The 72,089-nt window shown below is 34.1% G+C and overlaps 2 pseudogenes across 2 annotated transcripts; one reads left to right on the top strand and one right to left on the bottom strand.

Annotated features, from left to right (window-relative positions):
- Window positions 1–20,515: 20,515 nt before the first annotated feature.
- On the bottom strand, window positions 20,516–25,602 carry LOC149548331 (pentatricopeptide repeat-containing protein At4g01030, mitochondrial pseudogene; annotated as a pseudogene). Of its 2 annotated transcripts, XR_016354013.1 has the most exons (4): window positions 22,227–25,602; window positions 21,940–22,095; window positions 20,953–21,713; window positions 20,516–20,842 (listed from the first exon to the last, which is right to left on the bottom strand). The product of XR_016354013.1 is annotated as a pentatricopeptide repeat-containing protein At4g01030, mitochondrial pseudogene, transcript variant X2 (transcript). The 2 variants fall into 2 exon arrangements; XR_016354012.1 differs by having other exon boundaries at window positions 20,953–22,095.
- A 918-nt stretch (window positions 25,603–26,520) lies between these two features.
- On the top strand, window positions 26,521–57,100 carry LOC149548330 (large ribosomal subunit protein uL30y-like; annotated as a pseudogene).
- Window positions 57,101–72,089: the final 14,989 nt, after the last annotated feature.

Raw genomic sequence — 72,089 nt, 5'->3', positions numbered from 1 at the left:
CCCCTAAAGAATGTGATGGAGCTAGCATCTTGTATTGGTTTATCAATATTTTCCTCATATTTGAACTTTCTTGTGATATCTTGTAATTCCTTGTTCGACTCACCCACCTGATTATCTTCCTCTTTAAGGATATTTGAAACTTCTTGCAATCCATCCTCAAGAGTCACCCCTTGAATTATGCATGAAGGCTCACCAAAGATTTCCTTTCCATCCACCTTTTGATGTTCCATTTGTAGTTCTTCATGTGTCTTTACCTGTTGATTTTTTGCTTTATCAACTTGTTGAATCTCAACCTTCTATCTACCATGTTGATCTTCTCATTTTAGAGCCCCTGGGATTCTCTTTTCTACTTGTTCCAAGGCCACTGTACACAAGGAGCAAGATAACTCTGAGTGGAATGCATTGTGAATTTTGCACCAATTGGGTAATAATAAGTTCTCTACTGATTTTTGGTTACTCAATTCCATTCCTTGCTGTACAGTTCTAGTCACAAAGTTCTTGAAGCTCTCAAACATGCCTTCACCCTTGTCGGATGAAGCATCTTGATCTAACTCAATTACGATCTCAGTGGAATCTTTTCCTTTTCTTATCATCTCTTCTCTCTCTTGGATAAATTCAACTGTTCCCTCGATTTTCTTGTTAATCTCTCCACCTTGTGATATAATGTGTGAAGGTTCATCCACTTGGTTATCTTGAACATCAGAATCAACCACATCATTTTGATATATCTCACCCTCTTCATTCTTTGGTGTCCAACTTCAAAGCTGAAAGAAATGTTTACCACCGCTTACTGATATTTCCTCATACCAACCCAATTGAAACTTGACCAAGTCAATGGTGTCTTGGCAAGATGGGCAAGTAGACTCTGAATATATGAGACTATGTGTGAGGCACCAATAAAGTTTTCCACATATGTTCCTTGGTTCCCTAATGATATCTTCTTTGAAAAAAATAAAATCTTCCTCTGAATGGACAAAGACCGCAGGCTCATGTATTTGTGAAAAAGAAAATTTTCCTCTTAACACCATGTCCACTCTTAAGAGAAACACCAAACAATCCATCTCCCCATGATCCATAGTACCATGTATCCTATATTTCCTTGATGCTGCAACTTGAGATGAATTCAATGGATGTAACCTTTTATTCAAAGCAAACCAAATGGGATGAACGTCCACTCACCTATCCATTGAGAAACCTTTGTTCTTTTTTTATTTTTTTGATTTTTTTTTTTGAATTTTTGAATTTTTGAATTTTTTTTTTTCCTAATTTTTAAAAGAGATCTCTTATCTAAAATCCAATTTTGAAAGCTCATTCCTCGTCAATCTCTGCTTCAAATCAAACTTCCAATGAACCTTGATTAGGCCCTCCTTCTAGCGCTAGATAATGTTGATGCGAGTTTTGTATCACTTACATAACATATTAGGATTTGAATATTCAATATGGGATATCAAACATGCAACTCCTCTCTTGAAAATTTATTACTCATGAAGACATAAGCAATAGCTCCAATGTTCCTTACACCATTGGATACTCGCTTAGTTTTATCGATGTAATTTGTTGGTAATCACGTAGGTGGCCTTACGCTATTCATTCGAGGATGACTTGGACTTTGGTGGAATGATGGGGATGACGACTCATTTTGTGAAATGTGTGGAGGAAGATAATGTTGATGGTAGTGATGGTGGTGGAAGTATCTGCCAATGGTGATGTTGATAGTAAAGTGATGGTGGTAGAAGGTGAGTGGATGTGTTCTAATACTCGACCTACTCTAACTTCCTTCTCTCTAAATTTCAACTACTCAGTTACTCACTATTCTACTCCTACTCCTATGAATGAAAGGTTAGCAAATGGACTAGGATCAAACCTAATGAGAGCTGACTAGTGGCCTCACTTCCACAGGTGTAATAATTCAAAGGAATAATAAACAAGTTTACCACACAAAGCTTCCCAACCAGCAGCTAGGATGCTAGTGGTCTAGTATTGATCCTTATCAAAAATTAACCAATGCTACCATACAACTATTCATCCACTTTAACCTCACTTAAACAACTTGAAATGAAACCAACTTTAACAACTTGAAAAGAAATCTAACTAAGTGGGAGTAGAAAACATGCAATAATACCCAATGTTCTTAATCAACATCCAAATCGTAACAATGAAAAAAGAGAGCAATTTTGGTATTATCTTCGCAACAATTTCTCCAACCCCCTTACAAATGAGAGCAAATGGCCTTCTATAGGGGCTAGAAATACAACGGACGGTGGAGATCAAAACAAGATCAACGATTCCGATTGGATCCTCAAAACCCTAATTAGAGGTGCCATCCCTTCGGCCAATGAGAAGACACCACCTCATCAATGGACCAATGAAAAAAGTGCAAAAAGTGGCAACCAATGAGAAGGCACCAAAATGGTGGCCAATAAAAAATAGACACTTATCCTATTCTAGAAGAAAGGGAAACTGCCACTTGGGCTTACATCAAATGATCTTCTAATATAAATCTTCCCTTTTCTTTCATCTTCTTAGCTAAGGCAATGAACTTAGCTAGCCTTTCATTAACTTCTTCCATAGGAGGACAAGGTGTGTGCTTCCCCTTAAGTTCCGCTGACTTTGCCATGCAACTTGCTGTTTATAGTATCCTTTCGTGATCCTTCTCATTTTCTTTCTCAAATCCAATAAAAGCATTGAGAGAGAAAAGGGTGCCCAAATGCTTCTTCTTGATAGCAACCTTCCCCAACTCATTCAACCTCGATCCAAAATCTATTTCATTGACATCCTCTTCTCTGATATCCTCAAAATCAAGTGTCACCTCAATGTTGCTCATCATGGTTGAAATTGAAGTGTCGACGCTTGGGTTGTGATGTGCAATTGCCTTTTGTATATCTTTTTATGGTACTGCCATTGGTATCAGTTATTCGCCTCATTTTCAAGAAGAAGGGTGTTTTGGGCATCATATCCTCTTTGTCTTTCTCAGTGTTTTCCCACTTAGGATTCCTACTTGCACTACCATCCTCCATGCTCGTCGCCCTATTACGGGATGGTAGAGTGGTGGACCAAAAGGCAAGAAGAACCAAGAGGAGCAATCCTTAGACTAGAGCGAAAGATGGATGTCAGCTTAAGGACCCCTTGCAACTCTAAATGATTTGAAATTACCTCTACCTATAGCCAAGGGGATTGTCCTTCCTTTAGTATGTCCTTCATTCATATCATGTCCACTGTAGCGATATTGGTGTTGATTATTCTCTTCATTTTCGAGAAGAAGGAAGTTTATGGCATCATATCCTTTTTGTCTTTCTTAGTGTTTGCCTGTTTGGGATTCTTACTTGCACTACCATCCTCCATGCTCGTTGACCTATTATAGGATGGTAGAGTGGTGGACCAGAAGGCAAGAAGAACCAAGCGGAGCAATCCTTAGACTAGAATGAAAGATGGATGTCGGCTTAACCACCCCTTGCAACTCTAGATGATGAAAAAATTCACCTTGACCAATAATCTTACAGCAACTTTTTGAAACTTAAGATATGACTTTCAAGAATTTCAAATCCCTTTGCAAATCAAAAATTTATCATGCAATTCACCTCCAAATAAAATTACCCAACCTAAGGAAAAAATCGTAGCCTCTTGAAAAAATCAAAATTTTATCTTCCACAAATTTTAGCTCCCACAAATTTCACCAAGCAAGAAGAGTGCAGATCTGCTCTTGCAAAATCACCAACACCTTGAGAAGGAGAAGTGAGAAGTGAGGAAGAAATGGGAGAGAGGCCTCCTCTTATACCCAACTTTCTTCTTGGACCCTGGGAGAAAGAAATAATAATAATTAATGCAAAATTATGGCCCACAATTAAATACTTAACCAAAATTAATTTTGCCATGATGAAAATTAACTTTCTAAATTGCCAATTAGGTCTAAATTGCAAAAAGATATTAAATAATGCCTTGAGGGTGTTAAATATTTCCATTTAATGGGGGTTTAGTAATTAATACGTCATTAAATTTGGATTTTGGCTAACCAAAAGCCATTTTTTGAATATTAAATTAACAATTTCATTAAAGGCAAAAAGTTTTCAAGGCAGTTTTAATCTATTAAAACCAAGTTTTTTGCAATTTCTCTCCAAATCGATTTAGCTAAGCAAGTTTAGCTTTTTAACACATAAAATTATTTCTCTAGAGCCTAAAATCGATTTTGCAATTTTATTTCACCATCACAAAAATTAATCCTTTTCACCAAAAATAATCAAGATTTTCCAAAAGATTGGATATAATAAAATTTTCAGTTTTTGAAAATTATCCAATTTTATACAATTATATCCAAATTTTCAAAAGAAAATGTCTAATACAAACTTTACAATCTTATCCTGCCAAGTGTTGCTCTTTTAAAATTTGTTCGGCCTAAGGATGAAATTGGTGGCTTTGGAAAATAAATTTGAAACCGTGTGAAAATAAATCTAACCCTCTCCCCACTTTCCCTGAAGGTGTCCAAGACGTGAAATCTTCAAATTTGAAACCTCTGGACTAAAAATTGCTAAGGCAATCAAAAAAAAGGAGGGTCCCCAAAATTTTGGGGCGATGGTGTGAAAACATCACAACATCAAGCATGAACCCAAAGAAATGTTCCTGAACATTTCAAGAAATAAGTAACTTAGAACAAAAATCTCAGGATGACCTATCCGAAAATCTACTTAAGGATGAGCACTCAACAAGGGAATGAACTCTCAAGCTGAACCTAAGCAATATGATCATAAGTTACTCACGTGTGTGCAGATGATTTATTTCTTGCTCACAAGAACTTGATAATCTCTTAGATCAATTAAACTTAGCTATTATAATATCCTTACTTCAAAAGTAACTTGGATAGAGCCTTGTTGCCAGTCAAGTGTCTATAGCCCCAATGGATTTATCGTTGTGGCACCACAATCACGGTTCTACCTTTAGTGATTATTTTTATAGCACCGGTAGAGATGATTGCACACCCTTGAACCAAAACTCATCTTTATTTTCACCTTCATAATGCTTTTTTCTCTTTTCTCATCACATAATTTCTCTTCTTTTTCTTTCTTTTCTTCAATAATTTGTTTGGTTTGCAGGAAATGAAGCTTGCGGAGGGTTTGGAGGACCACAGTAGCGCTGAAGCAGGTGTAAGATTTTTACTCAATCAAATTTCACTTCGAAACATCAAGAACACAGAGCAATTAACTGTGAGTAGAATGTTGTAACCATGCTAGAGATAACTCAAGAACATCTATCGAGTTAAACCCAAATTTAGTACAAGTCCTACCATAGACCAACGACTAAGCACATCCTTTAATCTCTGAACCTTGTTAAATGTATTCAAGAAATGAACAAGACAGACTTCATTTTGCCACCAAAATTGTAAAATTTACACACCTCGCTCATGAGTGATGACATGGACCCCCTTTGCACTTGCAAAGGCCCAAAACCAAAATTCTCTCTAACTAAGGAACCTAAAAGATCTCAAGCCAAATGGCTTGATGCAAATCAAATTCGAGCTCTCTCACAAACTTAAACTAAACAATTGAAGGGAAACTACCCTAACCAACTAAAAAGAAAACTACTCTAACCCACTAAAAGGGAAATTTTAGTCTACCCAACTGAAAGGAAACTAAACTACTCTCTTGAACCAAATGGTCCAAGAAAAACCTTCCCTAACTATGTTCAAGACTCTAAAGGGACAACACTACCCAATCTAATGTATACACTGGATCTAACATGGTTTCTCAAGATGTTCAAAAGTAACAAGGTTTGGGTGATAGTTCTCAATCTTGCAAACTCATCCTTATACTCTGAAAAAAATTTGGTCACCTCCAACTCAAACTCTAGAAAATTATCATGCAAGATCAACAATTGAGGCAACTGATAGAGTCCATGATTAATCAAAATACAAGTTGTTTCTCCAGAATTTCCATAATCAAAATAAAAACTTTCAAACCTTTCATTTTTAAGAGCAGGGAAAGAAACAACCTGGCATGACTCAAATTCAAATGGAACCTGCAAAATCTCCACGGTCTCAGGGAGTTGAAGTTGGTGGTGAACCATATCAATAGCATAAAAATCGAACTCATTAGTAGTCCATGCAAGATCAATCTTGGAATCAAGCTCATGAAATATTCTCTTTGAGGGCTTGTCCCTATGAACAGTGAACCATGAATCCCTATGAATCTCTTCAGGTGTATCCTCAAAAATCAAGGATTCTTTGATATTCTCCCCCTCAAACACCTCTCCAAGTTGCACGAACACAATAACCAACTATAGCATCAACCCACATTGTTCTTTATTTTCCTCTGCCACGGGAGCAACTTGATCATCACTAAACAATCCTTGCATATCCTCGTCAATAGGAGTTTCATCATCTAGCATGTAATTTCCCTTTGAACTCTCTTTAGGAACATCTTGCCATTCTTCATGTAGAATCTCACTAAACATAGCACCTTCAAGACTGATAGGAGAACCATCATACATCTTTGTGAATTGTTCATCAACTTCCATTTCAAGTGGAAAAAGTTTTGGAGGTCGAAGTTGATGGTGAATCATGCCACTTGCAACAACTTGACCACCTTGAAAGGCTTTGGGCAATGACTCCTTTTGTATTTCTTTCGTAGGATCTTCAAGCATCCCCCCAAAGAATGTGATGGAGCTAGCATCTTGTATTGGTTTATCAATATTTTCCTCATATTTGAACTCTCTTTTGATATCTTGTAATTCCTTGTTCGACTAACCCACCTAATTATCTTCCTCTTTAAGGATATTTGAAACTTCTTGCAATCCATCCTCAAGAGTCACCCCTTGAATTATGCATGAAGGCTCACCAAATATTTCCTTTTCATCCACCTTTTGATGTTCCATTTGTAGTTCTTTGTGTGTCTTTACCTATTGATTTTTTGCTTCATCAACTTGTTGAATCTCAACCTTCTGTCTACCATGTTGATCTTCTCGTTTTAGAGCCCCTAGGATTCTCTTTTCTACTTGTTCCAAGGCCACTGTACACAAGGAGCAAGATAACTCTGAGTGGAATGCATTGTGAATTTTGCACCAATTGGGTAATAATAAGTTCTCTACTGATTTTTGGTTACTCAATTCCATTCCTTGCTGTACAATTCTAGTCACAAAGTTCTTGAAGCTCTCAAACATGCCTTCACCCTTGCCGGATGAAGCATCTCGATCTGACTCAATCAGGATCTTAGTGGAATCCTTTCCTTTGCTTATCATCTCTTCTCTCTCTTGGATGAATTCAATTGTTCCCTCGATTTTCTTGTTAACCTCTCCACCTTGTGATATAATGTGTGAAGGTTCATCCACTTGGTTATCTTGAACATCAGAATCAACCACATCATTTTGATATATCTCACCCTCTTCATTCTTTGGTGTCCAACTTCAAAACTGAAAGAAATGTTTACCACCACTTACTGATATTTCCTCATACCAACCCAATTGAAACTTGACCAAGTCAATGGTGTCTTGGCAAGATGGGCAAGTAGACTCTGAATATATGAGACTATGTTTGAGGCACCAATAACGTTTTCCACATATGTTCCTTGGTTCCCTAATGATATCTTCTTTGAAAAAAACAAAATCTTCCTATGAATGGACAAAGACCGCAGGCTCATGTATTTGTGAAAAAGAAAATTTTCCTCTTAACGCCATGTCCACTCTTAAGAGAAACACCAAACAATCCATCTCCCCATGATCCATAGTACCATGTATCCTATATTTCTTTGATGTTGCAAGTTGAGACAAATTCAATGGATGTAACCTTTTGTTCAAATCAAACCAAATGGGATGAACGTCCACTCGCCTATCCATTGAGAAACCTTTGTTCTTTTTTGAAATTTTTGATTTTTTTAAATTTTTGAATTTTTGAATTTTTTTTTCTAACTTTTAATAGAGATCTCTTATCTCAAATCTAATTTTGAAAGCTCATTCCTCATCAATCTTTGCTCCAAATCAATCTTCCAATGAACCTCGATTAGGCCCTCCTTCTAGCGCTAGATAATGTTGATGCGAGTTTTGTATCACTTACATAACATATTAGGATTTGAATATTCAATATGGGATATCAAACATGCAACTCCTCTCTTGAAAATTTATTACTCATGAAGACATAAGCAATAGCTCCAATGTTCCTTACACCGTTGGATACTCGCTCAGTTTTATCAATGTAATTTGTTGGTAATCACATAGGCGGCCTTACGCTATTCATTCGAGGATGACTTGGACTTTGGTGGAATGATGGGGATGACGACTCGTTTTGTGAAATGTGTGGAGGTAGATAATATTGATGGTAGTGATGGTGGTGGAAGTGTCTGCCAATGGTGATGTTGATCGTAAAGTGATGGTGGTGGAAGGTGAGTGGATGTGTTCTAATACTCGACCTACTCTAACTTCCTTCTCTCTAAACTTCAACTACTCAGCTACTCACTATTCTACTCCTACTCCTATGAATGGAAGGTTAGCAAATGGACGGGGATCAAACCTAATGAGAGCTGACCAGCAGCCTCACTTCCACAGGTGCAATAATTCAAAGGAATAATAAACTAGTTTACCACACAAAGCTTCCCAACTAGCTGCTAGGATGCTATTGGTCTAGTATTGATCCCTATCAAACATTAACCAATGCTACCATACAACTATTCATCTACTTTAACCTCACTTAAACAACTTGAAATGAAACCAACTTTAACAACTTGAAAAGAAATCTAAGTAAGTGGGAGTAGAAAACATGCAATTATACCCAATGTTCTTAATCAACATGCAAATCGCAACAATGAAAAAGAGAGCAATTTTGGCTTCGCAACAATTTCTCCAACCCCCTTACAAATGAGAGCAAATGGCCTTTTATAGGGGCCAGAAATACAATGGACGGTGGAGATCAAAATAAGATCAACGATTTAGATTGGATCCTCAAAATCCTAATTAGGGTTGTCACCCCTTCGGCCAATGAGAAGAGACCACCTCATCAATGGACTAATGAAAAAAGTGCAAAAAGTGGCAACCAATGAGAAGGCACCAAAATGGTGGCCAATCAAAAATAAACACTTGTCCTATTCTAGAAGAAAGGGAAACTGCCACTTGGGCTTACATCAAATGATCTTCTAATATAAATCTTTCCTTTTCATTCATCTTCTTAGCTAAGGCAATGAACTTAGCTAGTCTTTCATTAACTTCTTCCATAGGAGGACAAGGTGTGTGCTTCGCCCTAAGTTTCGCTAACTTTGCCACGCCACTTGCTGCTTATAGTATCCTTTCGTGATCCTTCTCATATTCTTTCTCAAATCTAATAAAAGCATTTAGAGAGAAAAGGGTGCCCAAATGCTTCTTCTTGTAGCAACCTTCCCCAACTCATCTAACCTCGATCCAAAATCTATTTCATTGACATCCTCTTCTCTAATATCCTCAAAATCAAGTGCCACCTCAACATTGCTCATCATGGTTGAAATGGAAGTGTCAACACTTGGGTTGTGATGTGCAATTGCCTTTTGTATATCTTTTTATGGTACTGCCATTAGTATCGGTTATTCGCCTCATTTTCAAGAAGAAGGGTGTTTTGGGCATCATATCCTCTTTGTCTTTTTCAGTGTTTGCCCACTTAGGATTCTTACTTGCACTACCATCCTCCATGCTCGTGACCCTATTACGGGATGGTAGAGTGGTGGACCAGAAGGCAAGAAGAACCAAGAGGAGCAATCCTTAGACTAGAACGAAAGATGGATGTCATCTTAAGGACCCCTTGCAACTCTAAATGATTTGAAATTACCTCTACCTATAGCCAAGGGGGATTGTCCTTCCTTTAGTCTGTCCTTCATCTGCATCATGTCCACTGTAGCGATATTGGTGTTGGTTATTCTCTTCATTTTCGAGAAGAAGGAAGTTTTGGGCATCATATTCTCTGTCTTTCTTAGTGTTCGCCTGTTTGGGATTCTTACTTGCACTACCATCCTCCATGCTCATCACCCTATTACGGGATGGTAGAGTGGTGGACCAAAAGGCAAGAAAAAACAAGCGGAGCAATCCTTAGACTAGAATGAAAGATGGATGTCGGCTTAAGCACCCCTTGCAACTCTAGATGATGAAAATTCACCTTGACCAATAATCTTACAGTGACTTTTTGGAACCTAGGATATGACTTTCAAGAATTTCAAATCCCTTTGCAAATCAGAAATTTATCATGCAATTCACGTCCAAATAAAATTGCCCAACCTAGGGCAAAAATTGTAGCCTCTTGAAAAAATCAAAATTTTATCTTCCACAAATTTCGGCTCCCACAAATTTCGCCCTCCACAAATTTCGGCTCCCACAAATTTCGGTTCCCACAAATTTCACCAAGCAAGAAGAGTGCAGATTTGCTCTTGCAAAATCACCAACACCTTGAGAAGGAGAAGTGAGAAGTGAGAAAGAAATGGGAGAGAGGCCTCCTCTTATACCCAACTTTCTTCTTGGACCCTGGGAGAAAGAAAAACAAATAATTAATGCAAAATTATGGCCCACAATTAAATACTTAACCAAAATTAATTTTGCCATGATGAAAATTAACTTTCTAAATTGTCAATTAGTTCTAAATTGCAAAAAGAAATTAAATAATGCCTTGAGGGTGTTAAATATTTCCATTTAATGGGGGGTTTAGTAATTAATATGTCATTAAATTTGGATTTTGGCTAACCAAAAGCCATTTTTTCAATATTAAATTACCAATTTTATTAAAGGCAAAAAGTTTTCAAGGCAATTTTAATCTATTAAAACCAATTTTTTTGCAATTTCTCTCCAAATCGATTTTGCTAAGCAATTTTAGCTTTTTAACACAAATAAAATTATTTCTCTAGAGCCTAAAATCGATTTTGCAATTTTATTTCACCATCACAAAAATTAATCCTTTTCACCAAAAATAATCAAAATTTTCCAAAAGACCAGATTTAATAAAATTTTCAGTTTTTGAAAATTATCAATTTTATACAATTATATCCAAATTTTCAAAAGAAAATGTCGAAGTACAAAATTTACAATCTTATCCTACCAAGTGTTGCTCTGTTAAAATTTGTTCGGCCTAAGGATGAAATTGGTGGCTCTAGAAAATCAAGTTGAAACCAAGTGAAAATAAATCTAACCCTCTCCCCACTGGCTTTGAAGGTGTCCAAGACGTGAAATCTTCAAATTTGAAACCTCTGGACCGAAAATTGCTAAGGCAATCGGAAAAAAAAGGTGGTCCCCAAAATTTTGGGGCGATGGTGTGAAAACCTCATAACAAAGTCTACCATTTATAAGATCATCATCTTATAATGGTTACCTTCTATTTATATATGTCAATGAAAGATCGTCACCTTTCATTACATATCATATGTGAAATGGTACAAAGGGTTTTCACCTCATATTTCTCTCTAATAGAGGAGAGCACATTATAAAGAATTTCTCTTAGAACTTCTCCTCATAAAGAAGATACCATCCACAAAAGATTGCATCTCAAAATTTCTCCCTCTGAACATTGATCCTAGGAAATCAGATCCTCTTGTTACTTCCTTAGAAACTCTCTTAACCTAAGGATGTTTGTCGAACTCATGACTCCCTTGTGATATACATAGGAGTAGACCCATCAACATCATGCAATCAACCATATGTATTTCTAAACTCTCTCTAAATATAAATCTTCAAAGCTCCTACATTGCCTATGAAGAAGTGTCATACTCCCTCTTAATGTAGAAGAATCTCATAATCTCAATCATCAAAGATGATAGCCTTATTTTATCCATCTTGATCATCAGGGTCTTTGGAGTTACTATCATTAGGTTGAGTCTACCCAATATTTGGTAGCATGTGTAAAGTACCAACTTTTTTTTCATGTAAGAACATCCTAAGACATAACCCTTATAGAATTTACAAATTGGATAAATGCAAAAGATAAGAATATTTATTTGCACTAGAGATTCTGAAATTGTTTTCTTAGATTATTTGAGAATAGAACATCTCCTTTCTAATGAAGGTTCAAGTGAGAATGAAACATTGACTATTATTCCCCCCACAATGTAAAATTTCCACTCATTCTAATATTGTTGAACAATTTTGTATCAAATATGATAGCTTTTTTCTAAGTTGCAACTTGCTCTTTTCATCCATTTAAGTTCCAAACATTCATTAAGCTTAATAGTAGAAGAGAGCACTAAATTGTCCACAATACGCCAATATCTTGGGTGAGTATGTTTGTGCCACTTGAATGACTTTACAACTCATACATCAAGTTTCATTTATCAAAGAGAGACTCATAGATAGTTTAATTAAAGTCACAACGTTCTTATGATGTACACAAGGGGTAGGCCCATTCACATAGTTGCATGAATTACAATCCTCCTTACTGTTACAATTTATCGATCACTGAAGATTCCATCACAACATTAGTTTACTCCCTCTGAATCAGTATGATCAATGTCACTGATGGTTGATGAAACCATATTCTCTATTGGCTCCCTCTGACAAATGTGTCAAAATCCCTTTAAATTTTTAACCTTTCTCTCCTTGCAATAATTTTCTCGAAGGAAAAGATCGAGGCAAACAATACTTAAACAAAGAATGTTGGCAATTTGACTCAAGCCTAATAATAACAACATAAATATATTTCTCATAAATATTATCAAGATTGACATTATAATTTCAATTATATATATATATATATATTCAAATCTAATAATCAATTTGATTTATATATATCATAAAAGAATCTTATTTTATAAGTGTAGACAGATAAAACTTCGTATACTCACCAAAATGTGATTGTTATATTTAGTGCATATATTACCTTAAACCTCAACGAAAATGCTTTTGTCCTGAAGTGATGCCTCTTCGACAGCATTTCAAGTCGTATACTAATCATGTTCCAAAGTTTTGATCATTTATTTAAGATATAGTCAACCCATGTTTTGGTAATGCCACGATAGTTGTGTCATTATCATATCTTCACTTAGAGGGTCGTATCTCTTGGACCATGCGTTGTTTCCCTACAACAAGTCCTTTGTGCTCTCACCATGTGTCTCCCGTTCAACTCAACATATTTCCTCAACCATGTTTTAATGACTTTAAGGAATTACTGGGAGAGTTTTCCTGTGTATATCTATTATTATATTTGCTACAAATCCTGTGTCTCAATGATAAACATGTCTTCTATTAATATCATCATGTATTTCCATTGTTTAATTATTTGATATGAATTCCTATCGCATATAAAGATAGAAGCTTTTCCTTTCAATCTCGCTAGTACTGATACTGGCGGTAGAAGCTTTTTTTTTTTATCGGGTATGATTTTCATCGCTTGAACGCTGAGCGGTTATTATATATTATCGATCCTGTAGGAATTCATTGTCAATACCTATGATGCCTTAGACTTGTCGTAATGGCGTCTGTGTTGGAATATCCATATCAGTTCTAATTCATGGCATTGTTGCCTGCTCTCTGTCAGGATGTGGCATCTTTCCACGGTGGCTGCTATCAAATCTACATATCGCCAATTATATCATTTTCCTGCTATAAAATATTTGGTCTGCAAATTTCAAATATGTTGCTTTCATCACTGGATTATATTAATTGTTGTTTAACTATTTATTAATAGAAAACACTTGATATTATTCACCGCTCTCTTCATTTGCATGGAAGACTCGAGGATGATTGTTACTCTATGGATTGAATGTTGTTGACTTTGCTCAAAAAAAAAAATCTCTTTTCTGATCTTGTTTGTCGCCTTCATGTTGATGCTTATTGACCATTTTAATTTTTAAGAAAAATGAAATTCAAAAATGGTAGTCTGAAATTTATATATATAAGAGTTTTGAATAATTTTTTTTTATCAGAATGGCTCTAATACCATGTTAATTTATAGGATCTCTGGTAGAAATGATAACAGATTTATATCAGACTTTACTTACTTTGGATTACTTGAATGCAACAGGTAGATACCTTCAGAATGCTTTTGATATGCTGTAACTGGAATGCTGAATGCTGATAGGAATGTAGTTTGTAATCTGCAAATGTTGCTTTGTTAATTTTGGGACTGCAAGTATGTTATGTCTTTCATATTGCCTTGTCCACTGATGAGAGTAATTATATATATAAATGTGAAGGGATATGTCCCCGCAGGGCCATGACTCTATGTGGCCAACGTGCTCATAAACAACCATTTGTTAACCATAATCACTTGGTAATTAATCATGCCTGATATCAACATGTTTGATAATACTTTTAATGTATATCGATGGAAATACAAATGAAGCCCGATCCCTGATCAGTGATGACACTCAATAACTGAAAGTAATCCAATGTGAATCGGTAGCAGTAGTAATATCAATTATGGCACTAACCCGATGTGAATCTGTAACAGCAATAATATATATGCCCGATCTGAATCATGTCTTGTCTAAGATATATACATACATATCTGTACATATAAACGTATGCATATTATCATATGTGTACGTGTGTGTGTGTCTGTGTGTGTGTGTAATAGATTCAGATACTCAGTATTACTTTGACTAATGCTAAACTTTCCACAGGACGAAATGTCTTCGCTTTGTGTCTAGAAAAGTATTGTATCCCTAGTATAAGTAATGTGCATGTGTGTTATGACAGTTAGAATAATAGAAATATGCTCAATTGTCATCAGAAGAATCCACTTCTCATGTTGATATGAATCATGAAGAAAATTGCAGAACTATTTCACGATAGAGAAATAATACAAGAACCTCATATATTCCCACTACACAAGACTGTTGATGAAGGATTCTTTGACAGTTGATCAATAGTCGAGGAAGCAAATCTAGAAATCCAGAAGCCGCTACTTCTTTTGATGCAAATGCAGAAACAAAATTCACATCCAGTTCAAACATTAATGTTACATTGGACCATAATAACTGTCCTCCATTAATCGCGACTCTAGTTATCATACATAAGTACTCTTATATTTCTTAATGTACTATCATACATAAGTACTCTTATATCTCTTAATGAATTGCTATGTCACATTAAAATTATTGCTCCCCCTTGAGTACTCTACAACATTGCACCTTCTTTTCCATGCCCCCAGTGTTTCCCTCCAGTCTTAGCACGTCTGCTGCCTCTTTAGAAGTTAGATCACTTGAATATCCTTCATACGTCTACCCACAATACGAAACACTAAATGAAATACAATTCAACAACTATTTAATTTACAATTGCTATAAACCTAGAATATTTCATTTCGTTAACATATAATAATTATACTCAATACCCAATACAAAATGAATAATAGGATTCTTGGCATCAACATCAATTGCTTTCTCTGTGTCTATAATTAAGACTTTTACATTGACCAAAACATGCAAATCCAGTTAGAATTTTCAAAATAACAATTACAGCACCTAATGAAGCAAAAGAGTGTTAACTAGTTTTGTAATGCAGATTTTCAAAATTAGCATTCCTACTTCCCATAAATGACTATAAATGTTGAAAATATGTATATATGTGCATTCAAATTGTAAAGTTTATAAATCATGAGACATGTATCATCATCTTCACTACCAGCTGAAGAGAAGATCCAAAGGATTTTATGACTGCTAATGCTTTTTCTTCTAAGATATCTAAAATGGACTGTGCTTCAGAAGAAGTTAATCCTTTCGCGACCTACAAATTGAGATGATAATAATCCAGTCAAAAACCTCAAAAACAATTTCACAGTATCAGTTTTCTTTACCTTAATGACCCTTAATCCAGAAAACAAGCTCTGCTTACATGTAATGCTGTTCAGAATTTGTGTTTGTGTCCGCTGTTGATTTTTCCTAATTACAAAGAGCTGAATATCCAAAACCTTAATGTCTGGTAAGAAAAATGGGATTACAGAACTAGGCAACAACCTATAGCATAATGGTAAGTAAACCTCTTAAGTGGGAGGTCTTGGGTTTGAATCTATTCTATTTTAACACATAATAATAATTTACTATAACAAATAATAATTATTAATCTAGGTTTAGAAAATAATGGGAACACAGTACTTATTATCAGGAATACGAAGACTTGCGCATCAAAAGCTCCAAATGCACAGTGAGAACAAATATAATTATACATTTAACAATAGAGAGAGCAACTTCGTTGCAGTGTGATGTAAAAGTCTTCATTTGCTGCTATTATGAGCCTAAAATGTGAGTGTTGTGGCATATGCATGAAAGAGCTTTTATTGTAATCATCCTCCATTTTAGAGCCCCCAAGAGAATCAACTCCCTTCTCTGGGCTGCCCTTGCTTCAGAAACATACTCTGCTCCTTCCGCCTGCAACAAAAACTTTCAAATTTTATTATACCCCCATTAAAATGAAACAAGAAAAGCCTTCATTCTTTTACAGCTAGCATTAATTACGGAAGAGGAAGAAGAAAATAGACCTGGAGATTGACCAACAGAGAAATGCAGGTTTCTTCCATCTTGGCTGCAAGAGAAATTAAAGCTGCATATGCTAGCTGCATATCCCAGTTCCTCTTTGCTTGCACTTATTTTTTTGTGCAGACCATGAAATGTTCCAAATAATTAACAGAAAACAGAGCCATTTTGACACACAAACAATGAAATTCATGTATTATTGAAATCCATGAGGCAGAATGAAGACAGTTTACTGCATCAGCATTGTTAAGGGCGAGGCTTTGCAAGTAATTAGAATGTGGCATGTACAACAGTTTCTTCACTGAGAGTGCTCAAATCTCTCTTTTCCTCATAATTTTCTACCACAAAGATAATATTGCTGTTATTATTGAAATGAGTTTGATGAGAGTGAGGATAATGAATGCTTGTGGGTGCCATGAGCCAACAGGGTCGTTTGCCACATGATATAACTTTAGCTTTAGTGTAGAAGAGATCAAATTTTGACAACATTCTTTCCTCAATAGCCCCAATTCCCATTCCTAACAGATTCAATGAAAATAAATGGAGGAACTAATGAGAAAATTGCTTGGCTTTCTATCCTAAGTTATTAATGCTCACCCTGTCTCAGCCAGTAATTTCATCTACACCTGTCATGGTCTGCACCAATTGTAACCTGTCCAAGCCATTCATTACCTGTATATATATTATGCACCAGCTCCTGCAATGCACTGCGAGAAGCCTGTGGGACGTGTGTTCTCTTGCTTCTCTGACAATGTGTTGTCACCAGCCTTGCCCAATCAAGTCACGGAAAGATATTTTTCATAAGTTTTAGGTTTAAACAACTTGCACTATTCTCCAATTGAACATAGCAAGAAAGTGTTAGCTAACAACAATCTGAACTACAATTGGTTGAAAGAAATAAAACCAATCAAAAATTGCCCCAATCTGCTATAATTCCATGACAAGAACCAATAAGAAATACCATTGAAAAATAAGGTTTTGAAGAGTAATTTGTCCACCATTTTTCCATTGTTGTCAAGGATTTCTCAAATTTTAAGCCCCCTCACCGTTGGGTTCAGTTTCTATATTCTTTAGATATCTTTCTTGTTTTCCTTCACCTTATGCTCCTTGCGCTCTCAAACCCAAAGCTCCTTCCTTTTTCACTTTCTGCAATAACTAAAGGGAGGTTCCTCATGGCAGCATCTCGCAAATCAAAATAGATGGATTATCATAAAAAAAGAAATTAAACAATGAGTGATTCAAAATTTGAACTACGAAATTTTTTGTAGTCAGAAAGAGAACTCATCCTATAAATGGTCCATTCACCAAACTTATTACTTTTGAATTGACAATAAAAACTGCACTTTGTTGTATATTTCATGCTATCTCTCTTGCTTGTATGTTTCTATGACTTGCCCTGGTCAATTCATTATTACCAAATAATCCCCTCAAGAACACAGTCCATTCTTAAAATGATGAAACCTATGGTGATCCCTAATGGAAATATTTCGTGAAGCAATCTTGGAGATGAGCTTGACAGTAGTGTGGCAATCACTACAAACCTGAAGATTTCTGATGATCCGGAGTGGTGTCCCAGGGGATGCATTCCTAAGCCCAAAAGCAACTGCCAACTTCTCACTATGGTTTTTATGGAGATATGATTGGGAGATATTACAATAGGTCACGGCAAGTTCAATTAATCATGGATCCATTTTAAAGGCTCTTTCAATACATTGGAAGTTACAAAGGGAGCTTATGTAGAAATGATAACAAGTTCCTTGATTGAAAGCAAGAACTTGCATTGATGGGAAAAATACAAGTTGCCAGTCAAAGAAGAAAAGAAAATAGATTTGGCCAAATATATGCAATCCAACAAATATTGCATAAACACAAAACAAAATCACAAAAAGGCATGAAAGATGTAAAAACTACATAGAACAGAGGAAATTGCTCATGAATGCCACTGGTTTAATGACACTGCATTCAATGAAAGCCTCTATAGAACCCCACTTGCCTGCAACTTGTATCACAGTGACTAAAATTATATTATAGAAAATATGGATATGAATGATCAGAAAGTGGAATGCTCTTAAAAATTCTTAAGTGGAATGCTCTTAAAAATTCTTACTTTTTAGAAGCATTCACTGAACAAGTGTTTTTCTTAGACACAAAGAACACTAAATGAAAAACATTGACCAATGTCTCTCACAGTAAAAATATCCCCCATACTCTGTTGTGAAGAGACAAATTGCCGGAACCAAAAAAAATTCAAAAAAGATTTTCATTGACATTATCCAATGTGCCTTTGATAATAGCACTATTGTTAACACCTCTTCAAGCTGTAGAGTATAAATTCACACAGCCACCTTTAGATTTATTTGCACTATTTCAGTTTCCACATTAATAAACTGAAAAGTCTTGTCTCTTCACACCACGAGAACAATCGTAAAGAATATTTAAGAAGTTTTAAACATAGATGAATGTATAAATTCTCAATAATGATTGGGTGAAAAAAGTGAAGATAAAGTTATGAGAAAAAAATAAAAGGTCTTCCATTGACTATTCATTGGTCCAGGTTCATCCAATTATAGTAGACGTGTATTTTTTAATTAAATTATTAACACACATATATGAGAACTACTGAACAAAAATAAATATGGAAAATGAATTCATTTGATTGGCCAAGTTAAGGAAATAGTAGCATTTGCATGAATGCGTTAGTTGCCTGCCATGGGAGGAACTAATAGTACAAGTCTCTGGATCAGCAATTACCTGATATGTATATATGCATTCAAATTGTAAATTTACTTTCAAAACTAAGTTTATAAATCATGAGACCTTTATATAAGATCCAATGGAATGAATAACCTGCTACTGCTTTTTATTCTAAGATATCTAAAAGTGACTGTGCTTCAGAAGAAGTGAATCTTTTGTGGACCTATAAATTGAGATGAGAACAGTCCAGTCAAAACACTCGACAACAATTTCACATCGTTGAAATCAATTTTGTTAGCTTTGACCTTTAATCCAGAAAGCAAGCAATGCTCGTATTCAGCGCTGTTCAGAATTTGTGTTTTCCTCATTGTGCACAACATTTTTCCAGCCACAATGAGAAAGAGCCAAATATCCAAAACCCTAATGCCTGGTAGGCAAAATGGGAACATAGTACTTATTAAATGTATGAAGACTTGCGCATCAAAAGCTCCAAATGCATAATGTGTATAAAATTATACCTTTAAACAATAGAGAGTGAGACTTCATTGCAGTGTGATCTAAAAGTCTTAATTTGATTCTATTATGAGGCTAAAATGTGAGTGTTGTGGCATATGTAGGAAAGAGCTTTTATTGTAATCATCCTCCATTTTAAAGCCCCCAGGACAATCAACTCCCAAATCAGAAATGTCTGGCGACACTGTGCCTACTTAATCTCTGTTTCCTTTTGTATCTAGGATCTTCTACAGTATCTTGAACAGGAAATTTGCAACTTTTGTATTCTTTTTCTTCTCCAAACAGATTACTCAAGGTCCTCAAATTTAGAAATCTCAATGTAATTGATCTGAATATCCTTATAAGCTGAACGCTCCATGATATAATTGCATTTCATCTTCAAACAAAAAGTTTGCTACTCCATAACAACCCTCTCGACAACACCTTTAACAACTCATGCCATTGGAACTAAGTTTCATATACAAGCAGAAAGGAATATCTAAGTTGCACTTTGGTCCTTCCAAAAAGAGGGCGTACAAACAGAAGTGAATAAACCAAGATTAGAAGCCCATAAATCAGTGGAAGAGGGCATGTAGTGGACAACAGATGCTCTTCCAGCAAGAAGCAAGGGAAAACAGAACAAGGGCTGCAAGGTAACAAAGTTCCTACCATAGACCGGATAAAATGTCTTGGCTTTGTGTCTAGAAAAGTATTGTATCCCTAGTATAAGTAATGTGCATGCATGTTATGACAGTTAGAATAATAGAAATATGAAGCTCAATTGTCATCAAAAGAATCCACTTCTCATGTTGATATTAATCATGAAGAAAATCGCAGAACTATTTCACAATAGAGAAATAATACAGGAACCTCATATATTCCGACTACACAAGACTGTTGATGAAGGATCTTTTGACAGTTGATCAATAGTTAATCAATAGTTGACAAACAATAATAATTAATCTAGGTTTAGAAAAATAATGGGAACACAGTACTTATTATCAGGAATACGAAGACTTGCGCATCAAAAGCTCCAAATGCACAGTGAACACAAATATAATTATACATTTAACAATAGAGAGAGCAACTTCGTTGCAGTGTGATGTAAAAGTCTTCATTTGCTGCTATTATGAGCCTAAAATGTGAGTGTTGTGGCATATGCATGAAAGAGCTTTTATTGTAATCATCCTCCATTTTAGAGCCCCCAGGAGAATCAACTCCCTTCTCTGGACTGCCCTTGCTTCAGAAACATACTCTGCTCCTTCCGCCTGCAACATAAACTTTCAAATTTTATTATAACCCCAACAAGATGAAACAAGAAAAGCCCTCATTATTTTACAGCTAGCATCAATTACGGAAGAGGAAGAAGAAATTAGACCTGGAGATTGACCAACAGAGAAATGCAGGTTTCTTCCATCTTGGCTGCAAGAGAAAGTAAAGCTGCATATGCTAGCTGCATATCCCAGTTCCTCTTTGCTTGCTCTTTTTTTTTGTGCACGCCATGAAATGATCCAAATAATTAACAGACAACAGAGCCATTTTGACACACAAACAATGAAATTCATGTATTCTCAAAATCCATGAGGCAGAACAAAGACAGTTTACTGCATCAGCATTGTTAAGGGTGAGGCTTTGCAAGTAATTAGAATATGGCATGTACAACAGTTTCTTCACTGAGAGTGCTCAAATCTATCTTTTCCTCATAATTTTCTACCACAAAGCTAATATTGCTTTTATTTTTGAAACGAGTTTTAAGAGAGTGAGGGTAATGAACGCTTGTGGGTGCCATGAGCCGACAGGGTCATTTGTCACATGATATGACTATAGCTTTAGTGTAGAAGAGATCAAATTTTGAGGACATTCTTTCCTCAATAGCCCCAATTCCCATTCCTAACAGATTTAGTGAAAATAAATGGAGGAACTAATGAGAAAATTGCTTGGCTTTCTATCCTAAGTTATTACTGCTCGCCCTCTCTCAGCCAGTAGTTTCATCTACACCCGTCATGGTCTGCAACAATTGTAACCCGTCCAAGCCATTCATTACCTGTATATATATAATGCACCAGCTCCTGCAATGCACTGCAAGAAGCCCATGGGATGTGTGTTCTCTTGCTTCTCTGACAATGTGTTGTCACCAGCCTTGCCCGATCAAGGAAAGATATTTTTCATAAGTTTTAGGTTTAAACAACTTACACTATTCTCCAATTGAACATAGCAAGAAAGTGTTAGCTAACAACAAGCTGAACTATGATTGGTTGAAAGAATTAAAACCAATCAAAAACTGCCCCAATCTGCTATAATTCCATGACAAGAACCAAGAAGAAATACTATTGAAAAATAAGGTTTTGAAGAGTAATTTGTCCACCGTTTTGCCTTTGTTGTGAAGGATTTCTCAAATTTTAAGCCGCCTCGCTGTTGGATTCAGTTTCTATATTTTTTAGATGTCTTTCTAGTTTTCCTTCACCTTATGCTCCTTGCTCTCTCAAACCCAAAGCTCGTTCGAGCTTCCTCAGGGCAGCATCTTGCAAATCAAAATAGATAGATTATCATTAAAAAAAATTAAACAATAAGTGATCCAAAATTTGAACTACAAATTTTTTTGTAGTCAGAAAGAGCTCATCCTATAAATGGTCCATTCCCCAAACTTATTACCTTTGAATTGACAATAAAAACTGCACTTTGTTGTATATTTCATGCTATCTGTCTTGCTTGTATGTTTCTATGACTTGCCCTGGTCAATTTACTATTACCAATAATCCCCACAAGAACACAGTCCATTCTTAAAATGATGAAACCTATGGCGATCCCTAATGGAAATATCTCTTGAAGCAATCTTGGAGATGAGCTTGACAGCAGTGTGGCAATCACTACAAACCCGAAGATTTCTGATGATCCGGAGTGGTGTCCCAGGGGATGCATTCATAAGCCCAAAAGCAACTGCCAACTTCTCACTATGGTTTTTAAGAATGTCTTCTTTCTCTTCTCTATCCACATTTTGTGTTACACATTTTATATCAGGCGCATAACCGGCTTCTTTGATCTGACCCAACAAATTCTGCAAGCTAGCATGGATTTCAGCCATTTGAGCATGTGAAGTTTCTCCATCAAAGAATGTATGCACTTCACTCTCTACCCTAATCCAGCTCCACTCCAACCTTCTTTCAACACGGATGTCTTTCATCACTTCTTTCAAAGTTCTTATGTCATCCCATCTACCGGCCAAAGCATATAAATTTAAAAGAAGTGCATAATTAGATGCATTATGGGGCTCTATCTGAAAAAGGTATTTTGCGGCATGTTCACCTAGATCTATGTTAAGATGTGTTATGCAAGCAGTAAGGAAGGCCCTCCACACAGAAGCATCAGGTTGTAGTGGCATATTCTCAATAAAATCATGTGCTTTCTTCAAGAAACCAGCACGGACAAGAAGATCTACCATACATGAGTAGTGTGTCAAGTTTGGTGTAATGCCATAATCTAGAGCCATGCTGTTGAAATAGCCCCATCCTTCATTAATTAGGCCTGAGTGACTGCATGCGGATAGAATACTGGTAAAGGTAATGCTGTCTGGATTAATGCCCTCTTGAATCATTTGGTGAAATAGTAATATTGCACTTTCACCATTACCATTCAGGGCATGCCCCGTGATCATTGAATTCCACGTAAACAAATTTCTTTCAAGCAATTTGTCAAAAACAGAGGATGCATACTTTACGCTCCCACATTTTGCATACATGTCAACGAGGGCAGTCCCAACAACAACATTTGACTCGAACCCTATCCTAATTGAATAACCGTGAATCTGCTTGCCTTGTTCCAATGCTGCTAGGCTGGCACACGCTGGTAGAACAGTGGCAATGGTCACCCAGTTTGGCTCTGCTCCTGTCATTAACATCTGATAAAAGAACTTCAAGGCATCCTCACATTGGCTACTGTGAGCGTAACCTGCAATAACTGCTGTCCATGAGACCACAGTTGGCTTCATACCTTCCATTTGCATTCGAGAAAATAATTCCGAGGCTTTCTCAACCTGTCCATTCTGTACATATCCTGCGATCATAACATTCCATGTAAAGACATCTGGTTTCATTTTTGCTGACTGCATTTGAGCGAAGACTTTCAAGGCATCATCAACATTTCTTTGAGCATGCCCTGCAATAATTGAATTCCATGTCACCACATTTTTTTCAGGCATTTTATCAAACACAAGACGTGCACTATTTATATCGCCACATTTTCCATACATGTTGACAAGGGCAGTCCCCACAAAGACATCTGATTCAAATCCTCTTTTATTTATGTAACAATGAACAACTTTCCCCTGTTCCAAGGCAGCTAAGTCGCTAAATGCACGTAATACCCCGGCAATTGTGTTAGAATTGGGAATAACACCTGAGTATACCATATCATAGAAGAGTTTGATGGCATCATTGCCTTGTCCATTCTGAGCATGAGCAGTTATAACCGCAGTCCATGAGATCACACTTGGCACTAAACCTTTTAATTGCATATCAGAGAAGAATTCCAACGCCTTGTCACACTGCCCATTTGCAGCACACCCTGCAATCAAAGTATTCATTGTGACTACGGTCGGCTTCACACCTGCTGTTTGCATTTGATCAAAGAGATCCAATCCATCACTCAGAAGGCCATTCTGAGCATATCCTGCAATCATTACATTCCATGAAACAACATTTCTTTGAGACAATTTATCAAAAACTTGGCATGCATTCTCTATACTCTGACATTTACTGTACATGTCCATCAGAGCATTACCCACAAAGACACCTGACTGGAATCCTCCCTTGAGAATGAAGCCATGGATCTGCCTACCCGTTTCTAGAGCTTTTAAGCGACCACATGCTTGCAGAACTCTGACAAGGGTGTGTGTATTTGGTTTCACATTTGCCAATCGCATTTCAGAAAAGACTTCTAGGGCTTCATCCCAACGCTTATGCTTTCTATACCCTGAGATAATAGCAGTCCATGAAGTGGCGTTGGGCTTCTCACCAACTGACTGCATATGACGGAAGATTCTCAGGGCTTCATCGAGTCTCCTAAGTTGTGCAAGGCCAGTAATCGCGGAATCCCATGAAGTTCTGTTTTCATGAGGCATTCCTTCAAACACTTGCCGCACATGTGCCCCCCTCCCGCATTTTTCATACATATAAACGAGAGAATTCCTCACAAGGTCTGACTCAAACCCACATTTTATCAAAAGAGCATGAATCTGTTTTCCCAGTTGTAAAGCCTCCATTCCAGCACAGGAATTAAGAGCAGTCGTAAAAATTAGATCGTTTAGCTTTACACGGTCCTTGTGCATTTGGCAAAAGAGTGCGAGGCTTTCCCTAATGTATCCTTGCCTAAAATACTCTACCATAATGGTAGCAAAAGAGTAAATATCTGGGTTATGCATTCTATCAAAAACTAAACGTGCATATACTATACTTCCACATTTGGCATACATAAGAACCAACTTTGCTTGTAAAATGTCTTCTTCATGTCCAGTTCTTAGAATGGAGGCATGGATTTGTTTACCGGAGGCCAAACATTTGAGTGATGCAGAAATCTCCAAAAGAGATGCATACGCATTTGAATCTTGTTTTTGCATCTCGTCTGTTTCAACTGGCACTGCAACTGTCACCGCTCGTACATTGAGCAAAGGTCGCTGAGAAATGGTCCTCTGAATGAGAGAGCAGTTATTGTTGTTGGATTTCGTAAGCTGCATGTGAGGCCTGCAATGAAAGGAATGGTGGGGGTATTTTTGTGCCGGTGCCACCATGGTGGCACTCATGATCTCCATCACGGAATTAACACCTGATCGTCTCTAACCGAGGCAGCTCTGAAGCACGCTTGGTTAGTGACGACTGGATAATGGCCATTGGAATAGCCAATTGTTTGCGGTGGAATCCCACTAATGGGATTGCGTTGGCTTTTTAGCAGTCTATGATCACGAAAAGAAAGTACCTAATCACAGATCACCGAATCTCGTTACTGATTAAATATGCCGATCAGGCCTGGAGTTTAATGGTCGCAATGGCTGTTTTTTATACGATTTTTTTTAAGACGGTATGATAAAAATTATTATTAGTACGGTACCTTATAATATAAATATATCTTATTTTAAAATGTTTAGAATAAACTACTATTTTATTTAGATCTTTTAAATATTTAAATATAAATTTAGAAACTTATTATTATTTAGATCTTTTAAATATTTAAGATTCATGTGAACACACAAGACGGAGAGGTCAAGGAAAGGCAGCGTAGGGCATCCAATATAATTATCAAAGGAATAAAAGATTATAGGGAAGGCAAACACACTCTCGACTTAACAAGGGATTTCCTACAGGATATGTTGTTGTGGCAAGGACAAATTTGTTGAGCTTGGAGGGTTGGCAAACCACACGCTGAGAGAAATAGGCCAATCAAGGTAGTCATGCCCAGCGTTAACGACAAACAAAATCTACTTAACAAAAAACAAAGCTTGAGGGGTTCTCGCTTCGTTTTAGAGGAGGATTTAACCATGAGACAGCAAGTAGAAAGGATGGAAATGGAAAAAATCAAAACAGCTAGAAATGAAGGCAAAAGAGCTTGGATGTTCAAGGGAAAAGCAATTATTGCTCATTTTGGCCACCGCTCCAATGAAGGGCAATAAGAAGGCAACAAAGTTGTGACAACAAACACTTTACCATGCGACGATACAACAAGATCAGCAATCACGCTTAGGAATAATAACTCAACTTCGAGTCTTTCACATCAAAACAAATAGCAATCAAGCTTAACCCAGGTGTCCTTAAGTTTAGTTTGTTGGAATTGCAGAGGTTATCCATGGAGAAGTGGGCCTGGGTTAGGACCTATCGCGGAAGGCAAAGACATTATTTGTCTCATAGAGAAACATGAGCATGAGGGATTTAAGACCCCATTGTTTGAAGGCTATTGGAAGATGGCAGTGTGGAATGAGGCATCGGGAAATGGTAAAGGTCGTGGAGGTATAATGGTTCTAGTAAAAGAAAGAGAAGGTCGTGCCATTCAGTTGGAAAAGACCGATTCTAATAAACAATTTATATGGCTCAAAATTGTGGAAAATAACACTCTTCTCAGGATTGCAGCCTGTTACTTTGCTCCACAAGTATCTAAAACTTATTAAAAGTGTGGCTTAGATCACAATGACCCCTATGTTGCGTTAAAGAAAGATGTTATTTTTTCGCAACGTGGGGATGTTCTTCTTGTTGGAGATTTCAATGCTTGGACAGCAAATTGGCAAGCAAGTATTTTTAGCTCCAAAGTAAATGATAACCCTATTTGGCTCACAGAAGAAAGAAATCATCAATGGGAAAGAATATCCGAAGATGCTAAAGGCTGCAATCATTTTGGGGAAGAATTGATCACTCTATGTGGCACATTTGATCTCATAATTTATAATGGTTTGGCTAGATGGGCTAAGTCGGGCAATTTCACTTGCAACACATACAATGGGGCAAGTGTGGTAGATTATGTAATTTGTTCGCAGAATTTGTATGAAAATATTGAAGAAGTTGAAATTGGAGAGCACATTTGGGATCTCAAATCTAATCATAAACTGTTGTACGTAAATTTGTATTGAGCAAAGGATAGGCGGATTGGGGCAAAAATCCAAGGCCCTCAATACCCCCCTTCTTAGGGCAAAATTTTGTTAACTTCAGAAAACAGTAACACATTCAGAGCTACTCTTGAGGAACCTTGTATGGGACACCCTATGTATAAACATGGTGTTAACAGTCATGATTTATCAAATTTGATTCATGAGGCTCTTTCAAAATGCAAGAGAGCAAAAAATAGAAAATCTGAAACTAATTTTTTTCCAGCCAATGCTTGGTTTGATAAGGAATGCAAGAGGGCTAGGAGAAACCTAAGGGAGTCAAATAAAACTAACCTTGACATTAAGGCCTACAAACAGATCCTAAAGAAGAAAAAATCGATTTTATGTTCACAAGGAGAGAGGAGCTAATTTTCTTGGGCAGAAATAACCCCAAACGATTTTGGAAAGAACTCCAACCAAGGAGAAGGCAAACTGAAAATAATATTACTGTCACCCAATGGTTTGAATATGCTAAGAAACTTTATGAACAAGAGGGTGGAGTGGGACAGCTACCTTTGGTCAATGATGATACAAATCTTTTCACTGTGCAAGAGATAGAGACAGGGATTAAGAAGTTAGGTGGAGGTAAAGAAAAAGACCTTGTTGCACTCCAAGTAGAATATCTGAAGTGGGGTATGAAAGCTCTTGCACCGCACATCATTGAAATTTTCAACAAAATCTGCCAAGAAGGGTTTCCGAAAGATTGGACAATCAGCCTTGCAATACCACTTTTAAAGAGTGGCGATGTTAACAATCCCTCCAACTACAGGACTATAATGATCAATCCCCTCTTTGCTAAACTTTTTGGCAGCATGATAGAAACTAGGATCAGCAAATGGGCAAAAGAAAATTATAAAAATGATAAAGGGAAAGCTGGTTTTAGGCCAAAGCACTCGACAATGGATCAATGTGTCACTTTGAGACACATTATTGAAAAAGAGTGGGAGAAAAAGGAAGAGGTTTTTTGTTGCTTTGTTGACTTTAAAAAGGCTTTTGACACCTTCCTAAGAGACAAGCTTTGGTTCAGGATGGAAGAATTGGGGATTCCTATGCATCTCAGAGCTGTTGTTCATAGGATGTACGAAGAGATGAAAGTCAAAATTAGAACTTCAGATGGCATTTCAGAATGTTTTAGGAGCGATATCGGGGTCAAACAGGGTTGCCCTTTATCTCTTACTTTGTTTAGTTTATATATTGACAAACTGGAAGAGTGGTTAAACATGCAAAAGGGTGAAGGCATTCAGCTAGGTGAATTTGTTATAAAGCTGCTCTTATATGCGGACAATCTCATTTTAATTGCCAAATCTGCCTGTGGTTTGCAAGATCATCTATCTTCTCTTGAGCGCTTTTGCAAAATGGTGGGGATGCAAGTCAATATCAGCAAGACTAACGTTATGATTTTCTCTAATAATAAAAAACAGCATCAACAGGAATTTTATTACAATGGAAGTGTTCTTGAAGAAGTTGCGAAGTATAAATACCTTGGCATCGATTTCAACAAAAAACTAAGTTGGTCTAGCTGCAGGTATAAAAGGATATTAGGTGGGTGGAAGGCTTTTTATGTTCTTTAGAATAGGTGTCGTGAAGCAGAGTTGTGGGATTGGAAAACTATTCTAACCTTGTTCGGTCTTCTTGTGCTACCAGTTGTTCTTTATGAGTGTGAATTATGGGCCAACAACACTACTATAGCACAATGGAAACAAATCGAAGGAATCCAAAAGTGCTTGATCACAAGCAAGTTTAAAATCAAAAGCACTATTCCATATGATATCATGCTAAGTGAAATGGGGGCTGCTCCTATTGAGGCACTTGCTATGATTCGCCTTCTAAGCTATTTAAAAAGAATCAAAAAAATGGAAGAGGAAAGATGGCCTAAAGTTGTCTTTAGTGACACACTATGTAAGCGAAAAAGGACATGGATGCAACAAAACATCAAATGGTTGGGTAAATGGAATATTCAATTCAATATGTGCCCCACAAATAATAAAGAAATAAAGGCCTTTGTTATGGAGAAATTCTACAAGATAAATTGGGGAAGCGAGATCGGGAGGAAGAAACTCTATTATATAAATGAGTTCAACCCCACTTGTGATCAACTCCAAAAAGCATACATAGGAGCTAACATTTCATGGAGGGCTAAAATTCTTATTGCTCGGCTGAAAACCAACTCTCACCAACTTTGTTGTGAGACCAGGCACTGGAAGAGGCCAAAGGAGGCTTGGGAAGAGAGAATTTGTAGATTCTACAATTCTAGCAAAGTGGAAACTGAATAGCACTTTATTTTAGAATGTGAGGCCTACAAGAGTAGTAAAGATAAATTTGTGGATACTATATGTGACAGTTCTTGGCATAACCTATTCAATGAAGAGTACATTGAGCAATTGGGTGGACTCATCATCATCTTGCACAAGAAGCGAATAGTGCTACTTAAGTCTGCTTGAGTTGTCTTGCTGTCCCATAGGCTATTTTTAGCCTTGTGGACATTAAATTTTTATCTATCTATCTATCTTATCCTTTTGACATCATACATGAAAATGCCATAGAACACTATGGCATCCATGACACTCATTTTGGCTGATTATAGGGGTTGATGTTGTACATTCTTAATTGCAGACATGTAGGGAAGGACACTATCAACTAAAGGCATTGCAAATGTTACCAGAGAAGTGAGCTTCAAAGAAGCATTTAAAATGTCACATCATTTGTATGACATACTTGGCAAGTATAACGACTTTGAGCAAACTGCACAAACACTTAATGCAGAACTAACTAGAGTTAAGGCATTGCTGCAGTGCTTAGCTGAAAAATACCATGTCAATCACGTCTAGAAACTTTTACCCTAAATTAACCTCGACAAGAAGAACGACTTGTTAAGATTAGAACATGAAAACACATTACAATTTCATTGAAGAGTTTGAGAAAAAACACATGGCATTTGCATGTTTCCGTCTAAACCATAGAGGAAAGTTGCGTACCTTATATTGATTTTTTTAATGATAATCACAAAACTTTTCCAACCATTGGGCTAGGAAATACTTGAGAACACAATATAGAAAGGTGTATGATATATAGAATAAAATGCATTTGTATTCATTAATTTAATGTAAATTTGTTGAAACACATAGAGTATTGGTTTATTTGTTCTTGCTTTAAAAAAATTTGGTGTTCTACTTGTTTGATTTGTAGGTAGAATCCACATTGCAATTTTGACAAGAGGGGTTATAGTCACACACTGTTTGCAAGAAAAAAAAGGTGGGTATTAAATATTTGTATCCATAATTTATAAATATATGATTTGTTTTATACATTAACTTGTTTTAATGTGCCATGGTTTGAACCCAGTTGAAAGAAAAATTTACAAGAGTTGTGGTAGTACGTTATACAATTTGTCAATATTTGTGAAAATAATTATTTCTTAGTAGAATTAGGTGGAAAACACACTCTAGTTTTTGTTTATATCAATTACTAGATTAAGGTTTTGAAAGGATTGTGTTGTAGATGAAATATGGGAATGAAAAATTGTAGTTGTAGGCATTGGGTGACCATGAGATAAACAAGCAATCTAGTCTTGAATTTGTAGGGCTTGATTGCTCTTTCAACGCCCCTTGCACAAATACACAAAGTTGGCAAAAAATTGTCAAAAAGAGAGAATAATCTACACATTTACACCAATGATTTGAGTTACGTTGATGGCAAAATACATGAAATGGTTCATAGACCTACACTTGCATATTATTTGATATGATTATTGGGTCCTACAAGAAAACCTCATTATGTCTATTTTATTGAGCAAAATTTGTTTCACTCAACACTCGATTAATTTTATCCAGTGACTCATAGTTTCAAAATTTAGGGTTGCATGCTTTCATTGATAACTTCTTGTTTTGGTATTCTATATTGTGGACTTACTCAAAAATAATTTTGTCTGATGCTTCTACAGTGTGGGCCAAGTTGTTTTCAAAAATAAATGTATCACTTCTCCATTGGTTTATTTCGACACTGCTATATTTTGGAGAAGTTGTGCTCTTGGGTAGACGATAGAAGTGCATTCGTATTTGATAGGTTTGGGCTTGACGTTATTGACCAAGTAACATATCAATGATGTTAACATAAGATATTTTCAACCACAATGATAGATGACAAATGTAATGCCCCGCTAGGGAACCCAAGAGATATTAACCTAAATAATGCAACTAAGTTTATTGAATTATTTTTGTTTTAAATAGTTTAGAAATAGTAATGTACAATAATATGGAAGCAAGAAACAATAAGATAACACATGCATATGATATAACAAAAAACATAGATTACAAATCTCAAGAGTTCCATAACATATAATTATGTATATACTAAAATCCACTAAGTACAATTATAAAACACAACTCACATAATCTAGATGAATGACTAAGAACATCATCACATATGAGAATCTCTAAATCTAACTGATACAATATCCATATACATAAAACTCTATATCCATTGCACATGTTGCAAGGTGTGAGATAAAAATCAAAGTATAAATACGACATCTTGTAAAAGTGTCACCACCAATACATAAATCAATACACAATAATAAGATGAGAAAATAGAACAAGTCTCTAAAGATGAATCACAATAATGTAATTGTTATAAGAATCATCCAACATTGGAACATGAAGTTAGAACATATCTCAATGATAAAAGTCATACTACCACTTGACCTCATGGAACCCAAGAAGGTCCACTCCCTCTATGCCAAGGAGATGACCACACACTCCATATATATGTCAAACCATAGAACCAATCACAAGAATCAAGGATGAAATCCTAAAAAGTTATATAATCTCAAGGTTAATACTCAACTATAAAGGTAGTACATGCTAATCCATAGGCAACATCACACATAGGAAACCTAAGATGTATATAGGGAAGTGTCATCACATACATCTAATCCTTGAATCTCATCTTAGAAACCTCTCTGGACCCCGACACTCAAGTGACCATATGTGACATCAATAAACCTCTCATATGAACAAGGCTACCAACCATGCAAGACCTCAATCAAGCATCTTTTCCCACTCCCATCCTAGTCAAGACCTCAATCAAGTACTCAGGTTTGGGCGAGGAACATGTCTTATTAATGTTTCTATCCTAATAAGTTTTATTAAGTTATTACTTTAATAAGTTACTTATAATAAGTGATCCTAGAAACCACTTGTGGACCCAATGTTTATTGTAAGCCACTCTCATCCATACATCCAGATAACCTACCCTAAGCTCATAAATCATAAAGAGTCTCAAAAATTAAATCAAAGTAATAATCAAGTATGGTTTCATAAAGAAGGCAACTAGAACACACATACACACACATACATGGTCCTTAAATTAAAATTCTCATAAGTGCACATGGGTTCTCAAAACATGTCATAATAAATTCAAGAGTGGTCCTCAAACCATAATTCTCACAAGTACATATGGGTCCTTAAATTGCAATATAACAATTCCAAGACTGGTCCTCAAAACATCACATAACACACTCTCAAAAGTACAAAAATAAATGAGCTTAGAAAATTGTTGGAAAGAGTAATCGTAATTGAAACATCAACATATAGTACTTAAGGTAAACATCATATAAATTAGACATTACTCCCCAAAACCTCTATGTACAACCCTTACAACCAACATAAATCCCACAATACCCAACAACTAGAAGGACAATGAACACACATAAACTTCACATAAAAAGTTATTAATGAATAAAAATCCACTTATTTTCTAAGGGTTTAGTTTGATTATAAAATATACCATTTAAATGCTCCATAATTGCTCAATTGTTTACTAGTGTGGGGTTTTACTAAATTTCTCAATGTATGATAAAGTTCACTAATAGAAAATATTAATTCTCTTATTAATAATTCCTTAGTTTAAATCCCTTTTCTTTTTTTTAAAACTCTACCTACATTCTATTTAAATAAATATTAATCTGAATTAAATATTTATTTAAATTCAATCTCACTATAAAAGAACTCTATATTTATTTACAATAATAAATATCTTAATTTTTTGAATTTATATAATACTTTGTTACTTATAAAAAAAATCTTAATTTTAATAGTTATTAAACTTTTTAAAAACATTATAAAATAAGTTAATTAAATTTTTTTAATTAAAATATTATTTTTTATTTCTTTATAAGTTCAAAAATAATTTTATTTTATTTTATTTCTTTTTAAAAATGAAAAGTGAATAAATAATAACATTTTAATCCTAAAATAAATATATTTTATTTTTTAATAATTCTGAAAATAAATAAAGGCAAGAGCCTACAACACATCGGTAAATTGTGAACTTCTCATCAGAGAGGTTTTGGGTTTGAATCTACTCAAGATTAACACATAATAATAATTAATCTAACAATAATAATAAAATGAATAATAAATAATCTAGGCTTTGGCCGATTACCTATAAAAAAACTAAAAAAATAAATTTTAAAAAAATAAAAGCAAAGGGAAAATACTAAATTTCCTAAAGGCACACCGACATGGTCTTCTTTTTTTCCTTAAATATAATTTATGAGATAATATTTTCATTACCCATTAAAGTTTTCTAGTGAAGTTTTGTATCCAAATGTTTTTACATAGATATGGAAATTCAAATCAACCAATAATATGATCTAATGGAAATCAACCAATTTAGAGGCAAGGTAGACAATTTGTTTGAATTAAATGTCAACATGAGTTTTCCAAATCCTACCTGTAATCACAATTGAATATAAATAGCAAATAAAACCAAAATGAAACTCCAAATTTAAGATTTAAAAATAAGTCTCTAAACATTGCATGAAAAAATAATTCTTCAACTTGATAGATGTATTAAAAAAAAAAAAAAAATTTAATAATTAATTCCTTTAGTTAAGTCACAAGATGTAAAGAAATTTGAGTAGAGTTGTCTATTGTGTCAGATAGCTAAAGTAGTCAATCATAATACAAGACTCTATCAACCATTGTTCATTCCATCAAGGCCCTGAGAAGATATAAGTATGGATTTTTTTCTTGGTTTATTGAAGACACAAAGGGGTAATGATTCAATACTTGTGGTGGTTGACAAGTTTTTGAAGATGACTCATCTCATTCATTTCCATAAGACCCATGACACGGTTCACATTGTTGATTTGTTCTTTAGAGAAATGGTGAGGCTGCATGGTCTTCCAAAGAGTATAGTTTCAGACCATGATACCAAGCTTGTTGGGTAGTTTTGGAGAACATGATGGAAGAAGTTGAATTTTAGTTGCACATCACCAACAAATTGATGGGTCAATTAGACAAATGAATATAAATCTAGATAACTTGTTAAGGTGCTTAGTAGGTGATAAGCCCAAGGGATGAGACTTGAGTCTACATAGGAATAATTTTCTTACAATAATTCCATGAAAAAAATTACTAGCAACTCACCATTCTAGATTGTGTATGGGGATAGTCGAAGGATTGCACTAGAATTGAGAAAGTCAAATCAAAGAGATAAGACTAGTGTTGAGGAAGAGTGTAATACCCCTCATTTTCTATCATCATAGATTTAATTGTTAAAGTTATATATGACTCTTCTATAGATGTGTTAGCCCTTATTTGATATTTGAAATGCAATACTTTGATATGTTGAGTAATTGATTACGTCAGGTTGTAACAATTTCCTACTGGTAGTGATGACGCTTTAATTTCTCTTAGTTAGTTAATGAAATTACTTTTATGATGATGAAATATGGTGTGTCTTAGAAAGATGTTTAGTATGTCCTCACGATGATGAGATATTCATGTTGGAATGTGATGTTATTTATATTTAGGATTTATTGTTATACTTACCCCATATTTACATGTGTATGGTGTGTGTGTGTGTTTTACATTTATTTGACATGTGTGATATGGTTGAGGGAGGGAGTCATAGTCACTTGCTAGTCAGGATCTACATGATGTACCGCTCCCCACAATTGTATGTTTAGCTTAGATAAATATGCACATGTACATGCTCATATTTTATACAAATTTGCATATATCAGGCATCAACTTCCTTGAATTGCCAATATGAGCTTGCCCTATCACAATAACTCAATGGTAAGAATGAGGAGATAATGTTCAGGTCCAATCCTAGCCATAGCCTAATTACTTGTCCTAAGAGAAGGACATGTATATGACTTTCCATCATTTTTAAACCCATGAGTTAATCTTTGTCTGTGTTGTTTACTTTTGAGTTTTGGTCAGTTTTGGTAATGTTTTTTTTTTTGTGGATTTGACTATGTGATTTATTTGGTAAATGATTTAATTATAATATTTGGGCTAATCATATAATATTGAGAATTATTAATATTAGTTGATTAAAAAAAATATATTAAAATATGAGAATATTCAATTAATTAAAAAGTAATTAAATATATCCTTTAATTTAAAAGACTTAATTTGGAAGTCTAATTTGCAAAATTGGTTAAAGAGAAATTAAAATGTGATGATACTTAATTAATTAGAAATTAATTAAATATGTGCTTTAGTTTAAAAGATTTAATTTAAAAGTCTAATTTAAGAAGTTGGATAAAAAGAGAATTAAAAGATTAAAGACTTAATATTTCTTATTATAAATATTTAATTAATAATAATTTAATTAAATTAGTATTTAAATAATGAGCTTTAATTATTATTATTAATTTAAATAATAAAGTACACTTTAAATAGTGTTTGCACTGATTAATAAAGAATGGAGGAAAAGATTTTTTTTTAAAAATAATTAACAAGTTCTTTAATTATGCATGAAAGGATTAAATAATAAAAGTTTATTTTAAGGAGAGGCCTTTGCATGTTCGAAAACTAGAAACCCTAGGTAGAATTAAACTCTTTATTAAGAGATTCAAGCCCATTTCTACACACACAGGGTTTGGGGAACAAAATTTGGAATTGGATCAAAAGAATAATTGAAAGTTTTGGAGGGTTTGGATTTGCATGCGTTCACAAACTGTCTCAAATTTTAGTTGTGGTTTTGAGGTAGGGTTTGAAAACCCATTATAAAATTTTATTGAAAGATCTATCTATTTCGTGTCTTCCTAGGTGCTTGCATAATGCTTATTAATTGATTGTATTGATTTTTGGATAAAGAATTATGTTGTAGATTTTGAAAAAGTAAAACTTATTAATTAAGAAAACTTGACAGAGGAAAATTGTAGAAAAATATAGAAAATTATTATGACTATATTGTTTTAGAACCCTTTCTAATATAAGGAAAATTCGATTATAGAAATTGGAAGAAAAAAACAAATTGAACAACTAAGGTTTCAACTTTAAATTTGTCATTCACTACTACATTTGAGTCCAAATTGCAACTGAAGGCCATCGCAATTACGATGGGAACCTATCACCCAAATGATAGAACCACAAATTGGCTCCCGTCAGATGAGAGTTTGTTGTCACAAATTGTGATGACAAGGTACCTGTTGCAATTGCAACAGATAAAACCATCATAACTTGGAAGAAGGAAGAGGCAAGAGTTCATGTTGAGGATGTCACAATTGCGACACTATGCCATTAGAAGTATGATGTCTTAAGCTTCCAGTCTATTGTCTCAATTGCGATGTCCATGTAACAACTATGTTGTGGGAGTGATGTTGATCCATCATAATTTTGATGCTCATGTGACAACTATTCTGTGCAAGTGTTGGTTAGCCATTAGAACATGCCATCACAATTGCGATGGCTAAGCGAATTATTTTTTTTAAAAAATGTTGCTTATAATGCCTAGTCTACTTCTATTGTTAGAGAGGCTTCAAGATCTCTAGTCAATTGCAGTTAAGTGAGTTAGTTGTAGTTAATAAGAAGCCTTCCAATCAATTTGGACTATAGTCTAGTTTGGGAGAAGATTGTACATGTGAGGTTGCAAATGATGGAGTATGATGATTATGTTTAGTAAGAACAAGGCCTCGCCACAATGAAGTGAAAATGTAGTTGCCCTGCTTTCACAAAATTCAAAAGTTGATTTGAGACATTAGACGTCTGAGAAAAGAAGAGCACCATATGTGTAGATGTTGGATTATGCTCTCACCAACATAGTAAAAACAATCAATGTTGTCACAAACAATGTCAAACAAATTCTCTCCTAAACACCTAAAGACAAGCATGTCTAATGTCATTGGAGCTGAGGCCTTCCATATGAAAACTATTAAACCAGGCATGTTAAGCAATATATGGTCGTGTATTTTTCTTGTGTTTATTTTAATAATATTTTTGTGATTTATTGGAAGTTGAGATGTCAAATTATGATTAATGGCTGACAATCTAATCTACTTTTCCTTTATAGGAGGTCATGTCTACTTCCATTTTCCCCATTTTGAGATTCAAGTTTACAAAAGGCTACAAATTTCTTCCTTAGTTATTTGACTTTTGATCTCAATTAGTAGATACTGACCTCTATGGCTATGCCAAATGATTCTTTGAAATAGAATTGTTGAAAGTGTTTATCATTCATTATAAATTCAAGATAATATCGAGATATTAATCTAATTAAAGTAGTCGATCAAAGATTTCTATATATGACTAATTTTTCAACCATTCTCACAAATGCCATTTTATGACAAATCTCTTTTAATTTATATTTTTGTAAATACTTTAATAAATAAAATTATTTATTTGTATGACCATCCCAATTGTTAATCTATTTCTCTAATACTATAGGTCTTCCACAAAAGCATTCCATCATATTCATTTGTCTTCAATGGATCTCTAACTTATTCTTAAAGATGTTGACCCATAAGAGAGTCTTCTCAAACCTTTTCTTTTCAAATTTCTAGTTTCTAGAAGGATTATCAGTTGTGTTTTCCATCTAAGTTTAAAAGGTCTTTTTGCTATGTTCGAATATCTCATTGTCGTATTTATTCTTACTCCAAGGTTTGCTTTCCTTTTGAAATGCTTTAGAACTGTTGGTCAGTGATTCCATTTTTTTTATTCAAATGATCATTATTAGATTAAGAGTCCCAGAATATACTTAAAAAGCATGCAGTCTTTGAACAAAATTTGATGTCTCAACTTCTGAGAGTATGTAATGACACTTTTTAAATGGCATCAATAAACCATGAAAATTTTATAAAACAAAAATAAAAATACTCGAACATATATTACATAGTATGTCAATGAAATTAGAACAGGTTCTATTTAGAAATGTGTTGCCTCTGATAATACTAGAAAATATAATTTTGTACTTCTTTCTAATGATGAATCGGAGAGAGTGATTCAAAATTTTAATTTTAAAAAATACAAACCTAATATCTCACAAAAGCTTAATGAAGAATTCATGGTTGTAAAAGATTAATAGCTACTAATGACAGATAAATTTTGTTATCCTCACTTTACACTAGATACAATACTACATGCATACAATTACTTGGATTTATAAATTATTAAACAACTCAATATGCACTCCCCAGATCAAAAGGAATTTGTCTTTTCAAGGGTTTTCTTGATAGCCAATGACTTGGGTTGCTAAAAACCAAATCAACACAGCCTAGGTTGACAAAATGATTAGATCTCTTCCCTTGTGATATTCAATAGAAAGAACTTATTTTCTCGACATGAAAATAAAAACTCAAAATAATAAACAGATCAACATATTGACATAGTTATTAGTATTTTAACAACTAGAATTAGCCCCGTGCAGGCTAAATGCTCATAGTTATCAGGTTTCTAGAAATAGTTCCTAGGAGAGAACATCTCAGCCTCCCTCAAAATCTTGGTTTCACAATTGGAGAGTAGTTCTACCTTTCTTGGCTTGTTTCTACATTCAAAATCTAGAATAGTTAAAACTCTTTAACAAATATTTTATGGTACACAATGCCTTTTTGTAGTAGTGTTCTATACAGAGAGACCAGGGAGATTGTTTCACTTGTTAGATTTCTGAGAGTTAATTGTCATTTTAAAGAAATCTCCAACTCCCATGAAAACCCATATCAACACATCTAGTGTATAATTAACAACTATAATTATCTTTATTTTTTAATTATATAATATATTGGTGATTTGCCATAGAAATTTTGAACTACTTACTGCTTCTAGAAAGCATTTTCTTATTTAATGTTTAATTTTTCCAAATAATTTATTTTTTCTATTATTTTAGATATTAGTTCGGAGGAGGCAAAGCTTGTGCCTAAGTAATTTCTCAAGAAGAGGAAAATAAATGAAGAATGGGAGAATGAGAAGAAGTGGCAATTAGAAGTTACAAAGGTAAAAAATGCTACAAATCGCAAATTGATGTTTAAGAAGGCTAAGGAATATTGAAAGAAGTATATAGAGCAGGTAATAAATTACTTTATTTTTGAGTGATGTGCCACCATTACATCTAGTGTTAAGTGTGTACCTTAGTTTCTTTTTGGCAAGTTTTATATCAATTTATGAGTGACCAAGGAGTATGTGGATCCTTTAATAAATTGTTGGGTTTTTTATTGATGTGTCATCATGCCATCTAGGGTTGAGGAATGTACCTTATTAAGCTTGTGTACTATGTGACAAGAATCAAGAACAAGAGGTTATCAGATTGAAGAGAGAGGCAAAAATGAAAGGAGGCTTTTATGTTGAGCCAGAAGCTAAGCTATTGTTAATTATTCATATCCGTGGGTAAGTAGCTAGTTTATAGTATTTATATACCTTGTACTTTCTTGGTCTTTACATAGTGATATATTTGGTAGACTATTAGCTCTCTAGTCTATTTTTCATAAAAAAGAGTAAATATTATTTTTCCAAATTTTATTATAATGTATTTACATCTCTTCTATTTTAAATAAAGAGGAACACAAAATTGTTAGTCTTCCCCAAATTCTAATATAAGTTTTTAAGTAGATTTTTTTTTGTTTATTGAGTTTCTTATTTTTTCTTATTTAGTATCAATGATATGCATCCAAAGACAAGAACAATTTTGTGACTTTTGTGTTTGAGGTAGGTTGTGTTGGATACAATTGTTCAATTGTGTTGTCTTTGATGCTACACAAATGTCATATGAGTCATCAGATAGATTTTATCAAGCTTAGATGGTCAGCAAAGCAATTTACATAGTCTAGCGAGCGTTCCTAGTAGTTACACTGTGGAAACAGTTTCTAATGAGCCCACTTGGGCCTTGAAGGATTTTGTGGCAGAAGTTAGTTTCTACCAAGCTCACAAGGTTAGCGAAGGAAAGTTAGTGTTTATCGAGTTCGCTTAATCTTTGAAGGATTTTCCAGAGTTCGTAGTGTTTACCAAGCTTCACTTGGTTAACACTAGAAATCATTTTTAGAGCAGTGTTTACCGAGCACGATCAACCAATGAAGGATTTCATTGTTTTGGGAAATAAAGTTTAATTGTTTCATGTAAAGTTTCTAGCCAACTGATCTAATGATTATTGGTAATTGTAACTTGTAAATGAGTCGACTGGACAATTTGTAAGGTATAAATAAAAAGTCTAGTTGTGAAATCTAAATTGTAATGAATGAGCATGCAAGTGAGTTAATTGTAAAGAGAAAGGTGTGAGAGAAGTTTGAAGAAGGATCTGATATCCTTGAGGAATAGAAAAGGTGTATTTGATCAAAGAGGATCTAGTGAAGCAAAATAGAGATCTGTAACAACAAAGTTCAATTGCATCTCATTCAGGTCACTTATTGTTACTTTCTCACCATTATAGTAGTAATTCCTAAATCTCTTAACAGAGTTGGTTTAACATCCATTTTTGTAAATCCTCTAATAAGGTGGATAGTTCTATTGAATTGTTCTAAAGTCCTCTAGCAAGGCCACTCCTAGTAGGGTGTTTAAATCCTCTAACAGGGTCACACCTAACAGTGTGTTTTGTAACCTTTAACAGGGCTCACTTCAGAAAAGTAAAAATTGGTAGCTAGTTACTTGGTGGTTTTTCTCATATTGAATTTCCACGTTAAATCTGGTGTCTCTTGTGTTGATGTTATTTCTTTTATGCATGCATGTTAAATCTTTGTGAATTCTTAATAAGTTAACATACATCTACTAAGTTATAGCATTTTTCCATGTGGCTACTGAGTGACAACAATAACTAAGTTTATAAGACATCTAAGGGATCTGTGGATTTATTTTTGTTGTAACCGATTCACACCACCCCCCCTCTCAGTTACTCCATCTATAGTTCCAACAATTGGTATCAGAGCTTTTTGGTGCTTGCAGGAAGGATTTCAAGGATCTAAGCTAAAGATCATGATTTCTTACAAGAGGGAAATTCCAAGGCTTAATAGGGATAAATTTTCAGCATGGCAAGGTCTCATGAGACTCCATCTAGCTTCCATTGGAGATATAGGATTGAAATATCTTGATGAAGCATATGTAACTCCTTTTGGCACATTATCTGCTAATGACATTGCTGAGAAGAAGACTCATAACATCATGATGATAGACATTGCATCTACCCTAACCTATGAAGAATTTGATGATGTCAAGGACTACAAAATTGCCTTTGAAATGTGGAAGAAGCTGAAAGATATCTATGGAGGTGATGATAATGTGAGGAGGGCCAAAGTAGAAAATCTAAGAGGACAATTTGATTAGATGAGGATGAGAGAGGATGAAAACATTGCCAAATATGTTGAAAGAGTCAAAGTAGTCATCAATGCAATCAAGGCTTTTGGAGGAGACATTGAGGAGGAAATTTTTTTAAGTAAAGTTCTTAAAACATTACTTCCCATTTATGCAATTAGAGTTTCTGCAATTCAAGAAAGAAGATGTGAAGCAACTCATAAGATAAATTTAGAAGCAATAGTAGGAAGATTGACTACATTTGAGCTAGATAACTATGACAACTATGTTCCAGCTTCCAAGAACATTGAATCAACATTTGAAGCTAAGCTTTCACTCAAAGAGAAGGGCAAGAAGATAAAGGAATCCCAATCAGAAAGTGAAGAAGAATCAGATTAGAGTTTTGATAGTGATCTTGAGGTGGTTGAAGCTCTACTAGCAAGGAAATATTCTAGAGGTGGAGGGAAATACAAAGGTAAGGTTCCTTTGATATATTTTTCATGTGAGGAAATTAGACATACTGCTGCTAGGTGCCCAAACAAGCAAAACAAGGATGAGAAGAAAGGTCATAAGTGCAATGGCAAGAAAGACTTCAAATCATTCAAGGAAAAAGGTAAGAAAACATGTTTCATGGCTAAGGATTCTAATGATTCTGATGATGGTGAAGATGAAATTGTTTACATTGCTATGAAAGATGAATCTAATAATGATGAGGAGGATAAAATGACACTTATCTCTCACGTGAGAAAAAATGATACATGGATCATAGACACTGGTTGCTCTCATCATATGACTGGTGAAAAAACTAAGTTTGAACAATTTGAAGACTATGATGGTGGTAGTGTGAGCTTTGGTAATAATGAACCTTGTTGCATAAAAGGAAGAGGAAGAATCTCACTAACCAATGAACTTGTATGTGATAATGCCTATTGGGTTGAAGGTCTAAAACACAATTTGTTGAGTGTGGCACAACTAATCAATATTGGATTCAAAGTGAAATTCATGCATGGTAAAGCAAGACTATTGGATGACAAAGGAAAATTGATTGGATTAGGCATACAAACAAAAGGTAACTTGTTCTATCTTGAACTTGGTGTTGCTCAAGTTGAAGAAAGTTGGTTATGTAATAGAAGGTTATGTCATGTGAACTTTGATAATCTGGTGAAGATAAGCAAATTTAGGAAAGTAAGAAGCATTCCTAGTATAAAGAAACCTGATGTTGGTCTATGCAAGAATTGTTAGATTGGTAAGATGGAAAAAACTAGCTTTAAAAGTAAGAACTATCAGTCTGAAGAAGTTTTGAAAATTGTGCATAGTGATTTGTATGGACCTATTGGAATTGAAAGCTATATTAGAGAAAAGTTCATTATTTTTGTTGATGATTACTCTAGAATGATGACTGTCATGTATTTGAGAGAGAAATCAAAAGCATCTAAAAAGTTCAAATGGTATTTGGCCAGAGTAGAGAAGGAAATAGGGAAAAGACTGAAATGCTTGAGGTTAGACAGAGGTGGTGAGTTCATCTCCCATGAGTTCAATAACTTTTGCATTGAAAGAGGAATCAAAAGATAGGAATCAACACCTGGAACTCCTAAGAAAAATGGAATAGTTGAAAGAAGGAATAGATCTATCATGGATTGTGCAAGAACTTTAATAATTGAAAAGAACATTGCTACTAATACTAAAAGGAAGCTATCAACACTGCAGTTCATACCTTGAACCAAGTATAGCTGAAGAAGGACTCATTCAAAACTCCCTATGAGTTATGGTATGGCTATAAACCTAATTTCAATTACCTAAAATTATTTGGAAGTAAATGTTATATTATGAAAGAATCTAGAAAAGGTAAATTTGATGTGAAGGGTGATGAAGGAATATTTTTGGGATATTCTTGCAAGAGTAAAGCATGTAGATGTTTGAATTTATCTACTCACAAAGTCATAGAGAGTGCACATGTGAAAGTTTATGAGTTTGTAGAAAGGATTGAAGAAGAAAGCAAAAAGGAACCAAAAGATTACAGGAGATTTGTTTTCATTGATCTTGATACAGTGCTAGATACATCTATCAATCAAGAATTTTCTACTCTTGAGTCTTCTGTAATCGAGTTGCAAGAAGTTCAAACTGAGCCACAGGAACCCAAGTCACATTCAAATGCTACTGAGCCAATGCCTATCGAGTCTGAAGGACCCAAGCAATAGTCAAATTAGCTAGAACAACTAGAACTTGAAGTTGAAGTGCAAGAGGATGACAATGCAGTTCATTCAAAAGGCAAGAAACCTGTATTAGCCAAGTATGTCAGGAGACATCATGCACCAAATTAGATCATTAGAGACAAATTTGAAGGTACTATGACAAAAAGTAAGCTAAAAGGTACTTGTTTAATTTTTGATTTTGAATCTAGAAGTATCAAAGATGCATTAGAAAATGAAAGTTGGATTGAGGCTATGAATGAAGAGATATAGAAAATAGAGAAGAACAAAATATGGACTCTTGTACCTAGGCCTAAAGACAAAAATGTGATTGGAACTAAGTGGGTATTCATAAATAAGTTGAGTGAAAATGGTAAGGTGTCAAGGAACAAAGCTAGACTGGTATGTAAAGGATATTCTCAAGAAGAAGGAATAGACTATGGAGAGACTTTTGCTCCTATTGCAAGATTGGAAGGTGTCAGGACCCTACTTGCATATGCTACATATAAAGGATTTAAGGTTTATTAGATGGATGTCAAATATGCATTTCTCAATGGTATATTAGATGAAGAAGTCTACATTGAACAACTTGATGGTTTTGTTGATCCAGACAAGAAGGACATGGTCTACAAATTACACAAAGCATTGTATGGTCTAAAACAAGCCCCTAGAGCATGGTATGAAAGATTGCATAACTATCTTATTAAGATTAGTTTTCAAAGAACTAATGATAAAAGTAGCTTGTATATCAAGAAAGGACTAGATAACAAGATTGTTTTGACAGAAATATTTTTGGATGATACTTTGTTTACAGGAAATGATGATCTATGCAAAGAATTTTCAGAGAAAATGAACAAGGAATTTGAAATGTCAATGTTTGGTGAAATTAAATTCTTTGTTGGTCTTCCAATTTAGCAGAGTAAGAATGGTATCTACATCACTCAATCTAAATACATCAAGGAGATACTCAAAAAGTTTGGCATGGAAGATTGAAAACCAATTGGAACTCCTATGTGCACTGGTCTAAAGCTTACCAAGGATGATGAATCAAAGGAGGTAGGTTGGACATCTATAGATCAATGATTGCAAAATTGCAGTATGTAGTTCATACAAGGCCAGATATTGCGCTTGCAGTTGGTATTGTTGAAATATTTTAGCAAAACCAAGAGAGAATCACATGATGGCAATCAAAAGGATCATGAGATAATTGAAAGGCATTGAAGATTATGGATTATGGTACAAATTTGGAGGTAATTTAGATTTGAAAGTGTTTACTGATGCTGATTGGGTAGGAAACATTGATGATAGAAAGAGTACAAGTGGTGGAGCTTTCTTTCTTGGAAAGAGGTTGGTTTCTTGGACAAGTAAAAAGAAAAATTGTACATCCCAATCTACAGCAGAAGTAGAGTATGTTGTAGCAGCAGTGAACTGTTCAAATATTTTTTGGTTCAAATAGTTATTGGAAGGTATGAAGGTGGAAATCAAAGAACCTATTGTCATGTTCTGTGACAATACAAATGCAATCAACATATCTAAAAATCTAGTGATGCATTAAAAAACCAAGGACATTGCAATAAAATATCAGTTTGTCAGAGAATTGGTATAGGATAAGGAGATTAGATTGGAATATGTCCATACAAAGGAACAAATTGTTGACATATTCACCAAACCATTACCTAGGGATGCATTCTTGTATCTAAGAGGTTAGTTAGGGGTCATTCCCCTATCTGAGGCTCACTAAAATGAAGTTTTAGTGATGCATCAATAGGTACTAAGTTGAAGATCTATCAGTTGATGTAGTATAGTCATGGTAACATTGCATATGAATTAGTGCTTAAGGTATATTGTTACTCGTTTGGCTTGTGTTGTCTTTGGCATGTGTTGTCAAAGAGGGAGAGTATACTATCATATCCTCTAAAATTTGAATTTGTTTATGAAGCTATTTAATTCCTTCACAGAAGGAGATTACTATATTTGAGAAGTTTGTGACATAAAATCTAAAAGGGAGAAATATTTTGTCAGAAAAAGAATTGTTCTCAAATTCCATTATGCTATGACATGTTATGTTGCCATCAATGCCAAAGAGAGAGATTGTTGGATACAATTGTTCAATTGTGTGTTGTCTTTGATGTTACACAAATGTCATATTAGTTATTAGACAAAGTTTATCGAGCTTAGATGGTCAGCAAAGCAATTTACAAAGTTTACCGAGCATTCTTGGTAGTTACACTATAGAAATAGTTTCTACCGAGCTCACTCGAGTGTTGAAGGATTTTGTGGCAGAAGTTAGCTTCTACCGAGCTCACAAGGTTAGGGAAATAAATTTAGTGTTTACCAAGTTCACTCAGTCTCTGAAGGATTTTGCAGAGTTTGCAGTGTTTACCGAGCTTCACTTGGTTAACACCAAAAATCATTTCTGGAGCAGCGTTTACCAAGCACGGTCAACCAATGAAGGATTTCATTATTTTGGGAAATAAAGTTTAATTGTTTCATGTAAAGTTTCTAGCCAACTAATGTAATGATTATTGGTAATTGTAACTTGTAAATGAGCTAACTGGACAATTTGTAAGGTATAAATAAAAGGTCTAGTTGTGAAATCTAAATTGTAATGAATGAGCATGCAAGTGAGTTAATTATAAAGAGGAAGGTGTGAGAGAAGTTTGAAGGACCTGATATCCTTGAGGAACAACAAAGGTGTATTTGATCATATAGGATCTAGTGAAGTAGAACAGAGATCTGTAACAAAAAAGTTTAGTTGCATCTCATTCAGGTCACTTATTGTTACTTTCTCACCATCATAGCAATAATTCCTAAATCTCATAACAAAGTTGGTTTAACAACCATTTTTGTAAATCCTCTAACAAGGTGGATAGTTCTATTGAATTTTTCTAAAGTCCTCTAGCAAGGCCACTCCTAGCAGGGTGTTCAAATCTTCTAATAGGGTCACACCTAACAGTGTGTTTTGTAACCTTTAACAGGGTTGGCTCCTAATAAGGCTCACTTCAAAAAAGTGAAAATTGGTAGCTAGTTACTTGGTGGTTTTTTCCATATTGGGTTTTCACATTAAATCTAGTGTCTCTTGTGTTGATTTTATTTCTTTTATGCATGCATGTTAAATCTTTGTGAATGCTTAATAAGTTAACATACATCTACCGAATTACAACATTTTTTTGTGCGGCTATCGAGTGACAATAGTAACTAAGTTTATAAGACATCTAAGGGATTTGTGGATTTATTTTTGTGGTAACTGTTTCACCCCCCCCTCTTAGTTACTCCATTTATATTTCCAATAGGTTGGTCCTTTTTCAACTTGACTTGTCTCTTTTGCACTTTTTGTTTCTAGAATAGTGGTTAGTGGTCACTTTTGGATGTATAAATGATATTCTAGTGATATTGACTTGCTATGACACTTCATTTCATATCTTCAATGGTGTGTTTCTAAAAATGAACAAAGAAAAAATGAACATGTTGCATCGGGTTGAACCATATGTGACCTTTGGGTATGTTCTTGGTTAGTTATAAGCATTATGTGGATCGATTTTTTCTTATTTCATAGATTCTTGTGTATAGTGTTATTTAATTCTTTTTCTTAATTCTTTCTAGATATCTAAATTTAAAAAGCATAAAAGAGTTGATTTACAAGAGAGGTTATGGAAAGGTTGATAAGCAACAAATTCCTTTGACTGAAAATTATGTCATTGAAAAGATACTTGTGTTCATGATGTCTTTATGTATTAGTCAGTATGCTTTCCCAGTGCTTGTGATTTCTACCTTGTTGCTTGTGAACATGTTTTAGGTAAATATGGCATAATCTGTATTGAAGATCTTATCCACGAGATTGTTACTATTGGCCCCAACTTCATGAAAGAGAAATTTTTTTTGTGGCCATTTAAACTTAGCTCTCCATCTAGTGGACTGAAGAAGAAACACAACCACTACATTGAAGGTGGTCATGCTAGCAATTGTGAAAAGTCATACATTAAGATTAGACTAGTCAAGCATCCCAACATTGCACAACTATGATTAGACTGGTCAAGCATCCCAACATTGTATAGCTATTTTAAGTCATGGAAAGAAATACAAAAATCTATTTTGATATGGAATGTATTATGATATTCTCATTTCCCTAGCATCTTTGAAGGACTCTTAGGTTCAACTAGGGGATCAAATCAAGGATTTGGCTACATAACAAAAAGTTGCATAGGACAAATTGTTAAAGTCCATTAGCATGATTCAAGGCAAGCTAAAGGAAAGGAACCAAAAAAGAAAAAGAAGGGAGGAAACCCATGGTAAAGAGGAGGATCTTTAGATTATCACTAAGGAGGTGGATGGCTCAGGGGATGCAACTTCCTCTTGTCCTTCTAAGAAGCCTTCCTTCTTGAAGAAGCTCAAGGAGATGAGAAAGTAGTGGCCCTATGTTGTGGTGTAGTTATAGTGTTGGTGTGTGTCTATGGGTTTTTGGTTCACATTAAGTGCCAATTTGTGTCTGTTGGCTTAGCAATTTAGTTTTTAGTTTTTGTACTATTTGGTGTTGTGGTAATTTCATTTTTTTCTAGTTTTAGTACTAGTTTCTACATTGTTTCACTTTTTTTGAACCCTTACTTTTTGTCCACTAGACTTCATGTTATTTTTTGTTTTTTATTTAAGACTCTTTCTCACTTTAGCTAATTAGAAAATTTCAAGGCATTTTGAACACAGAAAAACCAATAAAAGATGTTCAATATATTATCTATATGTTCTCTTCATATTGTCAAAATATCTGTCAAAACAAATTACTTAATAATTTAGTGTGAGGAGGAAGCTGATTATTACAAGAATGGTATTTCTCTACACCACATAAAAGTAAAGATGTTGAACTTGTGTTCTCTATCTATTATCTTCATATTGTCAATGTATTTATGGTAACAATTTACTTGAACAATGTCCATTTCAATGTGGGGAGGCTTTTGGTTCTCACCAGAGTGGTATTTTGAACAATATGGATCCAAATGTGGATTATTATGCAAATCATAGAGGAAAACATACTAGATTATATTTTGCACAATAAAGATTTGAAGGTGAGCTTGGAATCACCTTGGGTTTTGCCTTTGTGTGGTGGGGCCCTACCATGACTATTCATTCCTAACTAATATTCTATGAGTCAAAAATAACAATTGATAGTATAACACCAAGAATATGTGTTTTTATTATAGTGTTCCACAACTTTATCAAAATGTGAATAACCCTTTTGTCCATGAGAATATAAGAAGAGTTATCATATGCAAATATATAACTCTTTCCAATGAAAATATAAGTAGATTCATCACATGAAAATAACACATTAGGTGAAGGAAAAATTTTATATTCCAAGCTCTACTCGTTCTCTCTATTTAAAGGATGGTAATTAAAAGCAATGAATAACAAGCAGTCAAGTCATTCACTCATTAGTCATATTACTCAATAAGGAGTCATTCTCTACAAAGGATTGAAGAGATTGTGGTAGGTTATATAGACTTTAGTCATGGCCAAATCAATATTTAGAGTGAAAGTTGTATTTACCGAAGCTTTCTCCTCCTTCAAGATTGAAAGCAGTGGCATGCAAAGCATAACATGGTAAATAATTTAATCCAATGTTGTTTCATTTATGGATAAATAAGAAATCTCTTCAATATGAAGAAAATAGATTGCATAATCAAGATGAAAGGGGATAAGAATGGAAGAAAAGGTAACTTGGTATCTTTTGCAAAGATTTTTGAGGTGACACCGTCATTCTTTGTAGTGGAGTTGAGAAAAGCCAATGGAGATACAATATAATATGAAAAATTATGTAATCAATAGCTTAAACTTTCTCTCAAAGATATCATATGGTTTTGGCAAGATGATGATCATACTTTGGGACTTAGGTCATTCTTAAGGAAGAAGCTAAAATTACTAATTCAATTTTGAAGAAACTAGATTGCAAAAATAAAGATGTTGGGATAAATAGTTTGTACATTTGAAACCATAAAAATAAATATCCACAATCATTAATCCTTGTGAATAATTATTTTTCTTAGCATAAAAAATTTGTAACGAGAATGTGATAATAAAATTCGCATGCCCAATTCTATTAATTTAAAAAAAAAGTTAAGTCATCCACAATTTCAAAAAATTGATGACCATTATCTATATAGATTAGAAAAGTATCAAATACTACATACCTCACTTCATATTTTGATACATACCTCACTTCATACGTTGATGCAAACCTAGTAAACTTATTTGCATTATATCTGGCAAGCACAATCCATTTGTCACCATCAACAAGCACTAGAGTAGAAAAATCTGATGTTAGAAAATCGCGATAATTAAAAAAGTTGACATAAGTTTCATATTTAAACAATTAACATAAGTTCTAGAAAATTTATACACTTAACCATTTCTTTTTTAGGTTATCCTTAAATTGGTCTCCATGTCTCGATATTGAAAAGACAAAAAACCATAGAGTGTCCAAGCTACAGGGTTGAACTGATAATACCATCTCCCTCATAGAGGAATCATTTGTCAAGTTGCATGTGCCCACTCTACTTGTGCATGCCACTCTGAATTGGGAATGCACGTGCACTTGTGTTCTATATGCATGGACAATAGACAGAGTTGAAAAAATACACCATGTTTACGTTTATTTAATAGGTCTATTAAGTTTTTAAAATTATAGACCATCATGAACATTAAAAATTTAGTTGCTATGGATGAGAGAATGTCCTCATCAAGCCAACACATAGAAAGTCTTGTTTTGCTTGCATGCTAAGGACATTAATTACCCTTGCCTATAAGAGTTAAAGTTACAATGTTTGTGATGGTCTATAACTTAAAATACCTAATTAAAGACCTCTAACAAAAATGAAAACATGTTGCATGTTTTCAGCTCCACTTAATGTCGTATGCATATGAATTGAGATTTCATATTGAGCTATGGCCTCCTTCTACCTGCCTAAAACCAAGAGATTCACACAGTTAGTTATCATGCAATCATAGGTTAATGTTGAGCTTCACTTGGTTTTGAGAATAGGTTAATATTCTCTACTAATTAGGGCCAACCACGTGAAGGTGGATGCTCATCACCCCCCCAACATCTAAATTCCCTGTTAACACCTAAGATCTTTAAGAAAGGATCAATATTTAAAGTACCTAGAAGTTGGGCTACTCTTAGGGGAAGTCCATCTTTATTGCTCATGAGAAATTCATCACAATTCTTTAGTGTTCCCATACATCTAACATGAGTACATCTAGGAATGTCCTTATCGCCTCCTACATAAAATTAATCCAATATTACAAAATGCCCCCTAAGAAATAATACTTCAAGTGAAATAAACGCATGAAAAATAAGAGAGAAAAAGAGGAATCTACTTACCAATGGACATTCTGATTGCATTTGTGACCATGCTACTTGTTGAGTGAGTTTTATTGTTTTATTATTTAGATTTTGGAATATGTATGCAACTAGATCAATAAGCACCATAAAAAATATCACTATGTATATATACATACATACATAGACACACACATATGTGTGTATGTATGTATATATACACATATATACATATACATATGTATATATATGTATATACATACATACATACATACACACACACATACACACATACACACATATACAAAGATCACAAGGGCATGACAATGAAATGTAGAGATCACAAGGGCATGGCAACAAAATGTAGTGATCACAAGGGAACGACAAAAAAATCTTAGATTTCCATTGATCTCCACCAATGTTTAGAGCTCTCACCCTCATTCGGAGCTCTCCACCCTCTTTTGCATGCAACTCTCCACAATCAATCAAAATGAATGGGGAATGATAAATGTTGTATTTTTTTGTTTTGTCTATAATCCATAATCCACAGTCCACAACATCTCTCTGATTTCATCCAGTTTGATTATGGTGCATCTCTCATTGGAGTAGCTAGTTGAGATACACTGTAATTAAACTAGAGGAAATCATTGATAAACCAAACATATAATGAAGAGGAAACCTGAAAACTTGAATGCTAAAATGCTGAAATGAAAGCTATTGAGGATCAAACACCTATTCTAGAGTTACAACATAATGTGAAGTTTATTTTAGATATGGTAGAGATAGATATTGAGAAGTTTGATCAAAATTTAAGGTACCAGAGAGAGTCTATGGCAATATACTAGAAGGAGAAAGAGCAGCTTTAGAAAGAGATTGCACAACAAAAATAACAACTAGATAACATAGAGGATATTAAGGGAGCACTGGATAGAATCTAGGAAAGTGTTGTGGTAGGTACTATGACATTTGAATCACTTGCAAGTGTCTTTGAGAATTTACAGTCCAAATATTAGGAGGGCTACAAGTTGTGCAATTTTTCATGTATTGCATCTGCATTTTCTTTGCAATTGCTTATAAGATTGTTTCAAGGTTGGGAACCACTTCAACATCATTTGCATGGTTTAGAGGTGATGTCATTGTGGCAGAGGATTTTGCAAGGGAATGAGACTCATGATTATGGTATTTACACAGAAGCAGGACTTGATTTTTCAACTCCTTACACTCAACTCTTCACTGAAGTTATTCTTTCAGTAATGAGAATAACTGCTACAAATTCCTAGGAGCCAAGGGACCTTGAACCTATGCTACATTTTCTAGAGACATGGGAGAAGTTACTACCAAATTTAGTACTTCATAACATTATGGATCATATAGTGATGCCCAAATTAACAACAACATTAGATACTTGGGATCCTCCCAGGGAGACTATGCTAATACATGCTTGGTTACATCCTTGGCTTCCATTGTTGGGCCAACATATGTGATGCAAGAGCATCAGGACATGCAAGGATCCTTAAAGAAGACAAAAGAAGGATTAGAGCAAAGGAGGAGTTTAAATCAATCAATTGGCACATGTTGAAGCCAATCATGGCCTTAGAAGGCTTTAAAGATGATAAAAATGTAATGAATCCTAAAGAACCTGTTAAGGACCTTATGATCTTTGATAGTGAAATATGGGCATAATGGAATATTAGACTTAATTGGGTCCTTAGGTGTCTTAGAAAGGTTTAGGATTGGTTAAATTGGTCCCGAGGACCTAATAGGCATGTTTAGTGGGTTAATTAGTTATTTTATTATTTAAATTGTAAGTTGGGAAATTCAAATAGTTGAATCGCAATGGTTAGTTCCATTTTGGGGGGAAATTAGATTTAATGAGTTTTTGGCATAACTAGGCATTGAAACTGATCCAAATTGGTTGGGATAGTTGTAAGGGATTCTATTAAGTTAAGTTTGAGGCATTGTATGAAGAGAGTGGTATTGGGATTGATCAATTGTATGGATTGTGTAAAGAGACCCAATAAAAACTTCATTTTTCAAGCATTTGGCGCATGGCAGCTTGACTATCATTGATTTCTTGTAGTCTTATGATCTCACAAGCCTTTTTTCATATTGTTTGATCAATTCCTAATGCACTAATATTTGTGAAGTTCATTCCTTTCAAGTTTGTTGTCGCTGCTTTAAGGGTTTCATTGTTTTCATTAAGAAGTTTGAGTTTCTACTTGACATGTTGATCATTCCATGAATGTAGGAGTCTTATTCTGATGGAATCATCTTGTAATAGTATGTACACATCATATCTAACAATGTTTTGATAGGAATTTCTAAGGATTGGTGATCACCATTGGAGTTTGTAAAGTAGAGGGCACTAAATTCATGGCTATGGAGCAACAACAAGAGTTCTAGCCATTAGAGGTTGGTGTTTAATGATTGGAAGTGCTTTGGTATGTTGGAGACAAGGTGAAACAACCTTCAATTAAGTTTGAAGGTGCTTGGAAGATAGAGATTTAGGAAACCCTACCTTTGAGGGTTTATAGGAGACTGATTTGGGGCTTTTGCGGTTATACAAGTTTTGGGACTAATTCCTTTTGGATCTGGAAAATTTACAACATATGGAGAGATTGTGCTAGATTTTGGGGTCTTGGGAATACAAGAAAGTTGTATTTACTTTGTTAAATTGCCCTCTTTTTTTTTATTTTTTTTTATGAGCCACAATATGGTAACAACGGGATTTGGGCCAAAGGAACACATAAAACTCTTCTTATATGTTGTAGTATGGCTTAATGGGTATCTGAATCAACCATTTTTCGTGGAGTGTTTTGGAAAGTTTGAGAGGAAATATCACTTTTGTGTCGCTACAGGGCTATTGGGAAATCAATTAGGCATCTAAGATAGTTTGAGGGATTTGGGTTTTGGATGTTACTTGTGGGCTAAAAATTGGTTTAAAACTTTTGAATCCACCTTGATTTGGCTTAAGACACACATCCTAATCACTGGGGAGGTGTTGGAGTTATTTTTGTACTTTTTGCTTCGTAGAGGGTTTAGGGAAGCTTATACTTCCCTTATAGGTTTAAGTGGGATTAACTTGGTTTTGACTCCCACCATCCTTACCTTTGCATCAATATGGAGCCTTTATATCCAACCAATCATTATAAGTTGGGGAATGTGCTTCATGCCTGACATGCAAGTGATGCATCTGCATTTGCAATTTTATCACCTTGGAAAACTATATTTGATCCTGCTAGCTGGGAACAACTAATTGTTCATTTTATTTTACCTAATATGATGGTAGTTCTATAGGAATTTTTAATCAACCCAACTAATCAGAAACTAGACCCATTTAACTAGGTTATGACTTGTTTCTTTCTTAAAATATCTGTTATGATATATTTTTGTAAAATTTCTTGTGAACTCTGCCCATTTTTCATGGCCTACATTATTTGTGTGCAAGATTTGGAGGTAAGTCACTTCGCACGGGCTAAGTGAGTTTTATTGTTTTGTTATTTGGATTCTAGAATATGTATGCAACTAGATCAATTTCTCTATTGTGCTAAGATGTAATAAGCACCTTAAAAAAGATCTCTTTGTATACATACATACTTACATACATACATACATAGACACACACACATGTGTGTGTATGTCTATATATACACATACATATATATAAAGAGAAGCTTCTCTATACATACATACATACATACATAGACACAAACACATGTGTGTGTATGTATTTATATATACACATACATATACATAAAGAGAAGCTTCTTTATACATACATAGACTAACACATATGTGTGTATGTATGTATATATACACATACATATACATAAAGAGAAGCTTCTCTATTCACATGCTAGGGAAAATATAAAGATATACATGTTTAGAAGGAAAAAAAAGAACATTTACATAGACACCTCTTCTCCCCTTGAAGAAAATTGTAGAGCATGGGCACAAAGATCACAAGGGCATGACATGACAATGAAATTGTAGAGCAAGGGCAAGGAGACCACAAGGGCATGATAACAAAATGAAGTGATGACAAGCAAGGGCACGACAATAAAATGCATTGGTCACAAGGGCATGACAATGAAGCCCTAGACCTCCACTGATCTCCACCAAGGGCGTGAAAATGAAATGCAGAGATCATAAGGGCGCAAAAATGAAATACAACAATCATAAGGGCATGATAATAAAATCTCCACCAATGTTCAAAGGTCAAAGCTCTTCACCAACGTACATAGCTCTCCACCCTTTTTTACATGCAACTCTCCACAATCAATCAAAACAGATGTCAAATAATTTATGTCATTTAAAATAAAAAATAAATTTTTTTATACTCACATGGGCATCACAATTACGATGCCAACATCGATATTGCGACAACATCAAGGGCAATTACAAAGAAACATGAAATCACCCACAAATTACCCTATCATTGCAAATTATTGTCATAATTTGACCCCAAATATTGTAGTGATTAGAACCATGTGATTATCATGAATTTTCTAAATAAAGATAAATATTCTTCTTATAACTAAAATAATTTGGTTGCAAAATTTATTGGAAAAGCAAAAGATTTTGTAACTAAACTTGCGCATGCATTTGAAAACAAATATACTAGAGATAGAAAACTAAGTATAGTATGGCTCCATGATTTGACAGAATAAAGGCATGTGAAAATATGAATTGTATGTTTATTTTTATTTGATAAAAATATAATTTAATTTTTAAATTTATTTATTCAAAGAATTTTTTTTTAAGGATTAATTTTTTAAATTTATTTTTAGACTGCAGGAATCGATGCAACACGGCCCCCCTATAAACTGCAGTGCGCCTGGTAAAATTTTTAACGTGATCGGTAGCATTGGCGTGACACGCCCACCGGGACCACGAGGACGGGGGAGACTAGAACCCATGACCAACGCCCTGCAACAGGGAAGATTTAGCCAACCGAGCTAGGGCCCCCGCCCCTTTTAAGGATTAATTATTAGGTTTGAAAATTTTAAATAAAATTTATTTAAAAATATTTTATATATATATATATATATATATATAATTTATTTATTTTAAAAATTAAATAAATAAATACTATTTATTTTCTTATAAGTAAGTTTTAAATATTAATCACTTTTAAAACTCTTAGTGCAATATAACTTATTATATATTTATCCCTCCTGATCGAAGATGTTCAAGATCTGAATCAAGTTGACTTATGCAAGCAGAGATATGGCACTCTTGTTAGTCATTATTGGCAAAATGATGCTTGGGTTAACTTGAAGGACATTGATCAAAGTTTCTATCACATCCAATTATCTCTCAATGCTGTTTCTCTTCACCCTTCTTTTGAGGATGAGATTATTTGGTATGCTGATCCTAGTGGGCAATACAAGGTTTCTTCTCTCTTTGTTTCTAAGGAGAAGGAAAATCATCCCTTGTGGTCTCAGGCTTGGATTAAGGGTCTCATTCCTAAAATTAATTTCTTCTTTTGGGTCCTGCTTCAAAATAAATTTTGACCCTTGATAACTTGTAGAAAAGAGGTATTAATTTGGTGAATAGGTGTATTTTATGGAAGAATGGTTTTGAAGATAGAGACCACATGTTTCTAAACTGCTCTTATTCTCAGATGGTTTGGACTGAGATCCTAATGTATTGGAACTTGACTTGGGTTCATCATAATAATGTGGAATCTTCTTTTAAAAGCTGGAAATGCTCGTCTAAGAATTTTGATGTTCAATTTCTATGGAAAATTACTCTGCCTCATCTCTGCTGGGGTATTTGGAAAGAAAGGAATAATAGAATTTTTAGAAACAGAGAGGTTCCTAGATGGGTGCTTGGTCAGAATATTATTAGAGCTTGTAAGGAGAATTTCAGATCTCTGAAAATATCTGATCAAACATTTCCTATTGATAATCCTATGTTTCCTGGAAACCCTAAGATTCAAACTGATAACCCAAGATTGAATGTCACTTGGAGTTCTCCTCCGAATGGTTGGATTAAAGGAAAATTTGATGGTGCTACTAAGGGAAATCCGAGGAGTGCGGGTGGTGGAGGTGTGTTGAGAGATCATATGGGAATAGTTAAAGATGCTATAGCTATCCCTATAGGTCAGACTAATAGTCACATTGCTAAAGCTACGATGACCCTTTATATTATGAAAATTGCAGTGGATTTGGGATGTCCAAAATTATGGTTGGAAGGTGACTCTTTAAATATTATTAATATCCTTAATAATAAAAGTGCTATCTCATGGTCGATAGAGACCACTATCAAGGAGATTAAATACCTTATTCAAAAATTTGAAAAAGTTGTCATATCTCATACCTTTCAGGAGGCCAATGGTGCTGCTGATTGGGTTGCCAACTATGCTGTCCTAATGGGGCAAATGGTGAGGTGGACCGATGAATTAAATAATCAAGTTGATCTCAAAGCAATTATTCATTATGAAGCTATTCATGCAAAGGTGGGTAAGATTTGAAAAGATTGGAAAGTTAATGATTTCGTGGAGTGATCAAATTATTGCCAGATTTTCATTCCCTATGAAGTACACTCAAATGAATGTGACATGGTGTTCGCACATTTCTCTGAACAAAGGTGTCTATTTTGGTGGGAAGAAAAACAATTTTCTTTCTAACCCTCTCCTTCTATGCATCTGGTTTTTCTGGTTTGAATGTGTTTACTGTTCTCTGTTGATGGGGGGTGAGCTGCACAAACAAGAACCAAAAAATTGTGAGGCATGGAAGGCTCGCAAGGATGTCTGGAAAATTTTGCAGAAAGGAAAAGTGACTCATTACATGGAGCGACTCAATGGTTTTAAGCCACACATCACTACAGCTTTCTTTAAGAACTGGTCCAATGAAAAAGTCACTCTCCATGGTGTGACTGTGAAACTTACGGAGGAGATTATTGCTGAGATCACGGGGCTTCCTATGGTGGGCATAAAATTCACTAAGCAAACTAGTATCTCAAATGCAGCCTACAAAAAGTTTCCGAAAATGGAAGAAGAGGAGAAGCTTCTAGAAAAGAATGGTGATTTCTTTGATGCGAACCAGAAAAAGGAGATTTGGAGGGATGTTCTCTGCTACATCCAGGAGTATTTCATACTTGATAGAAGAAATAAAAGAGTTCATAAATGTCATTTTGTTTTTTTAAATCATTTTAGATATAAATATAGAATATATTTCCCCTTCTTTTTGTAGTTTTCTTTACTTAATAGTTTAGAAGCCCATAAGAAAAAAGAATCTAGACCCATTCTTCATGAAGGTCTGATCCTTCTTATTGAGGGATATTGTAAAAATAAGCGCATTGCCTCTACTCCCTCTAAGGACAAGAAGAAAGAACCCATTAAGAGTAAGAAGGGTGACCCTATTAAAGGTAAAGAAAATGCCCTGAATATGAAACCCTCTGCCTCTCAAGTTCTTGAGGATGATGAGTCTGAGACTGATAATTCAGAAAGCTGTGAGAATTGAAAACCTGAGGATGAGGATGATACTAAAATTGGAGAGTTAAGTTCTAATTTGGACGGGTATCTGGAGACTAAAGATAATAATGAAAAAGGAAAAGAGGAAAATAATAGTGAAGGTAACTTTGAACAGAGTAAATCTAATAATGAGGGCAACCAGGTTATTTCTAGTGGGGGTAATAAAGTGGAAGATAACACTGTTGGGAATCCTGTGAATAAGGAGGACCATACGACCATTACTACTTCTCCTATTAAGGGGATAGAGGAAGAAAAAAGGAAGGACTCTGCTCATCCTGAGGACTATGCCGAGGGTCGAAAGGAGGATCAAACGGAAATGGAGGATATTAATGATAATGTCTACTCCCCCCCTCACGAGACTACTGAAGATGATTTTGACGATATGCAGAGGGATACCATGCTTTCCTTCTTGCATTCTGCTAAGGAGAAAGCCAACACCATTCTCAAGGTTGATTCCTAGATCTATAATGAAATAATGGGTTTGAAGAAAAAGGTGGAAATTTTGCAACATAACCTGGATACTACCAATGCTAAACTTAGTCATATGGAAGGATAGGTGGGAGACATCCCTAAAAAACTTAACAACTATGAGTAGAACCTCACAATGTTAATCAAGGAGAGTAGCACTAAGATGGAACAGGTCACCTCGAGTATTTGGGCTGCCATTGCTAGCTTGGGCAAAAGGGCGAATGAAGATATCATTTCAACTGAGGGTCCGAGCAAAAGAACTAGGCAGAGCTCGAGGAAGAGTGCTATGAAAGTTGCTGCTACTATGGATGCTGTTTCCATTCAAGATACTGCTGCTATTGGTAAGGAAGTAGCTAAATTGATCCTGGAGCTGCAATAGTGGCACTGGGGTGGGTTCTCTGGTTTGGTACCTGTCTGGTATTGGTCACTGGTTAGGGACTCTAGTCTTGGTTTTTGAGTTTTTTTATATAGTTAAGACTGTTTGTGGTTCTAGGTCCCTGTAAAAACTGGGTTAGTTTGTTTTTGGACTTTTCTAGTGGTTTCGGGTCCCTGTAAAACCTGATTTTGATACTGTTCTTCAGTTTGTTACAGGTTTTTTCCTGGTTGGGATGTATTTCTTTATCTTTTTATTTTTTTGTTAAAGGGTTTTGGGGTCCCTTCAAAACCTGCTTTTACCGTAATCTAAAACTTATTATATATTTATTAATGCAAGTGGAGTTACAAATTAATAAGTATATAATTGTGATTTAGTTATATTTTAAGGGAAGCTATAGTGGAGTTCACTATATAATCATCTAGTTATGAATATTTAATATTATGAGAGAAATTGTAGATAACTTAATTAAAATTAAAATTTCAAGTTTGAGTTATCTCTAATTGCATCATGAATTAAAGGAAAAATAAATATTAATATTGAACTTAAATAGAAGTCAAATTAATATTTTAGAAATAAAATTGATATTAATACTTAATCTAATAATATACATTTATGTTATTAATTAAATCATTCATGATTTAAGATTATTTAAATTAATAACATGATAATATTGCATGATGTTGTATATCCACAAAAAGATTTGACATTCAAATACTTATTGATTTAAATAAGTATATTAGCATAACAATTCATTTTAACATGTATATCCTTACTTTAGTTTTAAACACATCTTTATGGCTCAAACTAAACAAGAGAAAATGATGGAATTAAATCATATGACTGAAAACTATGTATTTTCTTATATATTTTATTTATAGTCTTGTGATGTTTATTTTCAAGGTGACTTTTCCTTGTGGGTTGTTTAGTTGGCCAAGTTAGGATGTGCATCAAAGGCATTTTTCAGATTTCTTTTATGATTATTTGACTAGATGTCATGATGTACTTTATGATTTAAATTGAGATTTATTTTGATGAGCATTTATGAAAACTTAGGTTTTGAGAACCAATGTTATTTTTCGGTTGCCTGTTAAAGAACTGAATTTGATCAATATTACTTTTGTGGTATGAGACACAATTGTGCTTTGTTATTTTTGGGAAGGTAATCTAGGTCAATGTCTATGGGAGTGGCTTACAATGGGGGCCTGGGCACAAAGTGGCTATTAGGGTAACTCATTGTAAGTTGTGTAACAAGTGATAACATAGAAATTAAAATAATTTCCTCCCCCATGCGTTGAGATAAATTAAAAAGATAAGTTAAAGATTTTCCTCATCCATGCCTTTAGTGCTTGTATAGGCTAAGGATGAGAATGATATGATACCTTGAGAGGTATGACTAGTTTCCTCATCTTCACGAGAGAGCATTATGGTTCTGCATAGAGTCACTAGAGGGCTGAGGTCTTAAGAGACTACCAGGGTAATCTTAGAGTTGGCTCATGTGATGCCACTCCATAGTATGTAGCCTGAGTCTCCTTCATGTTTTCTTAATAGTTTCCTCTGGTGGTGTACTTGTTGGATATTACTTTTGATGGTGTATTTATTGTGAGTTATTATTTATTGATTGGATATCAATTATTATTAATAGTTAAATTTTATTAATGAATGTCAGTTATTCATTGGTGGTGTTTTTATTGTTAGAGTTAGTGATTGGTGGTTTACTTTTATTGATGATAGTTGTTATCTATTGGTTATTGTGCTTGTGAAACTCGACATTGATTTGGAGGTGGTTGTATCTTTTTGGTTTTGATATTTGATTTGTACTTGGTATATGTTGTTGATTTTGGTATGTGCTGTTGGTTTGGATGAGTGCTTTTTCGACTTTGGTTATTTTATTTCTTTATTAGTAGCTTGTGTTACCCTTGAGGTAGATTTGGCTATAAGAATTCCTTACCTAGGATTGTTTTATGATTTGATTATCTATGTGTGGATCATACATTATATCTCTTGTACGGTGGGAGTGGGAGTTTGATTAGGTGACCACATGGTCAAGAGGTAGTGCTTTCTTACCATTTGGCCCGCTTAGATTGATAGATTTTGGATGCTCATTGATATAGTTGTACCATTATCATTCTTATTCTTATCTTAGAGACTTTTATTTGTTTGATGTATCTAAGTAGATCATGTGTTTTGAGATCCTATGGGGTATTGTCTTGTATGTTGATGTACTTGTATTTATTATTGCATACTCTATGATCTGAGTAGTGGATGATGTTGTCTGAATGTACTTTATCATATTAGTTACTTTATGTATGTGTTTATTCATTTTATGATTATGGGCATTGTAATTGAAACTTAAGCTTATTAATAAACCTTTCTTAAATGTGACTCAATTCGAAGGAAACCTTCAGGAATGAAATTTGTATTATAATTGCATTTTTGTAAATGTTCTATATGTTTATATTGCTTCTACATTATTACTTTGGTGTTGTTTAAACTTTTAAAAAAAAGTTTCATAAGCTTTGTAACATATTTGATTTATTTCTTTTGGGTTCCCAAGCAAGGCATTACATAGAAGACACCATTGAACATGTCAAGAACCTATTGGAAATTTGGCTAAGTAGTTGAGTTTTATTTGTCATTTATGGCAACATATATTCTTGTATAAAGTGAGCATGATGTGAAGATAAAGGTACAATAATTATACTTAGAAAATTGTCTAAGTATCAGTTAGTTTATTTGGCAAAGCAGATACAATTTTGCTATATATAGTTGATGGAGGCATTATTTCCATGTGTTTACTTAGGTATGAACAAGATAGAGTGTCAGGATAACATGTTCAAGTGTGCGAGTCAGTACAGAAGAAGATATAACCGTTTTACCAGTTGCGGCAATACAAAAATAGAATAAAGCATGACAATAAATGGTTAATTGTGAGTTAAGGAATTATTTTGTTTAGAAAATAATTAATTTACTAATTAGGGATGACATCCTAGATGTTAACTTGAGAGGGCAGGAGTTAATTTTGTATTTTGTGAAGTATGCAAAGGAATGATGATCGACTAGACAATATTTTGAGAATTACAAAGGTATAAAGGAAAGTTTGTAAATGTGAAGTTAAGTGTGTAGTGTTTGTACTATGTGCAAACTATATGATATGTGAATTGTGATGTATGATTAGAGGATTGTGAGATTTGTGATGAGTAGTAAAGGAAAGATCAAACATTGAAGATATCAACACTACAAAGAGGTTTTGTAATTATCTCTTCTATTGTAAGAATTTTATTGTATAGTTAAATGTTTGGGCAGTGAGCTCAGCTTGTACAACATATTGCATATGTATATGTACCAACTCCTAATAGGGTTGAGGCTTCTAACAAGGCCTAAGTCCTCTAACAAGGACCGAGCCACTATATAGATTTAATAGACTCCTAACATGGTCAATATCTTTCACCATATACTATTCAACATTATTAGTTTACTTTCATATGCAAGTTATAAGGTAATAAAGAATATTCAGTTTTGGGAAAAATTTTGTGGAATACTGATTCACCACCCTCTCAATATTTCCTATTTCTAAAAATTGTTATTAGAGCATAGTTACTCAAAAGAGGCTTAATAGCTTGAGTAAGATCCATATGGATATGGAATAGTTATAGAAGAACTTAGAAGAATCTGTTGAGAAGATTGACATCCTCACTAAAGAAAGAGATAACCTAAAAGAAATATGTGAAGATGCAAAAGACTACATTGTAAGCCAAAAGACAAGATTGATCATCTCAAATCCAAAAAGGAACCTAAAGATCAAATTAAGGATAGTGATGAAGTTTCAAGATTGAAGAAAGAAAATGAGATCCGGAAACATGAATTGAAGATCACTAAACTAAAGTTAATTTTAAAGAAAGATGATAGCAAAATTAAGCTAGATGTGAAATCTAAGAATACAAATCTAAGATCCCATCTTACAAAAGTTACATCCGAACTTGAATCCACCAAGTTAGAATATGGAAAACTTAAGAAGTACAAAAATATTGTGAAAGGAGAGTTAACCTAGACTAAGAAACAATTACATAAGTTACATTCTAGTAGTAATAAAATTTATGAGAAATTATATTTTTAGAGACCTTCCTATGATAAGACTAGTCTTGGATATTTTATTGGAGAAAAGTGAGCCAAGAAATCTGAAGCTAGAAAGGAGATTAGTCCTACACTTTATTAGCCTACACAATAGAAAGAATAACTAAACAAAGTTGAGGCAAATTAATCTGATAATTCACCTAAGGAGATTGAACAAGTTGACCAACCTAAAAAAATTGATGAACCTAAGAAACTTGAGTAGACTAAATCAACCAATGAAGTAAGGTATGAATTTAAAGGAAGATACTTTGCATGTAATGAAATTGGTTATATGAAAAGACAATGCAAAGGTAAGCCATTTAAACATGTTATTAATTTTTATTGTTATAATTGTCATGGTTTTGGTCATAGAGTAGTTGATTGTAAGAAACCTAAATTTGATAATAATAATAGTAGAAATAGTAGAATGTTTAGAGGCACTAACCCTACAAGAGAAAGAAGGAGATCCACTGAAGGAACTAATGGAGAAAGTAACAACATTGTGTGTTACAAAGGCAACAACTTTGGACACATTGCCATAAATTATAGAGCACCTGTTAACCAACCTAGACCTAGTTACAAAAATAATGCACTAGTATGTCAGTTATGCAATAAATTTGGTCATATAGCAAGATTTTGTAGAATGGATATGAGGAACATAAATAGGAACCCAAATTTTAGAAGGAACACCAAGGGAAATGTCAAAAGGAATGATAGAAACAATAATAGTTAGAAACATGAGTTGAGAGAAAATATAGAAGAATTCAAAGAGGTATTTGTTATAGCCAAAGATCCATCTAGTTCCCATATAGCATTTGAAGAAAAATCACTTGATACACCTAAAGGAAGACTAAATTCAACAATTATATGTGATTCATCCTATTTGAATTAAGCATCTTTTATAACTAAAATATGCATCAGAAAGACATAAAAGGCAACAGATGGTGAATTAAGACTTGTGAAGTTAGTATGAGGTATTTCATGATGAGTTGAAGCTATAGTTAAGAGCACATATGATTTAGAGATCATATGTGAAGTGCATGAAAGAAATTGAATCTATTGGTAATCAGAAACAATTTTTCATGAATTATGTACTTATGCAATTAATGCAGAGATTAATTTGGTGAGATATAAAGGATGCAAATGATATCTTGTGTACTATTTGAGCATGTAAAGAGTTAAGAAGTAGTAAAGAACACAGTGAAAGTGAATTGAAGGCAAATTGAAGTATGAAGTTCAAAGAACCCTAGTTACACACAAAATTGAGGTATTTTATATTTTACACAAGAATTGAGCTATTGATTGAGTTCAATTTTTTTTTGTTAAAATGGACAAGTCCTTAATTCACAATGTTGAGGAAGAAGCAAGATCTAAGATGAAAATCAACCCAGTGAAACCCTTAGAGGATGACCCTTGTGTCTCATTTTATAAAGTTATGGAAATATTCATTCACTTAAAAGATGTGAGTAGCTACATTAGAAGCAAGTTTGAAATAGTAGGAGAAGAACAGGTTTATGAGGAATTAAGTCTAATTTACAACCAGGATATGAGTTTTAAACAAGGGTTTAACAATCTGAAGGACAATGACCTAGTGAAATTTCTATTTTATTATGAATTTAATAATGAAGATTGGACTAAGGTTATACTCAATAGAATCCATGATGGAAAGTTTTGGTTAGGAGACAATGCAGTATAAATTTTAGCTAACCTAATTCATGAAGGGACTGGTCTTTGCAATGAGGGTGATATACCTATTAATGAGAAGAATGTTAAGAAGATAGTTCTAGATAACACAAAATTAGTTTATAATGGAAGATAATAGTTATAAGTAAGATCAAACAAGATGATGTAAGGTTCTTAAGAAGAATCATTGCAACTAAGATTTGTTCTAGTTCCATAGATGATGACATAGTAGCTAGATCCATACAAGCAACCTATAAAGTGTGTATTGAGGGAGAAGGTCAATTTAAGTGAAATCTTAAGAGCTCAGTTGATTGAAAATCTTGAAAGGATTAAGAAGGTCAAGAACAGTTAATTTAGATTCCAACTATTCCAATAATTGATCACACATATGTTTTTTCATTTTATTAAGAGATTTTATTTTATGTCAGTAGTTGAATTGCTCGGTAGTGATAAGTGCACTATGGAGAAAATAATAAAGATGCATAATAGACATCCTATTGATAAAATAAATATCATCAAATCTTATTGTGAAGAATTTTCAAAATGAGATGAGAGAAAGATTTAGAATATCACCTCCTATTGTAGAGAATTCCAGAGATGATATTTGTTTCATGGTTGATATTGATTTCTTATACGTTGAGGAAGTAGAATCGAGAATGCTATATGTTGAGCCACATGGCTATGAGATCTCAGAAGAAGAAATTGAAGAATATGCAAAGATAATCCTTAAATCAGACAAGGATGAAGAATTTGATAGGCTTGGAACCTATGATGAGTTGATGCAATCAACAAGCCATGAAAAAATAGAAAAGTCTACTAAGAAGATAGTTGATTCAATAATGAAGAAATCAATGTAGGTGAAAATCATGATAGAAGTAGAGATGAGTGTAGTGAAGAACCATTATAGGAATAAGGAAGATAGGTCAAAAAGGAATGATGTATGTTCCACCTTTAGCATTAGAAGGACCATAAAAAGGTGTTACTATAGTAGTTCCATCTACAATCACAACTATAGCACCCTATGCATCAATATCTCAAGATCAATCACCTATTACACCTTCTATTCCACTATCTCAGTCATCTGAAGAAGAAGAAGTGGAAGTAGTTGAGGTCAAGATAAAATAATTTAGATTGGCTGAGGTTAAACAAGAGTCTCTTGATTCCCCAAGGAAGAAAAAAATGAAGGGTACGGTAACAAGACCTAGAAAGAGACACAAGGAGATAATGACGAATGTACCCAAGAAGAAGATGAGAGGACAAGCAAAGCTTGAAAAACCAATAGAGAAGCAACCTAAAGTTGCAAGCATATGAAGAAAGGCATGGAAGCCTAAAATTGGGAAGCTAAATTGTGAAATCATTGATGAAGGTAACTTTGTGTAGTTGAACAAGTTTTACCATTTTTATACTGGCATTGACATATTATAGCTAGAAAATGCATTTATTAGAGATATGATATTGTCTAATAAAATATTTGAAGATGTTAAGGATGATATTCTTAAAGACCTTAATGAGAGGTTGATAAAAAAGAAAGAAAGAGAACTTAACATATGAGGAAAAAGGAATAAGAGAAAATCGTATTAGAAAATTGTGTAAGATTGACAGTGATGAGCACATAGCAAGTCTATTGAAGAGTCTTGAACCCTATCTTAGGAACATGACTAGAGGCATACTGATTATGTGAGGTAATTATCAAGAGGCTAATGAAGAGATAAAGAAAGCCATAGTACATATGATGGAAAATTTGAATAAGGAAGAAACAACACTACCACATATTACCATTGGAAAAGATACCTTGTAGATTGATGACACCAAGGTAATTGTTAACACTTTTAAAGATCCTTTCAAGGATTTTGACAATAATGTTGGCAATTTGACCAGCTATACTAGCTCACAAGAACAGGCTGATGAAAAGAAGAAGCTAGAAGAAGAAGAAAAGATTAAGAGAAGAAGAAAACATAAATAAAGAGGAAGAAAGAAAGCTAAAGGAAGAGAAAGAAAATAAGAAAAAGGAAGAGGAAGAAAAATAGAGGAAGGAAGAGGAAACCCTTTCTTTGGTAGGTCTTTGAATCATGTACATGCCATGTGGTTGTCTCTATAAAAAGTACGCAATAATGGTCTCGAGATCTTAGTTTAGGTGTTAGCTAGCAATGGGTTATGGGTTTCTAGGGTGTGAGGACTAGACTATTAGGAAGGGGTCTTACCCTTCCCATTTCCAATAATAATCATCTCTAGTTCTAGTAGCCCTTTCTAGTCATAGTCATGAGGGATCTGAGAAAGAAAACCAGCAAGAAAACCTAGAGCAAGAGAAGGGACAAAGGTAGGAAGTGACTCATAGAGGAAGGAGGGATAAAAGGGATTCACATTTATTGTATGAAAACCATTTCTCTCCAATGCTATTGATATTTTTTCTCTATGATTAAATCTTCATGCATACTCTTTTTTTGGCAAGGTTTTGATTTCCCATATGGGTTAAGTATTCTATCAGGATTAGATTCCTCTTATTGACTGAAGCACATATTGTTGACTGTGATCAATATGGAGGCCTAAAATATCTAATTTTGTATCTATGGAGCTAATGTAGAGCTACTTGTTTAAATTTATGAAGATTCTTAACAACATTTCAAGAAAATTTAATATATAGGGATTGTATTATGTTATTTAAAATAATATAGAAGGTATGTTGAATTGACCAATTAAGATGAGGTAGCCATGGGAGTTAATTAATTACAAAATTATTGGCTATGACAACTAGGTAGGTTACCAGAGAAACTTTGTAGATGAAAAAAGGTGGAAAATGGTTTGGTGCTTAGTAGATGGATTAGGTTGTTGATGATGGGTGGCCTCCTCCTAAGCCACCAACCAACCCCATTGATGAATGGGTTTATGATAACTCATTATCCAATTCCCTCGACGGGCATTGCATTAGCCATATGAGGAAAGTTTATATATGTGTGTGTGTGTGTGTGTGTGTGTGTGTGTGTATGTTTTTTTGTATGTATGTTTATATATACATAGATATATACATATATATATACATACACATACACACACACACATATACACATATATACATACATATAAATATATGTATGTATATACATATATCTATATCTATATATACATGTACGTATATATATACATACATGTATGTATATATACAGAGATATAAATATATATCTATGTATATATACATAGATATAAATATATATCTATGTATATATACATAGATATAAATATATATCTATGTATATATACATATATATATATGTATGTATACATACATATGCATACATGTATACATACATATACATACATACATGTCTATATATATATATATATATATATATATATATATATATATATATATATAGTTGTTAGCTTTCCATCTTCACCATTTAAATTTTAACAAGGTGATCCTTGTATCCACTAAGCTTTTTTTTGTAAATATATAACTTTAATACTTTATTTAATAAAAAAGGAACTATTTTTTAGAAATATTTAGAATAAATGAGAAAGGAGGGGTGAATTAGTTACTCAAGGTTCTTAAGTATCATTTGAACTATTAAACAATAAGTGTTACTATTCTGCTTATCTTGTTGTTGCTCAGTCTCTACTGTAAGCAAAAAATACTGTTCCAAATATAACATGCTTTGTTGAATATAAAATGTAAAACATATAAAGCATTCAACATAGTTTTTATATTAGGATTTTTACATGGAAACCCAGTCTAGGAAAAATTACCAGCACCATGTTACCAATTTTTCACTCTTTCGAAGTGAGCTCTATTAGGAGCCAACCCTATTAAAGGTTACAATACACATTGTTAAATGTGACCTAGTTAGAGGATTTAATCACCTTGTTAGGAGTGGCCTTGCCAAAGGAATTTGATCATTTCATTTACAATGTCACCTTGTGAAAGGATTTACATAGACTGCTAAGTCCTTCAAATGGCTATTAGGTTAACCTCTATTAAAAGGATTTCAATACAAAATACTTACAATGATTAGAAAGAAAATAATAGGGTTTCAATCTATGTGATTTCAACTCACTTTGCAAGTTTAGATCTCTATTGGGTTCAGGTGTTGATTCACTGATAATCTCTCCACTATAATCTCTATTCTTGATTCACTTTGCAACCAGTCAAGCAATCAATCTTTCCCCTTCAACAACACTTAAGCCTTCTTGCTTGGATTTCACTTATCACTATCAGCAACATCTTTGCAAGATTTATCCTTTAGCTTCACATTCACTTACACACTTGTGTGTTTCTGATGTGTTTCTGATCCAACTTTGTCTGTATGTGCCTCTTACATATACTTGCACTTATTGATAATTTTTTTGGCTCTATACCTCTTTAAATAGGAAACTCTTTCTTTATCATTTTCCATGATCACCATAGTTCTTAGGGTTTACGATCAGGTTCAACATGATTCACTATATCTATCCATCTTCTTGATCTTCTTCTAGAAACTTCTCTAGAATTTGTCTATTAGGTCTTTACCTAATCCTTGCCTTGAATTTAATGATCCAACTCATCAATCTTATCTTCAACATAGTTTACATCTCCCAAGAAATCAACTAAGTCAGCTAGGAATCACAATTTCCTTGAATTCATCTTCAACATTATACTGTGAAAATCACTAAGTTTCGACACCTGATCATCACTAAACACTTGGGCGCTGAAAAAATTCTTGGCTCAACATCAACTAACTTGCTCGCTCAACACTAGATTTTCTCAACACTAACTATGGCTCGGTTGACACTAGCATCACTCAACATTCCTTTTCTTTTTACTCTATTTCTTAACTTGGCTTAACTTTCTTGACATAAATAATCACTTTGCTTTATCAAAATCTATCTAATCAAATGTCCATTGTAGCTTTCTTTTCATAACTCAACCTTTCCTCTAGGTGCTATTGTTATAAGCAATTTATCAAACCTCTTCATCAATCAAATAAATATGACATATAGATTAGGTAGCAATATGTATCATCAATATATTTGACATCAATGACAAAACAACAATTGTTCCAATTTTAATTTTCCAACAATTTCCCTCTTTGACATTGATGACATCTCTATATTTTGACAATATCTACATGTCAATAGTAGTAATAGCTAACTTGGTTGCCATACAATCCAAAAAGATTTTCTCCCTCTGATATAATAAATCTCTCCTTTTTCTATCTCTCTCTCTCTCTTTTACTTATGTATCCCTCTTTTGTCTATTGATTCCTTGTAATTATGCTGCCCTCTTTGTCTATCTCTCCCTCTTTGAAAACAATGCCAAAGACACTTCAATTTTCTTAGCTTCAGTCTCTTCATACATCTAAGTTATGTAAATTTTGCACGTTTGGCTGATTTTTGTCATCTACTATGATAGATTTGTTATGTTGTACTTGACTATCTACCTCAGGCATTTCCCTAAGTAGAACTATATTGCATCAATGTGTAACATATTCTAATTAGCACATTTGATGCAATGCACCTTGCCTCCTTAAGTAGCTTTGATTAGGGAAATCACCCCTAATTTACCTATAAGATATTCATGAGCATATTTCGGTAAGAATTTTGTGAATATGTCAAGCAATTTGTTCTTTGGTGTTCACATATTCTAGCTTCACTTCTTTATCTTGTACTAGTTCCCTCAAGTGATTATACTTGATAGCAATGTGCTTTTTCTTAGTGTGCATCATTGGATTCTTTGAAATGTTAATATCACTTGTAATATCATAATAGATAACTACTAGATCAATAATCTCTTCTTTCATACCTTTGAGTAATTGCTTGATCCACATAATATTTGAATAGTTCACTACACCTACCACATACTCAGCTTTAGTCGGTGACTGGGAAATATAATTTTGTTTCTTGCTTGTCCATGACACCAATCTCTTTCCTAGAAATAATGTACCTCCACTAATGTTCTTTCTATCATCAATACTTCCTTCCCAATCTGAGTCAGTGAATACCTTTAGTTCAAATTTACAACTTATCTTGTTATAAAATCCATAATCTTATGTACCTTTTTGATATCTTAGTATCCTTTTTAAAGACATCATGTGATTCTCTTTAGAATTCACTAAAAATCTAGTGACTATCCCAACTACTAAAGCAATATCTGGTCTTCTATGAACAACATATTGCAATTTTTCAATCATGGATTTGTATAAAGTCTGGTTCACATCAACAGATTCATCATTCTTAGATAGCTTATGTCTTGTTGACATAGATGTTTTTAGTAGCCTTGAATCTTCCATTCCAAAAGTCTTTAGTATCTCTTTGATGTATTTGGATTGTGTAATGAATATACCAAACTTCGTTTGACATACTTGTAATCCAAAAAAGAATTTGATCTCACCAAACATAGACATTTCAAATTCCTTATTTGTTTCATCAACAAATGATTTGCATAATGATTCTCTTTCTCCAAATTTGTCATAAAAAAATATTTTAGACAATAGTGCACATTGTTCTTACCATTCTTCAAATATAGATGGGTAAAAGTACAAAGTTGTGTCACCTTTTAGGCTGACTTATGAGAATAACTAAATTTGAGTATTTCTATCCAAAAATCAAATTTTAAAAAATGTGTGGTCTATATAAATTCATTCTAGCTAATTTATATATGGTCTCATACTTTTCCAATTGGAAATGTTTATTAAAAGCATGTTTTATACTAGTTTGTATCCAATTACTAAAGAAATAAAATTAGCTCAGAAAACTGAGGTTTCAATAACTCTTACTTTTTTTT

Source organism: Cupressus sempervirens, chromosome 7 (assembly GCF_028749045.1).
Source record: "Cupressus sempervirens isolate cs-2001-9-10 chromosome 7, ASM2874904v1, whole genome shotgun sequence".
In the NCBI taxonomy this organism is placed as follows: Eukaryota; Viridiplantae; Streptophyta; class Pinopsida; order Cupressales; family Cupressaceae; genus Cupressus; species Cupressus sempervirens.
This window is presented reverse-complemented; position numbering and strand designations above follow the sequence as displayed.